Source organism: Elaeis guineensis, chromosome 2 (genome assembly GCF_000442705.2).
Source record: "Elaeis guineensis isolate ETL-2024a chromosome 2, EG11, whole genome shotgun sequence".
NCBI lineage: Eukaryota > Viridiplantae > Streptophyta > Magnoliopsida > Arecales > Arecaceae > Elaeis > Elaeis guineensis.
Window position 1 is genome coordinate 3100855 of NC_025994.2, and position 72089 is coordinate 3172943.

Genomic DNA, 72089 nt, shown 5'->3' on the forward strand with positions numbered 1-72089 from the left:
TCGACTGAGAAATATGTCGGTCCTAAAGTAGAAAGAGCTTGTAACCGAACAAGCTCTTTATGACACCGGCCTTAGTTCGGTTCCTCGTCTAGGTATAGTACAGTACAATTGGTCGGTTATTCTTGATTTTCTTCCTGCTTGCTAATTTACACTGACCTCCATTGTAATTGCAGCTATGCAGCAAAGAGTATGTGTGTCAGATACTGACATTCGTCAACACGCTGCCAAAAAGAGGGCACATCTAAGGCCAGGCCTTCGCGTCTTCCGAAAAGGCATCAAGCACTAGCTCCAGCCGACATTTCGACGTCGGCTGTGGAACCCGACATCCCTCCAGTATTAGGTTCCAAACCTATCTTGGCGCTGTCGGCTCTGGCAGTGCTTCCTGCTGCACCGTCTGAGGAGAGGGCGGTAAGGGGGACCACTGAAGCAACATCGATGGTCCCGCCATCCAAGGAGGTTCGGGCCAAGGTAGGAGAACCCGAGCAATCTGTGGCTGCACCGGTCGCTCCTTCAGCTGGGGAGCAGTCAAGCTTGAGCTTCCCCTCGCTCTTGAACATGGGACCACCGACAAGAGATCGGGGGAAAGCTCCGGTGGCATCGACGGATGAAGCCGCCTCAGAAGGCCGCACGGTGCACTTCGACCTCCAAGTGCCCGAGGGTGAATCAGCTTTGATCAATTCTATATTGGCCAAATGACTGTGCCAGGCGACCCTTCTTCTGGTTAATCGGGAGCGCCGAGGAAGTGATCAGTGGTCGAGATGTTCTCGTCTTTTTACCTGATAATCATCAGGGTAAGTTTCTTCGGTAAAACCCTTCTTTCTTTTTCTCTCTTCTTTTCTCCCTTTTTTTTTAGTTGACTTATCCTTTGTCTGCAGTTGATCCACGACATGTCCGATCTAGAGGCTGGCTACACAAAGTTCGTCGACATTCAGAGTGCATGGAAGAATAAGGTGGCGGCCGCTGATGCCGAAAAGGTGGTTGCGCTTGAACAACTCAAATCGACGGTGGAGCGAAAAGCTAAACTTAGGAGGAGATTTCAAACTTACCGACGACTTGGCATCCTCGGGGGCCAAACTTAAATCGGCTCACGAGACTATTTCGGCTCTTGATGCGCAGGTCAAGAGCAAGAGGCATTCTTTCCACCGACTTCGACGAGAGTGAGATGGGTGTATTGAAGAACTCAAAGTCGAACGTGGGCGTCATCGGGCCAGCCTGAAAAGATTGACACTGGTCGAAGAAGAATTGTCATCTGCTCGAGCTGATACTGATTTGGCAAAGACAAAAGCAGAGTCGGCAAAAGAAGCACTGGGTCGGGCAGTCGAAGATTTTTGAGGCTCGAAAGAGTTCAAGGAAGAGGTCCTCGAAGGTGGCTTCACTTCGTACCGTGTCGGATATGAAGACGGTCGTGATGTGATCGAAAAGTTATATTCGAACCTCGATCTGAGCAGCATCGTCCCTTCGAGATTAGAAGATGGTGCTGATGAAGAAAAAATCGCTCCGACATAGGGTGAAGCACCGATGTGGCCCGAAATCATTCAAGTTGGCGATGATACTCCCGAACAAAGGAATGATGACGAAGCTTAGTCGGTGTATCTTTTTTTTTGTAAAGAAAGTTGTAATCGGACTTCGATCCAATTTTATACTTTTTTTTCTGATAATGAATGAAAATATTTTTCTTCAAGATAGAATTTTTATTTACTGAAATGTCTGTGATGTCTGTCCGTGGAATAATCTTCGAATGTAGATCGTAGATCCGATCATTTCGCAGATTGTAAGATCTGCTAGTCATGTAGTTTTCAATGTATTTAGTTAGAATAGCGATAGTAAGTCGTATATCCATTACCCGAACCTTGATCGAATTTATACGTTGTATTATTTGATAAATGGTGGCAAGCCGAATATCTCTCAACTGACCATGGCCATATCGGTATAATTTCAATCCGACCTTGATCATTTTGGTATTTTACCTTTCTTAGTTGATACCAAGTCGGCAAATTAGCTAGCCATTTGAACGAAAAGCTGACTATGAGGGTGGTGCGATTTTTGTGAAGAAAATCTGCATGGCGATGATAGCTTCCCATTGAAGTAGATAGGTCAGTTCTGCAGGAGAGTCGGAAAGTAGTCGGTGGTCAGGCTAAAGGTTTCTGACTTCTTTGGAAAGTCAGACCCCAAGCCGTGACATCGATGATCTGACCTCCACAATGAGGACCAACATTTCATTAGAAGTCTAGTTTACGATTTCGAAACAGAACTGTATTTCCAAGTGCGTACAAGGATTACTGATAGTACAATTTTAGATTATCGGCATTTCATGTTCGAAGAATAGCCGAACCTTCCAAGATTTCGAGCCGATAGGCACCCGATCTTTTGTCTCTGATATCTTGTAGGGTCCTTTCCAGTTCGGAGATAGCTTTCCTTGATCTAGAGGTTTTGAAATTTTTGCTTTTCTTAGAACTAAGTCTCTTGGTCGGAAAATTTTCGGCTTGACTTTGGTGTTATAGTACTGAGCTATCTTCTGTCAGTACATAGCCATACAAAGTTGAGCTTCGTGTCGGAGTTCTGATAGGAGATCTAAGTCGATTCTCCGACACTCGGAGTTGTTCGGTTCATTGTATTGCTCAACTGTTGTCGATGGTAATCTGATTTTCAGTATGATCATCGTCTTTGTCCCGTAAGCTAAGTTGAAAGGAGACTCTCCAGTCGGTATACGGGGAGTTATCCGATACTCCCATAAGACTGGATATAGCTCTTCGACCCAAAGACCTTTAGCCTCATTCAGTCGGATCTTTAATTCGTGCAAGATTGTTCGGTTGGTCATCTCAACCTCTACGTTTGATTGCAGGTGTCCGACTGATGTAAGCTTATGTATAATATGAAACTTCGTACAGAATTCTCTGAAGTCCTAATCATCGAATTATTGTCCGTTGTCGGTGATGATGGCATGCAGCAGTCTGAATCTGTAGATGATGGATTTTTGGACAAAGTCTTCTATTTTGCACTCGATGATTTGGGCTAAGGGTTCGGCTTCTACCCACTTGATGAAATAGTCGATGTGACCACTATTAATTTTTTTTGGCCAGACATCGGGAGAAAAAGATCGAGTATGTCGATTTCTCACTGAGCGAAAAGTCAGGGTGCGACAATGGACGTTAGCCGACTGGCGGGTTGATGCTGTATGTTGGCTTACTTCTGGCATAGTTCGCACCTCCGGACCAAGTCAGCCGCATCTTTTTTTATAGTGGGCCAATAGTAATCTTGTCACAAAATCTTGTAGACTAGGGACTTGGCCCCTAAGTGGCTTCCACAAATTTCTTAATGTACTTTCCTAAGTGCATAGTCAGTATCGGTCGGTCCTAGCACTTCAGTAAGAGAAGAGAGAATGATCTTTTGTAGAGACGACCATCCATCATCACATACTGGGAAGCTGCCCATCAGATTCATTTTGCTTTCACAGGATCTTCAGGGAGGACTCCGTCCGACAGATACTGGATGATTGGATCCATCCAACTAGGTTTGGCTATTAGCTACAACACTTTTTCATTTTTGTCAATGCTCGATTGCTCAAGACACTCCACAAATGTTCGGCTCAGTGAACTGTAAGCAGTCGTTGCCAGTCTGGAAAGTGCATCGGCCTGAGCATTCTTGATCCTGGATATGTGGAAGATTTCAAAGTATCTTAAATTCATCATGAGATCTTTCACCTTTTGATGGTATATTGCCATGATCGGATCCTGAGCTTCGAATTCATCTTTGACTTGTCCCACGATCAGTTGAAAGTCGGTGAAGACTTTCAGACTGTCAATCTCGAGCTCCCTAGTCATTTTCAAACCGGCTAAGAGTGCTTCGTATTCGACTTGATTATTTGAAGCTTTGAAGTCGAACCGAAGGGCGTACTCGGTAACTACCCTTTTGAGTTGCTGAGAATGAGGCCAGCTCCACTGCCTTGAGCATTCGATACCCCATCGATATGTAGCACCCATGTCAACCTTAGGTCGGGCTCGAGGGTTGCAGCCTCCTTCGTAGTTGCATCTTCTGACTTTTTATTAGCTATTGTGCATTCTACGATGAAGTCGGCTAGAACTTATATCTTCATGGACGATCGTGGTCGATATTGTATGCCAACTTCACCTAGTTTACCGCCCACTTCGCCATTCGTCCCGATGTGTTAGGACGGTGCAAGATCACTTTTAATGGTTGATCGGTAAGGACCACAATGGAGTGTGCCTAGAAGTAAGAGCGAAGCTGTTGCACCGATATGATCAGAGCGTAGATCATTTTCTTCACTCTTGAATATCGAACTTCGACATTGTGGAGTACTTTTCTAGTATAGTAGATGGATCGGTGAATTTGATTTTCATCTTCTCGAACAAGTATCGACTAACCGCCTCTGTCGATGTCACCAAGTAAAGATATAGTATTTCTCCGACCTTTGATTTTATGAGTAAAGGTGGAGAAGCCAGCTACTTCTTCAGGTCTTCAAAGGTTTGTCGACATTCATCTGACCAGGAGAAGTCCTTCATTTGCCTCAAAATCTTGAAAAATGGTAGACACCTCTCAGCCGACCTAGAGATAAATCAACTGAGTGCGACGATTCTATCATTCAGTTATTGTACCTCCTTCTTCGTCTTTGGATGCTTCATGTCGATGATAGTTTTTATTTTTTTGGAGTTGGCTTCGATTCCTTATTGCGAAACAAGAAATCCAAGAAATTTCTCTGAGGTCACTCTGAATGCACATTTGGTCGGATTTAACCTCATTTGGTGTCATCGGAGCATATTGAAAGCTTCTTCCAAATCTCGAATATGGTTCGAAGTCTGGGTGCTTTTTACCAGCATGTCATTCACATACACTTTCATATTTCGTCCGGTATGTGCTTTGAAGATTTTGTTAACGAGTTGTTAATAGGTGGCTCCGATATTTTTCAGATCGAAAGGTATTACTTTGTAGCAGTATAAGTCATTGTCGGTCACGAAAGCCGTGTGTTCCTCATCCTCTGGTGCCATGTGGATTTGATTATATCCAGCAAAGGCATCCATGAAGCTCAGTAGTCGATGACCTAATGTTGCATCTCCCTGCTGGTCGATCTTTGGCAGTAGGAAGCTATTTTTCGGACAGGCTCGATTCAGGTCAGTGTAGTCAATGCAGATCCTCCATTTTCTGTTGGCCTTTTTAACCATGACTACGTTGGTGAGCCAGTCTGGATATGTGGCTTCTCTGATGAAGCCCGCTGCGAGTAGTTTGTCGACTTTCTCATCGATGATTTTCTATCTTTCCGAGGCAAAAGATCACTTTTTCTATCTCATTGGCTTGACGTTTGGACTGATGTTGAGCCGATGAGTCATTATTTTCGAAGGAATACTGGGTATGTCCATGGCCGACCAAGCAAAGATGTCGGCATTGGCTTTGAGCAATTGGATTAGTTGTTGTCACTCTGAGTCGGATAATTGTGATCCGATTCGGATCATTTGCTCAAGATTTTCTGTTATCGGGATGGAAGTCAATTGTTCGACTGGCTCACCCCTTTTCTGGTTCTCCTTTTGGTCTAATTTGTCGGCCGATAGGGAGTCCTTTAGTTTATTATTCTGGATGGAGATCGTAAAATAGTGTCGGACGAGTTGTTAATCTCCGTGCATTTCTCCGACACCATTTTTGATCGAAAATCGGACCAACAGGTGGTATGTCGAGACTATCGCTCTCAGGATATTTAGTCCGAATCTTTCGAGTATGGCATTGTAGGCTGAGGGTACTAGATGATCGTAAAGATTATGAAGATGGTGCTTTGTTGTGGTTCAATCCCAGCGGTTAGGGGGAGGGTGATTTCTCCTTCCACTATGACCGCATCTCCAGTGAAACTGACTAACAGTGTCGAGATTTTTTTGAGTTGATCAATCGATAATTTTATTCGAAAGAAGATCGAGTAAAACAGAGCATCAGTTGAGCTTCCATTATCAATAAGTATCTTTTTTACATCATAATTCGCTATTGTTGTTGAAACAACAACAGTGTCATCGTGGAGAGTTTGAATTCTCCGAGCATCTCCCTCTGAGAAGGTTATTACATCATAGAGTCTTGGTCACTTCGTCGACTCCTCGTCGGAAGTTGCCCCCCGATCTAACCGTCTGGTGATCATGTTGATGGCTCCCATGATCGGTTGGTTATTCATAGCTTCCTCAATCGTTTGGGATCGTCAATCGAGAGGGGTTGAGTCGGCGGCTCCCTCCTATATTTCTCGAGGTAGCCACATTGTATTAGGATTTCTATTTTATCCTTGAGCTGGATGCATTGTTCGGTGTCGTGATCGTGGTCTCAGTGAAACCGACAATACTTTCTTCGATCACGGTTCCTCACTTTTATCGGTGGAGGGTGTCGTAGATATTCTGCACCTTCGATCTCCATGAGAATCTGTGCACGAGGAGTAGAGAGAGGGGTATAGAAATTATACTTATTATGTGTTGGCCTCGAACTCCATCATCGGGGTGGGGCTTGCTTATTGGATGGGGGCTTACTTGTTTCGATCGGAGCTCCACTCTTCTTCTACTTTTTTTTTCTGACCTTTGTTTTTTGTTGGCATCGATCAGAAGCTCCTTCGTCCGCGTGCATATATTTGTATGCATGTTTTAAGAGTTCAACATACATCCGAGGGAGGATTTTATCTAGTGAGTATGTGAATTGGGACCCCCTCGGTTCTCTTTTCATCATCGATATGGCTATGTCTTCGTTGAGGTCCTTGACCTCAAGCGTGGCCGCATTGAATCGAGCCACAAAATCTTGGATTATTTCGGTCTCTCCTTGTTTGATCGAAAAGAGACTATCCGAGGTTCGTGACGGCCTCCGACTGGTGCTGAAATGGGCCACGAAGGAATGTTTCAGCTGTTCGAAGGAGTAGATACTTTTCGATCGAAGCTCAGAGTATCAGACCCGAGCAACTTTTCGAAGTGTAGCCGGGAAGTCGATGCACAGAAGGACGTCGGTTGCTCCTTGGATTGTCATAAGAGCCTTGTAGCTCTCGAGGTGATCGATTGGATCGGTGGAACCGTCATAGGGCTCCACATACGGCATCTTGAACCGAGTCGGGATCGGTTCGTTCAAAATAAGTCAGAAGAGAGGCTGGACGGTATGAAAATCAAAGTCGTTTGACGATTTTTGACCGTCTGTCTGAAGCTGGATGAGTCGGCGGTCGATTTTCTCAAACTTACGTTCGTAGTCTTCAAGCCACCGATGGTGGAAAACTCCAGAGGTTGATCCTTTCGATGAATTAGAGGCAGATGATGTTCGCGGTCGCTTCTCCTTCCTTACTCGATCTAACTGGGAAAGAGAGGGTTGCCGTGAATGGTGGGTGGCGCATCGAGAGTGCCACGAGTGCTACTGCTCATCCTATTGAGAGAGCCGAGATCGTCACTCTGATGGAGGAGACGAAGATCATTGCGGATGATGGCGGCTATGCTTGGAAGGTGCTGAATGCGCCATCGGTTGCTCTACCGATAGTTGCGGTGGTTGGGTTTGTTGTTGTTGGAGACTTTTGACTGCCTCCATGAGGACGTTCATTTGTTGCACGATCACAGCAATCTGAGCGTCTGTGATAACCACGGGACATGAAGAACTGGACTCTGCTACCGAAGGCAGGGGAGAGGCCTCTTTCCGACGGAAAGAGTGTCTCGCCAAGCCGATCATCGTTGATCGTTGAGCTCTAATTCTTGTCATTGCAAGTTTCCTTCTTGCCGCTGTCTTTCCTCTACCTGATGCGCCAATCTGTTGTTGTCAATTCTCTCGTCACTTGTTCGTCGGGAACGAGCACCTACAAAATGAAGTCCGCACTAACCGGAGTTGTCTTCGATGGGGACCCTCCGATGCCTAAAGTTAGAGGGAAAGACTGGGCAACAGTAGTATGAAAATGGAGACAGAGCTCAGTGTATCAAAATTAGCTTACCGAAATTTATTGCCTTACCCTCTTTTTATAAAGTAGATCGTCGTAACTGTTGGATATGGTCCCGCATTTAGTGGCGTAGAATCATAGGACGGTAATCTTGTAAGAGGTTATTAATCTCCATGGATTACGCCATGGTATCAGTGGAGTAACCATCCGTGACGGTTATGATATATTTGAATGAGTCGACCGACTGTGCGTCAGGAGTCGGTTATCGGTTAGTAACTTTGAAATATCGACGGTCAAAGTAGTTTATTATATGTAGAGTCCGAATATCAGCCGCCTATCGATCTTGATTCGATGAGGGATATTCGGTTGGTCAGTCGAGAGTAGCGTCGCCTGCTCAACCGGCATATAGTCGGTAATTATTTTCGGAATTGTCTGTTCATTTGGTGGGTCAGAGTCGGACATCGGTTGGTGTGTGTCGGAGATTGATTTATGTCACAAATTGACATAAAAAGTATCAATTAATATCTAAATTATCTAACTTTATTAAGAAATTGATACTTGTTATTATATTTTGCAGAAGAAGAGATCATCAATAGAAAGAACAAGGAAAGAGGATTCCAACGACGTAAATTTTATGCAAAACGGAGTTAAATTGACCCAGGAATTGAAGAATGAAAAAAGAAGACTCAATTGGGTCAAACCCGAATCAAATCAGATCAAAATTGATCAAAAATCAACTGATTTGGTGATCTGGTTAGCCGCCTGGTCCACAGCAATAGGCGCATGGACCATGGACCCATCGACGCACCATAAACCCCCCTAACAACCCTCTAAAACCTCTTAGTCCCACATCTAAAGTTTTGAAAACCTTATAACCCCCAAATGCCTATAAAAAGCCCCCAAAGGCCCTTGTTTTATATATTCTTCCTTCCGATCAAGCTTGTAACCCTAGATAGTGGGGTTTTTAGCTCTCTTCTCAAGCTTCGAGCTTTGAAATTTTTGTAATAAATTTTTTTTTATATAAAATCTTATTTTTATGCAATTTCATCTCTTTACATTATGCAATTTATTTTTCTTGCAATTAGGATAGTTTAATTTATGCAATTTAATTTTATGCAATTAGGTTAGTTTAAATTATGCAGTTTAAATTTATGCAATTAGGATAGTTTAATTTATGAAATTAGGGTAGTTTATTTTTCTGCATTTAAATTTTGCAAGTAGATTTAGATCATGTCTAGCTAAGCATCCCTTCTAGGGTTTGCGATGAAGCTAGATCATGAGTAGGGATTTTATATAGGGTTATTTCTTTTTCTTAGGGTTTCTTTTTCTTCCTCTTTTGCCAAGAATTTTTGATGAACTACAGTTGGGTCAGAGTCCCTTCATAGTTCATGCTTGATTCAGTGCATAGGAGGAGAAAATCCTAAGGGATCCTAGTTACTACTCCCCTGTAAAGAATCTTGATGGGTTATCGTTGGGCCTTAGTCCCTTCATAATCTATGCTTGGGAAAGACATGAGGAGTAGTCGTTAGGATCAATAAGAAAAATTCTAGGTAGAATTCTCTAATCTAGATCTAGTGGATTCAAAAACCTAGATCCTTAGTCTTATTGTCTTTAGCAAACAACTTTCGACTTTCGATTTTTGTTAAAGCTCGCTTGAGTATAGATTTGAAAATCATTTTTAAACCAAGTCTCTGTGGGATCGACCAGTACTCGCTGGTCGTGCTACTCTGCACACCGTGCGCTTGCGGTTTTATTTACAAATTTTAAGATTTGCACATCAAGTTTTTGGCGCCGTTGTCGGGGATTTGGCGTTTTAAATTATTTTCAAATATTTGTTCTTCGTGCTTTATAACTCTTTTTCTTTTTCCTTTAGGTTTCTATATTTAGTTGGTGATTGCTGGAAAACTCAGATACGCTTCTAATTTTTTTTTATTATTTTTAGTTAATTACTTTTCCTTTAGACCTAATCATTTGAATTTACTTAATCATAAAAAATATATATATATATAAAACAAAATAAAGATATTTCATAATCGTGAAGTAAAATATCAAAATAAAAAAAATTCTAAATTAAAATCTTTTACATTCTTGGTCATCTTGTTTATTTGCATTTGCATTTTCATAATTAATCTAAGGGCATCAACCCATTAACAAGATAAGGTGGGGATTTATTACCCTTCCTTAGCCCAAAAATCATCTCCATCATATTGCATTACCTAGACCTTTAATCTTAAAATCAATTAGACGTCAACCTTAAGGAATTCGAGCTCAATAGGACAAGGAACCCTAAGAGTTCTACCAAGTTTGAGTTGTTTGATTAGTTGGTGTCTAGGCAAGTCCCTGAGGGTGGTTTGTTAAATTGGTTCAGTTGCTGGCCTGGCCAACTCGTTTGGTGTCTAGAAAGGCAACAATGAGTGAACCTCCCACCTCTTATACTTACCTGGCTAACTAGTTGATCAATCTCCACTTGGAAGGCTTGAAGGGTCATCTTGGAACAAGTTAGGAGCTGTCTAGATTTAGGTTAACCCTAGGATAGATTGAGTTTAATTTATTGTTTCACTTGTTTGAAAAAAAAAAAAAATTGTATAAACATCGAGAACCGTACACCTCGTGTGTGGAGAAGAGTGTCGGGTCGTCTAGTTAGAATTGAGTCAATTCCTGTTGTTCCAATGGCTGAACCAATCCAACCCATGACCCTTAAGGATTTGTGTTATCCAGTTGGCTCCATCCAACCATCTTGTATCAGGTTGCCACAACCCACAGCTAACAATTTTGAAATCAAACCTCAAATCATAAATATGCTTCCAAAATTCACAGGATTAGAGGATGCTTATATATTTATTAGAGAATTTGAGGAGGTATGTGCAACCATGAAACTGCAATTAACAGAGGATGAGGTCAAATTTAGATTAATCAACTTTGCTCTTAAGGACAATGCTAAGAAGTGGCTTTATAGTCTGCCAAACTATTCTGTCACTATCTGGGAGGGCTTTGTGAGAATATTTTTAAAAAAGTATTTTTCCCATCATAAAACAGCTAGGATTAGGAATGAAATAAATCAATTTTACCAACTAGCTGGTGAATCATTTTGGAAGTACTTTGATCGTTTCAAGAATCTTTTGACCCAATGCCCACACCATGGAATAGAAACTTGGAGACTATGCCAGATCATCTATGAGGGGTTAGATTCAAACTCAAGAACCATGCTAGAGTCCATGTGCCAAGGCAATTTATGGACAAAGAAACTACTGAAGCTTGGCAATTCTTAGAAGACCTAGCCGAAAAAAATTTACAGTGGGAAACAACTAGGGAACCTGATAAAGCTACACCTTCAAGAGGAGGAATGCATCAAATTCAACCAACCCTAGCATTAGAGGCCAAGATTGCAACCTTAACACGTAGATTGGAAGCCTTAGAATTACAGAGACCAGCCAATGTAAATCAAATATCTGCACCCATGTGTAAAGGGTGCAATGCACCAGACCATGTCTTAGAAGAATGTTCCTACTCGAATGAGTGTGCACAGGTGAATGCCACCTATCAAGGACCATTGAACAATCCTTATGCACTCACATATAACCCAGGTTGGAGGAATCACCCGAATTTCTCATGGTCCCAGAATCCTAATGTAGGCAATCCAAATTTCAATCAGCAAAATCTAAGGTCCAACCTAGTAATGAACAACCCGCCAGGCTTCCATGATAATGACAAGAAAATTACTCTTTAGAGAAAAGCCTAGAAGCCATGATGAAGACACATACCAGCTTTATACAAACCACGGGTCAACTCATAAATAATAACACCCAAGCTATAGCCCGTCTGGAAATGCAAGTAAGTCAGCTGGCTTCGACCATTAGTGAACGAGAACATGGTAGGTTACCTAGCCAACTTGAGCCAAATCCTAGGAACCAAAATGGTCCACGACCCCAACAAGGAAACCAAGTTAATGGTGTAAATGCCATTCATACCTTAAGATCAGGAAAACAAATAGACAATAAGGTAGTTGCACTTGATGATATAGATGACTCATCTGCCGAGTCACCTTCTAAAACTACTACCTTTCAACCTCAAGCACCAGAAACTGAAAATTCACCTAGTCCAGTACTTAAAAGTCCTAGAGCTCCTTTTCCAAACAGACTGAAATCCAATAAATCTGAACATTTAGACAAAATTTTAGAGGTATTTAAACAAGTCCAAGTTAATATTCCTCTTTTAGATATAATCCATCAGGTTTCAACTTATGCCAAATTTTTAAAAGATCTCTGCACTAGGAAAAGGACAACTAATGTACCAAAGAAAGCATTTTTGGCTACAAGTGTCAGTTCATACCTATCTAGCCATGTGCCAATTAAATATAAGGACCCTGGAGCTCCAACAATTTCTTGTGTTATTGGAGAAACCAATATAAAAAAGGCCTTGCTAGATCTAGGAGCTAGTGTAAATATCCTTCCATATTCGGTGTATGAACAACTAGGATTAGAAAAACTTAACCTACTGGGATCACATTACAGTTAGCCGATAGATCTCTCAGGATTCCTAAGGGAATGGTCGAGGATGTTCTGATAAAGGTTGAAAATTTTATTTTTCCTGTAGATTTTATTGTTTTAGAGACTGAGCCAGTTGCGAATCCTAAAGGACATATACCTGTCATTTTAGGAAGACCATTCTTAGCTACGGCCAATGCTGAAATCAATTGTCGAAATGGTCTAATGAAGTTATCCTTTGGGAATATGACCATTGAGCTTAATGTTTTTAACTTAGAACAGGAATCCTCTTCTCATGCTGATGTCAATGTAGTCCAAGATGGTATTTATGAATCCATTGACATTAGTGATGATGAAGTCGACCTAGAGTCTAACCCTTGGTTAATCCATGAGTCTGAGGATGTCAATGAAATACTTAAAGAAAATCAGATTAATCAGGAATCGACACTTCCTACTGAACCAATCATTGAGATGGTGAACTCATCACCTAAACCATCGATAGAGGAAGCACCCATTTTAGAACTGAAGCCCCTCCCAGAACATCTCAAGTATGCATATCTAGGATCCAAAAAACTTTGCCTGTAATTATTGCATCAGACCTAGATCCCAAGCAAGAGGAGGAGTTATTGTCAGTTCTAAAAGCAAATCAAGAGGCAATAGGTTGGACCATAGCAGATATCAAAGGAATAAGCCCTTCTATAGTTCAACATAGAATATACTTAGAGGAAGAGGCTAAACCAACAAGAGAAGCCCAAAGAAGGCTTAATCCAGTTATGAAGGATGTAGTTAAAAAGGAGATTCTGAAACTCCTAGATAGTGGAATAATTTATCCTATTTCTGATAGCTCTTGGGTAAGCCCAGTTCAAGTAGTACCCAAGAAATCTAGGGTAACAGTGGTCCAAAATGATGCAAACGAACTTATCCCAACTAGGACCCAAACGGGATGGAGGGTCTGTATAGACTATAGAAAGTTGAATGCTGCGACAAGAAAAGATCACTTTCCTTTGCCATTTATTGATCAAATATTGGAAAGACTAGCCGGACAAGAGTTTTACTGTTTTCTTGATGGATACTCCGGTTACAACCAGATCCCCATAGCCGCTGAAGATCAAGAAAAGACTACATTCACCTGTCCATTTGGTACTTTTGTCTATAGACGAATGCCCTTTGGACTATGTAATGCACCGGCAACCTTCCAGAGATGCATGATCAGCATGTTTTCAGATATGATAGAACGATTTCTAGAAATTTTTATGGATGACTTTTCTGTTTTTGGCCTAACCTTCTCCGAGTGTTTGAATCACCTGCAATTAGTTCTAGAACGATGTAAGGAGAAGCACCTAGTTCTCAACTGGGAAAAATGTCAGTTTATGGTCAAACAGGGAATAGTTCTTGGCCATGTCATTTCTAAAAAGGGGATTGAAGTGGACAAGGCCAAAATAGATCTAATTGCAAGTCTTCCACCACCTAAATCTGTGAAAGAAATACGTTCATTTTTAGGTCATGCTGGATTCTATAGAAGGTTTATTGCCAACTTTAGCAAAATAGCACGTCCACTGACTAATCTTTTGGCAAAGGATACCAAATTTGAATTTACTCATGAGTGCTTGGAATCCTTTGAATTTCTAAAAAATACACTTGTATCAGCTCCAATCATTCATCCTCCTGTCTGGTCTGAACCATTTGAATTAATGTGTGATGCGTCCGATCATGTTGTGGGCGCAATCTTAGGTCAACGAATAAATAAGCTGCCTAGAGTGATATATTATGCAAGTAAAACCTTAAATGATGCGCAGCTTAACTACACCACAACTGAGAAGGAGTTCCTTGCCGTTGTCTTTGCTTTAGAAAAATTTAGATCTTATTTGGTTGGGACCCACACCATTGTTTACACCGATCACTCAGTCATTAGACATCTCCTAGCAAAGAAGGATGCCAAGGCACGCTTAATCAGATAGATTTTGCTCTTTCAAGAATTTGACCTAGAAATTAGGGACAAGAAAGGCACTGAAAATATTGTAGCAGATCATTTGTCCCGAATTCCAGTCGCACCATCTAGTGAACCACCCATCAATGAATCTTTCTCAGATGAGCAACTCATGTCTGTGTCTACTGAACCTTGGTTTGCTGATATTGTAAATTATTTAGCCATAGGTAAGATACCTTCTCATTGGACTAAGCAGGATAAATATAAATTCTTTGCCCAAGTGAAGTATTTCATTTGGGATGATCCTTATCTTTTTAAACAATGTCCTGATCAAATTATTAGAAGGTGTATCCCAAATAACGAAGTCATGAATATTTTATCTTTTTGTCATGATCAAGCATGTGGGGGTCACTTCGCGTCTAAGAAAACTGCTGCTAAGGTTCTCCAATGTGGTTTTTATTGGCCTAATTTGTTTAAGATGCTCATGAATATTGTAAAAGTTGTGCTCAATGTCAGAAAATGGGTCGAATCACCAAGCGACACATGATGCCACTCAACCCAATCTTGGTAGTTGAAGTTTTTGATGTTTGGAGGATCGATTTCATGGGACCATTTCCAAATTTCTTTGGAAATGAATATATTCTAGTAGCAGTTGATTATATTTCAAAGTGGGTAGAAGCAATTGCATGTAGAACACCCGATAGCAAAATGGTCATTAAGTTTCTTAAAAAAATATTCTCTCCCATTTTGGTATTCCTAGGGCAATCATTAGTGATCGGGGAACCCATTTTTGTAACCGACCTTTTGCAACATTGATGAAAAAGTATAATGTCACCCATAAATTAGCCACACCATATCATCCTCAAACTAGTGGGCAAGTTGAAGTGTCAAACCGACAAATCAAACAGATCCTGGAAAAAACTGTTAGTGCCAATAGAAAGGATTGGTCTTTGAAATTAATTGATGCACTTTGGGCATACCGAACCGCTTTCAAGACCAATCTAGGAATGTCTCCTTATAGGATTGTGTTTGGTAAACCATGTCACTTGCCTATTGAGATAGAACACAAAGCCATGTGGGCCATCAAACAACTAAATACAAATTTGAACGACGCTGGAAACCATAGGAAGCTTCAATTGAATGAATTAGAAGAACTTAGAAATGAAGCCTATGAAAATGCAAGGATATACAAGGAACGAACCAAAGCATTTCATGATCAATCAATTATAAGAAAAACTTTCAATATCGGACAAAAGGTGCTCTTATATAACTCTAGATTACATCTGTTTCCAGGAAAGCTTAGGTTTAGATGGACAGGACCATTTTTAGTAAAGGAAGTCTTTTCACACGGAGCTGTTGAGATTGAAAACCCAAGTAATGGTGTTATCTTTAAAGTTAATGGTCAGCGATTAAAACCATTCTTGGAATTACCTGTCAAGACTGTTGAAGATGCCATGGTTCTTTATGAACCAACTTATTCTGATTAAGTTGCTTCGAGGTTTGGTCTGACTGAAGACATAAAACTTAGCGCTTCTGGAAGGCAACCCAGCTTATTTAATTTCTAATACTTTCTTTGTTTTCAGTTTGCTTAGGACAAATAAATTAGATAAACTCCATTGGGGACAATGTCGGTCAAGTTGAGGGGAGAGCTTGAACAAAATCAGGTGTTATCATTTCCTTTTCCTTCCACTATGAGTTATTTCTTGCATTTAATATATTATGTAAAAAAATAAAAAATAAAAAATATATATATTTATATATGAAATAAATTAATCTATAAAAGAAATAAGAGTAAGTTAGAAAGTATTTGCTAATGTAGTGAGTCACGGAGAAGATTAGCTGGTTAGACTCTTGGTGGCTTAGGTCATTTAAAGACTATTAGCACTTCCAATTGCACATGCACACTAACAAGGTAAAATAGGTGTTAATTGTAAGGCCAATTAAGGATTTGAGTATTATTTAAATTAGATAATTTTTTCTACATCCCAATTGAAGAATTTGAATTTAAGGAAAGAGCTACCTGCCTGAAATAAAATGCAAAACACAGAGTAAATGTGGATTGCCCTAAGCCTAGTAACCGGATCTCTTCACCTAAGTCAAGTGTTGAGATTCGCATCAAACGGTGGTGGAAAGACCAGGATGCTCAGCAAAAAAAAAAAAAAACAGTGTGAAAGCTACCTTAGTTCTTTGTTTAATCTGGGGTGTATAGAAAATTAATCGAACTAAGTTATGAAAAATGATACAATTGGCCTGTACAAGTTAATACTGAAATACTAAGTTAGTTATCACTCACACAAGTGCTATAAAACTTTAAGTGTACTCTAAGAAAGCTTCTAAGTAGACTGACTACCGATTCTAATTCGAAGCTCATTACTTAGTAATACTAGAAAACTTCTTAAATTTCGATCTTAAATTAATTTGCAAAGGAAGAATCTTTTTGGAATATGATCTTATTTTGGTACATTGCTAAGGGACTAGCAATGATTAAGTTGGGGGGTGTGATTTATGTCACAAATTGACATAAAAAGTATCAATTAATATCTAAATTATCTAACTTTATTAAGAAATTGATACTTGTTATTATATTTTGCAGAAGAAGAGATCATCAATAGAAAGAACAAGGAAAGAGATTCCAACGGCATAAATTTTATGCAAAACGGAGTTAAATTGACCCAGGAATTGAAGAATGAAGAAAGAAGACTCAATTGGGTCAAACCCGAATCAAATCAGATCAAAATTGGTCAAAAATCAACTGATTTGGTGATCTGGTTAGCCGCCTGGTCCACAGCAACAGGCGCATGGACCATGGACCCATCGGCGCACCATAAACCCCCCTAACAACCCTCTAAAACCTCTTAGTCCCACATCTAAAGTTTTGAAAACCTTATAACCCCCAAATGCCTATAAAAAGCCCCAAAGGCCCTTGTTTTATATATTCTTCCTTCCGATCAAGCTTGTAACCCTAGATAGTGGGGTTTTTAGCTCTCTTCTCAAGCCTCGAGCTTTGAGATTTTTGTAATAATTTTTTTTTTATATAAAATCTTATTTTTATGCAATTTCATCTCTTTACATTATGCAATTTATTTTTCTTGCAATTAGGATAGTTTAATTTATGCAATTTAATTTTATGCAATTAGGTTAGTTTAAATTATGCAGTTTAAATTTATGCAATTAGGATAGTTTAATTTATGAAATTAGGGTAGTTTATTTTTCTGCATTTAAATTTTGCAAGTAGATTTAGATCATGTCTAGCTAAGCATCCCTTCTAGGGTTTGCGATGAAGCTAGATCATGAGTAGGGATTTTACATAGGGTTATTTCTTTTTCTTAGGATTTCTTTTTCTTCCTCTTTTGCCAAGAATTTTTGATGAACTACAGTTGGGTCAGAGTCCCTTCATAGTTCATGCTTGATTCAGTGCATAGGAGGAGAAAATCCTAAGGGATCCTAGTTACTACTCTCATGTAAAGAATCTTGATGGGTTATCGTTGGGCCTTAGTCCTTCATAATCTATGCTTGGGAAAGACAAGAGGAGTAGTCGTTAGGATCAATAAGAAAAATTCTAGGTAGAATTCCCTAATCTAGATCTAGTGGATTCAAAAACCCTAGATCCTTAGTCTTATTGTCTTTAGCAAACAACTTTCGACTTTCGATTTTTGTTAAAGCTCGCTTGAGCATAGATTTGAAAATCGTTTTTAAACCAAGTCTCTGTGGGATCGACCCATACTCGCTGGTCGTGCTACTCTGCACACCGTGCGCTTGCATTTTATTTATAAATTTTAAGATTTGCACATCAGAGATCGATCGGTTTATGGATGTCGGTCGGTTTACTCTAATAAGTGATAAACTTATCTCAAGAAAGTAGATGGACTCTCTTGACATCCCCATTTTATCTATAGATAGCTCTCAAACTTCTCAACCTCATCAATGACGGATTTTGGTATAATAGTACCAGCCATGGGATAAACTAGTGCAAGTATATATCACAATCTTAATAAAGGTGACCCTACTTATCATGGAAAGAAATTTAATTTCCAACCTATCATGGATGCTTTGTTCCAAAGAGCTACATCTGCCTTGCTCAATCTTCTTCCTAAAATGGAACTATAAAATACTGGCATAAGCTGCAATGATTTGATCATATCTTAAAGATTTTCTTGATCTCATGATTTGTGGGTAGATTAATACTAGAGCTGAATCTAATAGCCTACTTATATTGGTTCACTCGTTGACTAGATGCATAATAGTAGTTCTCCATAATCACCTTAAGTATCTCCACATTTGATTTCATTGCACAAATGAGGAAGAGACACTCATCGACAATAAATAGATAAGAAATCCGACAGGCAATGGAAACTGTTCAATGGGAGTATCCTTGATCGTAATTGCAAAGAAGGGGTTCAATACACACTTATAATTCCACTTCATCCAATCATCATAAAAATCCAATTGCTTGAGGGCATAGGTTAAGATGTCCCATCCGACAAGATCTTAAGCATGTTCTATGTCAAGTTTTATGGCCATGCAACTCTACCAAGTAGAGGCCTTCTCAACGTCATGCATAAATTCTGGAGTAATAAATATATTATTGTATATGTGCCTTTGGTAAATGCTCTTATTTTGAATTGATCAATGAAGTTTAGCATTAGCTGCATCCTGCTCACGATGATTGTAGCAATAATCTTATACAAGATGGAAAGACCAATAGATCTAAAATAAGTGGGTCCAAGCACATTGGGTTTTTGGGAATTAGGGTAATAAAGATGTCCCTCCAAGCTTGAGGCATAGATGGCATCATGAAAAATTACTTGATAGCAAGAACAATCTCTTCATGCATGATCGACCAGAACTTGTTGAAGATGGAGGTGACCATCCATTTCTACTGCCTTGTCACCAAACATGGAATTAATGGTTCCTGCAATTTCCTTTTAGTCAGTTGATCCACTAGTAAAGCATTTTTAGAATTTCCTCCACCAAAGAAAAGCATTTTTGGAATATCAAAGAGATTGGTCTGGAGGAGCGAAGAAGTAATTTGATCCCTTATTAGAATTAGTGGTCCATCTGGATTTGAAGAATTCAAAGATTCGCTTCTTATGATTTAGGTATCATCAATTACCATACCATTATTCTTTTAGTAATGGACCATTTTTTCTGTGTCTTCGAATAGCTGTGGACTGGGAAGAGAACTTTATGTTGTTATCACCTTCTCAGATCCACACCACCCTTGATTTTTGCCTTTAGAAGATCTCATGTTAGCACAATAAGGAATGATGTGGGGACAAATTTGCATGAAGAGTTGATAGATCCCCCTCAAATAGGTTGCCCAACCGTTCTTCTTCAAACCCAAGGTCTGAAATGTTAGACTCCACCTGCTCCAGCTTCCTAAAAATATTGCCCATAGCTTGTCGGTTCTACCCTTCAAACACCTTTGTGTGAGTTTATTTTCTAGGGTGCTTAATACACAGAATCATTCCCTACCAGCATATTCCATGCACCTATTTTCCCTTATGTCAACTCTATATGGTATTTCACTGAACTGATGTGACCATAAACTAAACCAATTCTGCTTAATGTTTTTGCAATGTACAGACAAACCTAGGGTGCAAATGAGTCAGATCATATATGATCACGAGTGACCCCAATCTGATTTGATTTCTTGATCGGGTACTAATATTGAATCCAGACCCAATCCAACAGAAGATCGGATCGGGCCGAATTGGTCCACAGCCAATATGTTTGATCCAATGAGTCATTCACATTGGGTCAAGTTCGTGTACAACCTATCCCCAATATGAAAAATTCATATTCGGATTGGGTCCCAATCATGTTCGGATCAGATGCAGACCATTATATTTTAATTACCATATAGCCAACTACTATTAACCACAAAATGGACAATAAATAATATTGCTTTCAAAATAAATTAGGATATAAAGATAATTTAAAACATATCTTTGTATTAAGAATATTACTCATAAAAGTCTTAAATCACAACTTAGAGACTCAAATGGGTTCGAATTTTAACAGTATAGCGGGTTCGGATTAGATCGGGTTATAGAGTAGAAGATCTGAAATTGATCTAAAAATCAAACAAGTCAGGCCCCAACTCAATAAACCAGATCCAACTCTACAAATGAAATGGATTTAATTTTAGAATTCGATCTGACCTCATGGATCTTTTAAAGTCAGTCGGATCGGATTGTATCATAGATCGACCTAACCCATTTGCAACCTTAGATGAACCAAGATATAAGCTATCTTGATCATTTTGTGCAAATTCTTTATTATCATCTAGATAATGGACCTAATATTCAATGGACACAAGTAACTAAAATGGTCAAAATGAATGCCATTGACGAGGGAGTCCTTACGACGCGAGAAAGCTGTTTTATTTATTTTATCTACCCATCTATTTGCTTATTTATTGCTTAAGACATGTCAACAACTTATTACAAGCAAAAAAAGAAAAAAAAAAGCTAATATACTAATTGTAACAATAATTGCAATGTTGCTATTTACTAAAAAGTAGCCATTTTCCTGAAAAATCTCTCAAAGGAAGAATTTTCCGTAACATATCATGAATTTACTTTCTATATATGGAACTCCCAAGCGAAAGATGATTACTGATAACTGCTAACCCAAATTATGAACATCCTCAAACGCACCAAACCTTCTTTAATATGGAAGCACTTATTTGACTTAATAAAATGGTGCAATCTTAATGCTTACAGCAGCTTCGACATGGACCATGACTACATGCAAGCCCCTAGCACATGATTGCCCATATAATCTAGTTTGCATTTGGTCCATACTTCTGCGTCGCTCCGAGTGGAGAAATCAAGCATTCTTCTGGTTAATTGACTTCAAATGGACTTGTGTTAACAATCTGATGGTTCTTAATTCTGAAACCCTATCAAACACAGGCCAAACTAATGTGACATTCCAAATACCAAATTAGTTTGCAGTTTGCAACTAAAGCAACAGCGAGGAAACACCAATATGTACCAAGTACAATACTGGAACTATTGTTAGAATCCTGCTCATCAAATTCCTCATCGTAAATGCAATCACATTTGAAAAGGGTTTAGATCATCTCTAGAACCGCAGGGCTCCTTTTTTTGTAACTATATATTTACAACGTTTGGTCCAGCCATCCAATTTCCACATGCACAGAACGAATTCCAGGAGTAACTTATGATCTTTGCATACTGCAGTCATCAACCTAAGGAGACTTCCAATTACTATCAGGAGTCGAACAATGGTAAAACTTGTCAAGCTGCAATTCAGAAAGGGTCTTCGTTCTCTTCAAGGTATCTGCTCCAGAAGGAATTTTTGTGCTACTAATGCATTTTGTAAACCGGCTGATAGAAGTGAGAGATCCTGCAAGACAGCGAAACAGAAATAAGCACCATCCTCCATCCATGTGTTACAGAGACGGAAAATGCCGGAGATGAGAAAAGGTCGTTACGAGAAGGAAATATCACCATGTCCATGCTGCAAAAAGTTCTAAATTATAGCTTCATCATGAAAGATTTCTTGGTTAAATGCATGGAATCTCCTAAATTTTCATCTAGTGTAGATAAAAAGGAACTTGTTTTCAACTCGCCGACAGGATTTGAACATGAATGACCTGGACTATGTGCAGAAGTGAGAAAACCTGAGTTGTTTCAACAAAAGTATGTCTGATTGAGCCTATACCAAAAATAGGCTTACCATCTTATTAGGTTTATCACCAACAAACATCATGCAACTTGATCTACAAAAAGGACATGCAAAAATGAAAGCAAGGTCACAAAGGAAGAACATTTTTTTAAAAAAATTTGCAAAAATATAAGAATTATTAAAACTAATGACCCGCTATAGAAAGAGGATGTCTCCACTATTTGCAATCATGGAACACCTCAGCAAGAGCGTAGGTGACAAAAACTAACAAACAAACAAGAGAAACCTTCTTTCTGTTTTTTCAATCTAAAGGCCCAGTACATAAATATGCAACAACATAGTCATCATTAATGCAGATCATTGTGTATGCATGATAGACTTCCTAAACTGATACAACCCTACTGCCAACCAGGCTCTAAGACTCATTCAAGCAAGGAAATCTTTCACACTGCTTTACTCCTGCATCAAAAATTGTTTTCCACCCTCCCATTAATATTCCAAATATGAAGCTTAACATTTTGCATCACATGAAGCTATGCTTCCAGTTATATTTTCAAGGCCATCTCTGTATGCTTCATGCTGTTTTTGTCCTTCAACTTCGTAAATTTATCCATAATTACGTGGTTCCTGCTGCAAGCTATGTCTTTTCAACAAGTTAGGCATCATCACTGTTACCATTACTCATAGATCAACAAGACCATCAAGAAGCCAAATAAAACCTACAAGGTCAAATCAAAAAATTTCTAAAATACATCAATTATTATTTTGGTATTGTACACCAGAGATAGATCAAATTATAACTAGAATTATCATTAATAAAAAAGAAATAGCTAAGAAATCACTCTGTTGTTCTATGCCATTGCAGAGACTACAACTGTCTGCAGCCACATACAAGATTTCAGAATGTCACAGAAGATTTCCATTAGCCACCGAAAAGAAAGATACACACAGATGAAGGCATGGAACCCCATGTTTTTTTCCCCCCTCTAAGAATGATCCCCAGCACCTTCCCTGCAGGGTTTGTGCCAGCAGAAGCATCTGTTGCCAAATATCTCACTCAAAAGGCCATTCTATGGGAATTCTGTGACATTTTGATTATCATCTAAAGGAGTGCCGATGGAAAATTTGATTGAAAACATATTTAGATATCTGATGGTCAAACCTGACAAATGAGAAAGAATAATGCAATAACCAATGAAGATATTAATCCCTGAAAGCAACTTTTCAAGGTATGCACTAGAATCATGGAGAAGGTAGCATATTTTGTAAAATTTAACCTGCCCTTAATCCATATGAGCTCCTCCAAAACCTTCATATTGCTCATAATTTAAGTTTGACTTTGAGTTTTGACCCATCTTGCTTTCCTGCTGAAATCACGGTGTCCATCATAACCTGATACCACATCTCCTCTTTCACCTTTATCTTCCCTCATCCTCTCTCTCCAAGCACTTTCCTCCCAACTAGTGAACCTGCGTCCTTCCCTTTGTTGCACTGGCAGGCTCTACTGCTCGGTACTGGTTCAGGGTTTTGGAAGCATGGTGGTGGGATCAGTTGTGGCATTGACAGCTGGTGACATCTCTAGGCAGGTGAGAAAGAAAGAGGGCTAGGCAAATTCAAGGAATAAAGGAAGGAGCCAAACCCAAAACCATATCAGGATTCAAAAATATTATAAGAACATGATCCATATCTGGACCTGGATCCAGGTCACATGTATAAATTTGCACCTATATCAGAATCTATTCAGGCATGGAACAGGATATGGATGGACTTCATCCAACCTATTTTCAGCCCTATCTAAATCATATGGATTTTAGAATTAATATCCAGCCTCTTAGCTGCAATTATTCAATACACAGAAATCATCTAAAGATATCGTTTAGAGAATTTTTTTTCTTATACTTCTTCCACAGAACCCACAACATATGTTGGAATCATCCTCTATAATATCAATCTTGTTCATGAAACAATTTAAACTCCAACCTTTGATGAAAAGCATTTATTGATTGCCTATCAACCCTTACCCTCTATCTGGTACGAAGGATGGATTGAAGGAAAGATGAATGGAGGAGAAAAAATGGATGGAGCAAAGGATGTATAGAAAATCCATCCATCTTCTTATATGTTTGGTGAAATATAGAAGAATGAATAAAAATGATTCCCTCCTCTATTTGGTATAGAAGGAATAAGAGAAAGGATGGATGCTATTTATATAACATTTTTACTAAACTATCCTTTGATAAAAATATTATTATTATCAATTTATAATACTTATACCAAAAAAGTAAACAATGTATAAACTTGTAATCTATATAATCTATAATTATATAAAAATCATATAAATATTTAATTTAATACATTATTTTATAAATTAATTATTAATAAATTAATTATATCAATAATTAATTAATTTATATTATATAGTTAATTAATATTATACAAATAGTTAATTAAAAAATACTAAATATAAATAGAAAAATAGAATATAATCTAATTATTTAATTATAATTATAAAAATTATATACTAAATTAAAATAATGATTAATAAAGTTTAATAGCATATATACAAATATATATAAATAATATGAGTAAAAAAGTGAAGAGGTATTATAATTTTATCAAAAAAAAATTAATGAGAGATAATTTTGTCAATGCAAAAATCCATCCTTCAATGTTCTATCCATCTTTCCTTCATCCTTTCAATTTAGGAGGATGCAAATTAATGAGCTAGGGTGGATGGACAATCCCTCTTTTTTCATCTATCCTTCCTGTAACTTTTTAAACCAAATGGCGGATGGAGGCCATCCATCTTTCCAATTCCATCCATCTACCCTCCCATGACACCAACCAAACACAGGGTTAGAGATCCAGCAATTCACTTCAATCTCAGAAGTAAGAATCACTATTTACCAACCCCTGCAAATCATGTTGTTAGGCATATTTATTGATCAAAACTTATTGCAGATACCACTCCTACTTCTTATGTCACTCAAACTGTGAAGTGTGAACATCATTAATTGTCATCCTAACCAAACACTTTCTTGATCAGTTCCTTTTCTTGGTTTCTGACATCCAAATCTTCCATGACACAATTAAAGAAAATCAAGAATGAACAGATAATCTCATGTTTCCTTTAAAACCATTAACTTCCTCAATCTTCTTCAAATAATCTTCTTGTTGTATGGTTCAACCTTCCATCAGGATCAGGCTTCGTCAGTCTTTTTTTATGAGTTTTTGCCACCTCCAAACCCTGCAATCTCCTCTGTGTAATTAGGATAAGTTAGAGATGGCACAATATTTTACCTCCCATTCCGCAGCACCATTTTTTTTTTTTTTTTTGGTTCAAACTTATCAAACATATTTATGAGCTTAGCAAGGAGCAAGTTGCATGAGCATCAACCAAAGCAGATATTAGGACAAGGTCTTTTTCTTTTAACCTTGATCATCCAATCAAAACAAAATATTCTGATGATTCAACTGAGCAATCGAGAATTTATGCCCCTAACATGTTGATGAATTCTGAACCATTACCAATGTGAATGGCTATAGTATGATTCTGTAATAGAACGTCATGAATAAGGCTTCTAGATGATGTACAAGGCATACATATACAATTTCAAATGTTATGTTTGATACAATTATAATTACATCCTATGATTATCATCAAAACAAGTTGTAATGCTTTTAAGATTAGAAAGCACTCTTCTATACCTGAATAAAAAACTTAACTATGAAACGTTGAAAACGAGCAAGTTCGTGTTATCTGCATGTATGCTGTGTAACCCATTAAAGAGTATGATATGTAAAGATTTACACATATTAATCTTGATTTCCATCCTCCAGCTAAACTACTTTACCAGCAAGCAGAAATTTTTGAAACTTTCTTGACTGATTCACCATCCAAGTTCCTCACAAATACGGAATTCATGGGAAGTCATCATGACCTACATAAGTGATGCAGAACTAAGTATGGATGGCCCGAAATATATGGTGGACCTAAAAAGCAAGCAAATTTTAGGGTTTGGCTCAGGTTTACTCTTGCTATCCAGATTCAGGAAGCAGGAAAGAAGTGTAAAATCAAAGGATTACCGGCTAATAAAAGAAGATTTAAGCCTGCCCTTGCTATTAGAGGACTGTAACAAATGTTTGAAACCCCAGAATACAAGTTTTAAGGCAAATTAGAATGATTCAATATCAGCATTAAACAGAAAGTCAGGTTGTAATCTAATAGTACTGTAGAATACAAGAACAAGAGTGCAGAAAATAAAATAATAGCAACAATCTGGAAAGAATATATCAGATTTCAACCCTAACTTGAATGATGTAGACAAAAGCAGAAACTCAGATCTGTTCAAGATGAGAATAAAATGACCATCAAAGATTATATGACATCTTTATACTAGACCATTCCAAGAAGGTGCAGGTAAGAAAAGATCTAACTGATTGTACAGATCATGTTCAAATGGGAACAAGTTCTTGGTGAATGGTGATGGACTTGTTGGCTGTATAGTTCAGTACTCGTAGATCAGAAGCACAAGTCGCATAAACCCCGTCTTTTTTATTAAAAAGTGATTTGACGAGAGAAGGGTCTACGATCAGATTCAAAAATGGGGTTGAGGGAGTGGGCCCAGAAAAAGCATCCAAAAGCAAGCCGTGCAATCCGGTTCTCTTTCCAATGACATTAGGTGGAAAGGGCGCTAAGAAGGTTTTCTTCACATAATGATGGCTTTTTCCATATATTCTTTGAATTTTAGTTATGTAAAACCGACAAAGATGCGAAAAGTCTCAAGTTTAAAAGAGGCATCGCGTTTGCTTCTCCTTTTTTTTTTTTAAGCCTTCTTCTAAATTTTGGAACTAGGAGATTCTTAACATAATTAGGGCCTGTTTGGATAATTGGACTGAAAATCACATGGGATTCATGGATTGGGCCAGTATAACCAGCAATACAAGCTGGGCTAAACCTCTATTCATAATTACCCAAGAGTATCTTTATAGTGGGCCAGCCTAAATTCTGCTGGGAGGAAAAAAAGACCCACTAAGACCCGGGATATTTATAAATATAGGCCTAGCCTAGCCAGTAACCTTATGATTTTGCTGGTTGCATGGGCCCAATCCACGAATCTCACAGGATTTTCAACCTAGTCATCCAAACAGGCCCTTAGTTCATAATTTTTCTCTTTTGGTAGTAAAGGAGGATGATGCATTTCTTTTCCAATATTTGACATCCATTTGTTTATAATGATTTCATCAACTGAATCTTGAAGTTTGAAAAAAGTACCTTGAAAGGATACCCACAGAAAGCTTATAAAATAAACATACATGTGTATGATACATGTGAATAGCTAGATCATGCGGAATATGTTAGGTTTGCCAATATTAGGTTTGGCTAAGGAGGCTTCGAGCTAAACATATTATAGTAGCAAGTTAGGTAGGTGGACGAATCTAAGCACTCAAATGGGTTTGTTATTCAGACAAAAAGTTTCCAACTTAAATCTATATATATATATATATATATTTTTTTTTTTTCATTTTTCATTTATGAATTTTATTATATTTTCCATTGTAGTTATGTAAATTTTTTTATGTTATATTACCTTTATAAAGCACTAGTGGTGTCAGATTACCACAACATTGTGCAAAAACATCACCTCCTTTTCCTAGAAAAAGAAAATTAATTATTTGTAAGCGTCTGGATGCCCAATTTCCATGTATTTATGTAGTTGAAACTACATATTCCTCAAACTCTAGTTAGGTAATATTCAACAAGGATAAGGAGCGTCTCAAGTTTGAGTTAGAGGAACTGCATTTTTCCCTGTCTTAGATTTTTTCTAAATTTTGGACTAAGGATATTTCTAATACAATTAGCTTATAAATTATTTTTTGGTAGTAAATGAGCATTATGCATTTCGTTTTCAACATTTCTATGTCCATTTGATGATCATAGTTTCATGATTAGATTCTTGAAATTAGAAAACTACTTGTTCTAAAGAATGTCCATATAAAGCTTCTAAATTATGAATACAAGTATGTGCATGCATGCATTAGATCATGTTGCTTGGTCAGGTTTGCAATATCAAGTTTGGCAAGAGAGGCTTCCCAACCTAAATATATTAGATTTGCCATATTGGGTAATGATTCCATGTGGAAGATATTAGCAAGTTAGGTGGGTGATTCCCAACCTAAGCACTCAAGAGAGTTTTTATTAATGCCAAGTATTTTCAATTTAAATCAATAAATATTTTGTTATGTTTTATTTTTGTTTATTGTCAAATCAGCATTCAGCATTTTTTTCATAATTTTTATTATAGTTTTAGTTATTTTTTATTATTTTACAGCACCCTTATAATACCCTTGTTTTAAAGAAACTTTATTATCTGTCAGTGTTTGGATTGTTTTGATGCCCAACTCCCATGTATTTATTTGTCCAAAGCTTCCAATGCTAGTATCAATCATAAATCCAATATATTTCCCAATGAATATATAACACTGATTAGACATTCCTAATGATTTTTCTTTTAAATTTCTTACTAAAATAAAAGATAATTTTATTTATTTGGATTCATTAAATACTTTCATTGATACTGTTAAGAATATTAATTTATTTAGTCTTCTTGCAAACCATTTATTTGTTCCTCAAATATTCCATTGTCTTTGTTTTTGTTTTCAGATCGATTTTTCAATTATTTATCCTTATGATTCTACTCTGTTTCAAACCACTCCTTATCTTACTCCCATTTAACATTAGGATATTCTCTTTTTCCTTTTAATATTGATATGATCACTTAGTCTTTAGCTCATTATTTAAGTTTTACAAAGACATGCTTAGTACAAATTCTTCCTTCATCTTCTTTTTTTTTTTAATTTTAAAAATTTGATATCATTCACATCAATTTATCTTTACTTGTTATGGTAAATTTAAAAAAGACTAATTAACTTTACATGTAACTTAAATAACCATTATGAAGTATTGGAGTATATGTACAGAAATAATTGGGGTATATGTACAAAAATAATTATGCATATATTTGCATATCACTTTAGTGTTTTTTGCTTCCCCAGCGTTGCAGGAGTATTTTGATTGTTACTATATATTCGTATGAACTTCATAATGTAGTTACCTTCTCCATAAATAGATTCTTATGCCATCCACCCATCCTTCTATATAGTTGTTCAATGAGAGATGAAGATTTTATAACAAATACACTTGAGTAATTATTCCTACCAGAAAAGAAAGGCCTTTGATGATATAAGGACAACAACGTAATGAATTATGTCCAGAAACACAGCTCAGATCCATTTAAAAAATAAGTTAATCTGGTAGATTTTCTACTAAAATCAACATATTTAAAACTTTGAAGATGTATATAAATGAAAGCAGTTCTTCAAAGCCCGAATATAAGATCACTTTAAGATATTGGGTAGATTTGATTACGCTCCCAATTACATTCAAGGACCCCATGTTTAAGTATCATAAGACACAAGATTTGAGATGACTTATAGACATTGACTGGGAACACAGTTCGCAAGCTCTTACAAATTTTCTAGATCAGTGCAGTTTGCACCAAAATAATGAGCTCCGCAACTTAATATTTTTACATAATTACTACAAAAATGTAAAACATAATCATAAATTTGTAAACCATTGTATATATCATATAGTAATAGCATATAACGTAATTTCCCATCTGACAATGTGTCAATAAGTTGTGTTCATTTGGATGCTGGAGCATTTTATCCAGCAATAAGATTCTGTTCTAATCTTATATAACCAAAAACTTAAAAGAGTTTGAAGAGATGTTGTACAACCTGGAGGACATTTTAACCATAATGAGATACTTTTATTCAGAGCAGCTGGCACAAAGAAAATCACCTCTGAAGTCAAACACACAATCACAATTTCAGCTTCTTACATAAGCTTTGCAACTGTAGCCTTTGGAATGGTTACATCAAACTTTCAGTTTCTTCAGTAAATGATTCCATGGACAACAAAAGGCTCTGTTGCCTCAGCTGAAGTAATTCAGTGAGAAAGATTTGACACCAAACGTCCAGACTATAGCATTGACCAGTCTTGTCCGATGAAAAATAAATACTATGATATGTAGAATCAATCACCAAAATACAGCTATGAATAGGATACAAGCAATAAAAAAAGATGTGTTACAGTCAAAGAACACCAAGATTAAGACTAAGATGGCGATGCAACGGAGATCAGAACAGGCTGAAAATGGAATTACCATTGACAATATTTATACCATAATGTTGAACATGATTGTGATCAGATCACGTTCTCCATTTGATAGGATTTGACTGGGGTGAAAGAACACATAAATTTGTACCAAAAAAGAGTTTATTTTTAATTTATGGAAACCAATAACAGGAATGAGCCAGGATATGATTGTAAAAGCACGTCAAGATTTATGTAAACATGTCAAGATTGTAAAAGCAACTGAGATTGAAATTAGCTTGAGATTGCAAAGCGCTAACTGCTATATCAGGACATCGATATACAAAGTTTACTCATAAAGATGATTTATTAATGACAAAAAATATTCTCAAGGAGACAGACAACATATGTGTGTGTGTGTGTGTCTATGTTAAAGATCACATGGACAGAAGACCATTTTTAAGATTGAAAATACAAAGTACAGAAAAAAAAAAAAGCTACAATAAAACAACCAGATAAGCATTCTAAGAAGCTAACGGACCCAAAGGATAGCTCTGATATTTATCTAGAACTATTCAGCGACAAGCAACATGATGCAAATCAATCCTGTTCTCTGTCGTAATAGACTAATTGCTAATTCCGATATTTAGGCTTACAGATAAATTAGCATAAAGTGATACATAAAAAGTAGAAAGACACCAAAATCAATGTAATCCATGATTGAACACATCAAGAAGCATGTTGTGACAGAAATGAAGCAAAGTCTCCCAAATCCCCCATGGCTCCTTACAGATCACATAAACCAAAACTGCTTCTAGACAGCAGAAAATTAAGATCTTAAGTGCATACTAATGGGTTAAAGAATTACTTTCAACGACGAGCAGTGATTCGATGCATCTCCATTAGTTGATTGAGGGAGACCGCACTCCACCTCTCACCCTCCTGTACTTGTGCAAAAAGCAGTTGTTTCACAGAATCTATGCAAATGCTCACGTTGCCAAATCCATAGACTGGAAGACCATTGTATGATCTACCAGGTTTTGGCACAAAAATCAACCCTTTCTCTATTGCATAAGCCTCAATAAATTCTTTAAAGCTTGTTTCTGGTGGTGCACTGCCTCCACCGTTCACATGAATGTTTGAAGATGTTGCAGCTTGCTGTTGGGCCTCGAATTGCCTCCTCTCTGTCACTCTTAAATAGCTCACATTCTCTCGAGCACCAGGTTGCACAACCTCCATTCCCTCCACTGCTTGGTTCATCATGTCTAAACCCGTACTTAGTAGAACACGAATCCGCTCATTGGCAAGTAATTCCGGAGGGAAAAGCCCCTTCCAGCCTATATACCACTGCATAACTTCATTAAAATCAGGATTCGAGCATAGCCAGTGGTATAGAACCTGCTGCCACTTGCTGAAAAATTCGACCTCCAACAAATGAACCATATGGTGAATCGGGATTGCAGCTGCCCACATCATTACCCAGTTAAACTGATCGAGTCTCTGATTAGCAGGGTTTATTTGAAATTCCTGCAATGCAATTTTCAACTTCGGTACTATGTAGCGTACAATAAGGTGCTCCCAGCTAGCTGCATCAAACACATCCTTCCATGGAGACAGAATAGCATAAGCTGATGCATCACTTGCATGCCACGCATGAAGAACATTACCCAGCTTGTAGCGTATCGTGTGATAGAGAGCTTCCAATCTCTGTCCCAGCAGTGGAAGCCATGGGTGTATCCAAACATGGATGGGGACAGTCTCTCGGCGAGGATCCCATGAATCCACAGCGGCTGTCAGTTTTGGCATGACCACATTCTCTAAAATGGATTGAAGAACCACTGGAGGTAGCAGCCGTTCCCAAGCCTCCAAGAACCGAAGCATTGGCTCTGGGTCCCTAGCCTGCCAAGTGTTGGTTCCCGATATCCTCACTGCAGGGAAAACAACCTCATTGACCAGCTGGGCATAGGGTGAAGTGGTCAATGCATTGTCCGAATAATCAAATGGCTGATCCCCCTGCAACAAATCCCTCCAAGAGGACATGAGATTCCATCCATGTGATGGGTTCTGCAGCGGCTCCCAGCCCTGAAACACCCGGATCAGCAACGGGTATGCAAATGAACAGGCAATGCATGAAAGGTTGCACAACGTGTAATCCTCTTCATACTGATCCTTGAGATCGCTGAACGTTTTCAGTAATGAATCCAGCGTCAAGGCTCCCGAAACGTTCTCCTCCCTCACCTTCTCCAACACACCAGCTATCCTCTCCAGCACTTGAAGCTGTTGCCTTTGCCGGGCCTCCTCCTTCAAAATCTTCTCCTTTTCCCTCTGCAAGCTCACTACTTTCTCCCTTTCCCTCCTCAAATCCCGGTCAAGCCTCTGTATGTCGACCTCGGTAGTATCCACGATCAATCTCACATTATACTGAAGCTCAGGCATCGGCACCTCGCTCTCCTTCGCCTCTTCCTCCGCATTCAAATTTTCCAAACTCGTCAGCACCTTGACCTGCGGGCCTCTCATATCAAGCACCTTCTGGACAACCTCAATCCCCTGCTCCTGCTTCTTCGCCAGCAGCTCCTCGGCACTCAAAATCTCAGCTTTGTTCTTCCCTTGCTTCTGCTTCAACCACCTCTTCTCCCTGGAGCGACCAACAGCCACAGAGTTGGCTGCTGCCTTCTCCTGCGGCACAGCTTCTTCCAAAACTGGCAATTTCGCTTCTTTGTAATCATTAAACCCCATTCCCATGTTCTTCGGCCGGAGCTTTGCCTCGATCGGAGCAACAATTCCCTGCTTGTTCTTCCCCAATCCGCTTCCTTCCTTGTAACCCATCAACTTCAAAAGCTTCATTCCGATGCCCTTCGTGTGGTTTTCAAACTTACCAATGTCCTCTGTGCCAGTGACATCCCTCCTCCCAAGGGATTTTCTCGTCGATTTAGAACCCTCTTTCTCCCTCTGCCTCTCCATCTCCTTTTCCTTCTGCCGCCGCTGAGCCCCTTCCTTGATCTTCCTCCCGAACGCCGTTGGGAGGAAATTGTCCTCGTCCTCCTCCTCGACCTCACCGGCGCCGTTCTCCATATCCTTGGAATCGGCGCGGAACCCTAGCCCATATCCCAGGCCCTGGCTAGGATTAGGCTTGTCGGCGGGGGGATTGTGGGCGTCTTCCTCGAGATTCCGGTCGATCTCCTGGCTGGGCATGACGGTGCCAGTGGAGACGAAGTGGACGGGCTTGGAGAGGTCGGGCTTGGAGATGAGATCGCCGCGGCGGCGCTTCCGGGAGCGGCGGCTGCCACCGCCGTCGGAGTCAGAGTCCGACGAGCCGACGGCGAAGGTGCCGTAGATGGCGTCGTCGCGGGTCTGTGGGGCGCGCTCCTTCCGGCGGCGGTAGTAGAACTCGCCATCGATCCACTGGCCGCCCTCGAAGTCGTTCTCCATGCCGAAGCGCTCCATTCCTTGGTAGTCGTCGTCCATGGCGCTCCTCTCCTCTCTGCTAGGGTTTCCCTTCGCTCTCGAGATGCTTCTGCTTCGCGATGGATTAGAAAAAAAAAAAACTTTTTCTTTTAACCACCTCTTCGAACGCGCATGGAAGCTGTTTGGTCGCGGTATGCAGATTTTGTGATCGGAAACCGCCTCAAACTTTTTTAAGTCGACCGGTGACTTGAGTCGGTTAGGCTGATCAAACTCGAACCCAGACTATTACCCAAAAAAAAAAAAAAAAAGAAGCTCGAACCGAGACCATATGATTTGCAACGCTGAACTTGAACGAATTGGGCTTGACTTGACCTAAGCTCCTCTTTTTTTTTTTTTTTTGGATAACAAATGGCGGGGGGGGGGGGGGGGGGGGGGTGCGGGCGGTGTTGGACGAACCCAATGGAGCCCCTCTCCATTAGAAAGTACCATCAAAGTACCAGAAGATCAGTGCCGCTTCTAACACTGACACCCAAAGGGATCCTCCATACATCATTTCCCTCCGGCATTTATTCATGATTCGAACCTGAGTCACTTGCGTGGAAGCGAAAGCTCATTCTAACTGGGCTACCGTCATGGCAGCGACTTGACCTAAGTTAAACTAGACCTCCAATTATGTTTTAGGTCAGCATGATTAGCTTTTGTCTTTAGGTTCGGGTTGGATTTGGATGGAGCAAACTATTAACCACCTTGGAGATATGGTCTGACTACCCCTTGAATCCAACATTCCAACCTACTCAAGTTGTATTCGGTGGGCTCCATAAATGGACTTATACTGGTATTGGAAAAACAACTAGAATTTGAGAGTTGATCGTTCGGGGGGTTTGGTTGCATCTTTTGTATGAAAGAATGATTCACCTCTTTTGTAGCTTCAACCGTTGGATTGCACAATGACCACTTCAAGATCTATGCAGACTAATAGAAGAAAAATTTGGAGTACTTTAAGATCTACGTAAGACATAATTTAGAGGTTGATGTTGTCAAAAAACATCAATCATTCTTTCATTTGAAAGATACAACTTGACATTTTTTTTAGTTGTGACATTGTTGGCTCCACCCTTGCTTAATAATTTAAAGCTCTTAGTGGTTCTTGACATGCTTGATAAAGCTGCCATGCCAATGGGGAGGTTTTTTTGAATGATGATGCTGAGGTAGAGATGGGAGTGAATGCTGGGAAGCCGAGTTCGATTAAGTACTTTAATAGTATTGAAGGATATGTGCTAATGATTTGGTCTAAGATGATAGATAAAAGATAGAATTTTGCTGTAGTGCTCCTTTATAATATTTTATTATAAAAGATATTATAGATATGATATATTATGATTTTATATATTTTATTTTTTAAAAAAAATAATATTTTTTTGTTCCTTTCTTCTTCCTTTCTCGTAGCCCCTCTGCCACATCCCTGCCCCCCATGCGCGCCCACGTTCCCCCCTTCCACCTTTCCCTCGACACCTGCGTATCGTCTGCCTCCGACATGCCCACGGGTCCTCCGCTCGTGGTCAACCACCCCCACTCGATATCCATGGCTTATCCGTGCCACTACATCCCACTGCCACATCCCCCATGGCCATCCATTGGTCGTCCATCCCCCTGTCCGCCTGCAGTCACCCCCCGCAGCCACCTACGGGTCGTCCACCCACTGCCCCCCACCGACTTGCGTTCACCCCCGTGCCCCCCTCCCTGCAGTCACCCCCTCCTCTCCACAGTCACCCGTGGGTCGTCTGCACCTCTGCCTGCTCCCACCCCCCTCCAACCCCCTTGCAGGTCGTCTGCCCCTCTGCCCACTTGCGGTCGCCACCTGTGGGTCATTCGCCTCCCCACGTCCTTGGTCCATGCGCCCCCCACCACTTGTAGCTCTTCCGCCCCCTTGCATGCCCGCGGGTCCTCTGCTCGCGTCACCCCTCCATCGGCACCCGCCTGCGGTCACCCTCCATGTCCTCGATCCACACCGTCCCGTTACCCACAGTTTTTCTACCCCCTCGCATGCTTGCGGGTCCTCCACCTACTGTCACTCCTCCACCAGTGACCACAGCTCCTCCATCTATGGCTTCTCCGTCTTCATTGGCCGGAGAAGGCTTTTTGAAAAAAAAAATTTAATTTAATTATAAATATTGCCATCAATTCGATGTTAAAATACTCTTAACCTTTGACATATTTACCACCTGCCATACATATGGACATTTAGTTGGTTGAAATCCGAATGGTCTATGTTTAATCTAACAGTCAGAAATACATAAACAGTAAAAAAACTAAAATATCTTTTGAAGCACCGTGGCAAAACCCTGAAAGGTATACTTTGGATCAGAATTGAGTTGTAAAGAAGGTGGTGGATGGAGAAGAGTTGAAGGGTGTCTCTAAAGTGGAGACCAGCGATTGGAGTAGGAGTTTTGGCATGGCAAAAATAGAGGGCTTGTCATTGCTCAACATAAAGAAGTTTTTGAGACTTGAGAAACAGTCTATACACCATGCAACATATATTTGAGCTTTACAATAAGGGTGTCTCTATGAACTAAACTAGGAAGGAAGCTTGCTTTCAATTTCTTTGGATTCTTACGTTGTTTCATCCTATTGGTTATTTCTTAGAAGAGTAATTAATTTACCCTGAACTACAATATATCAGAGACCAGGAAATCAGACAGAGTTGATTGAACTCCTGGGAAGGCTTTAATAGATTTCTTACTTCACCATCTGTTGTACCCAAGTAATTTTTCGATATAGCTAACTTCTATTGATGTGCAATGTTTAGCAAGGGTGGTTTTGCTTTTCAAGAGAAAGGGCTTAGGTGCTGATTGAGAAATTACCATGGTATAAGCTAGTTACTTCTTTTCCATGGAACAAAAAAAAAGGTCACTCTCACGACCAAGTTGTCAGCATATTATCTCGATGATTTAATATATATATATAAAAAAAGAAGAAGCAGGTGGTCTTAAAATTGGACATTAATCTGGCACACATGCAGGTGCATATCGAGCCCTACAGAAGGCATTGCAAAGTAGACATTTCTCAACTTAAACACGATGTTCATTAGGTAAGATGTCAGTCTATTATTGAAATATTTTTGCAGTACCATGCAGTATTCATTTGAAATTGAGTGAGGAGATTGCAAAAATATAAAATATTTTTAACTATGATTGTTGCGGTCAAGAGTCAAAGAGTTGAATGGCTCGGATGGTTGGATTGACTCCGCACCCGCATATGTGAGGTCTTATCTGCTTTGGCTTCTGGCACTGTTGCACGGAGCCACATAGTTTTGTTCTTTAAAAAGCACCTCATATGGAAGAGAATGTTCTAATTCATATAAGCTATACTCTCTCTTGACTCATAACCAATATGCGACTAAAGATGTCCTTTTCATCTATACTACAACATAGTCTTCCAGTCAAGAAAGAGTATGTGCATGTGAGTATAAAGCTCTTCCCACTGATGGCACCAATGTTGCGATCAAGAGTCAAGGGTTTGAATAGCTCAGATAGTTGGATTAACTCCGTGTCTGTATATATGAGGTATTGTTCACTTTGACCTCTGGCACTATTGCACAGGGCTATATGGTTTTACCCTTTAAAAGGTGTCTCACGTGGAGAGAAGATTCCAATCTATATAAGTCATACTCCTTCTTAACTCAAAACTGATGTAGGGCTAAAGATATCTTTTCCACCTATACCACAACAGTGATGATTGAAATTTTATTACTGTCACAATCATGTCCTTGTTTCAAACAAAATCTAAAAAGTCATCTTTCTACAGCAAAATTCTAATAAGAGCTATTTCTCCTTGCATCACACAATTTTGATGCCTGGCTTCCAACTTTGCAATGAATTAGTTTCAAACTAGTATAGGAACAAAATTAAGCATCATTCTCTAACATTTTTAGGATTATGTAGCTGGAAATAGTAAGGTGTCTCTATTTTTTGAACTAATGCTCCTAGTATATAGATAACCCTTAAGGTCACGTTTGGTTCCTAGAATGGAATGAAATCACCATTCCACCTTTTGATTCCAATTTTACTATTTGGTAGGGCTTCGTGGGCTGGAATGTCCATTCCTGAGGAATGCTCAATCCATTCCATGGAATGAAAATCTATCCTATTGAGGAGCCTAAGAAATGGTATTCCATTCTACGGAATGAAGTATTTTTTTCTAAAATACCCTCTCCCCCCCCCACCCCTCCCATGCTCATGCCGTGCCCCCCTCCCCTCCAAGGCCTCGTGCCACCCCCCCCCCGACGGTCTTCCCTCCTCTCACTGGCGCTCGTGCCGCCCCCACCCCCCGGACCTCCACGTTGTGCCCCACCCCACTTTTCCCCCCCGGGCGCTCATGCCATCCCTCCCATCGATCTTCCCTCTCCTCCCCCCTCACCGGCTCTCGTGCCAACCCTCCTCCCATCTTCTCTGCCACAGTGTGCCCTGCGCCCCCCACCCCTCCTCCCGCCTACGTGGCTCCACCACTGTGCCCACCTCCCTCACCCACGGTGCCGCCGCCATCCCCCCACTTCCCCATCCCCACACCCTCCCCTCCTGTGCCTCTCTGCCTTTGGTGGCACCCGTAGCTTCCCATGCCACCACCCCCCACCGCCCATGGCTTCTCCGTGCCACACCCCCCGTCGCCATCCCCTCCTACTCATCCTCCAAACAAAGGAATGCAAATTCTTATATAACTCTACCAGTACAACCAAACAAAGAAATGAAAATGCTGATTCCATTCCTCGTTCAATTCCATTCTATTCCTTATCTCATTTCATTCTTACCTAATTCTATTCCAGTGTACCAAACGTGACCCAAATTCCATGCAGTCCCATAAGATACTTGTTGGGAATAGTGTCCCAAAGCCAATCGTCAGTCTGTTGACGTTGTGCTCTTTTGTATTAGAATGAATATAAATAAATAAAATTATTTTGATATTTTTTATCAAATATTTCATCTTCTAATGAACTCCTGTGTTGTGATGAAGTCCTTAGGACTATTTAGACTCGACAAAGGAGGATTTATCGCTTAGTCCTTAAACCTGTTCGCGATCAAATGATACGTTGTTACCAAGGACAACAACGTTTATCGAGCATAGGTCGTTGTGTGCCATATGGGTTGGTTGTCCTCAAAATCAAGGAGTGTGGAGACACTGGTATGGCATACATGTGAGATGTAATGGTATATCTGCACTGAACGTGACCGACTCCGGAGCTATTTCTGCTATCAAGATTTGCTCTGATGGGATATGGGTATAAATGTCCCTCCGACCTGAGACCGTCGCGGTGACTTGCAAGCAAGTCACTGCACTTAGGCACTGGACTACCTGAATTTTTAATTCAGTGATGGAAGGCTGCTGGGTGTAGTCAAATACTTGACTTGTCGGTGCGTGTGTCAAGATGGGATTGACCACCCAGTTTAGGAGCTGTATACAGTCATATTTCAATTTAGCAAAACCTTGACCAGGATAGTCCTAGTGAGGAGTCACAGGACTAATTGAGTTGAGTACGATTCGGATGATCTCATCAGGGTTGACAGTTTAACCCTGAGTCGTCCTAAACACAGGGGTCAAAAGGGATGAATTAAAAGATAACCATATTCACGTAGGTTCTGAATGTTGCGATTGCGACTATTCGACCTATCCGATCATCGGGTACCATTGCTAGATGGTCACTTCGATTAGTACAGGAATTGGTTCCTGTGCTACCGGCTTAGGTTCGAACCTGTGGGGTCACACATATTAGAGGTTCCTTTCTGATCTGATGGCTGATTATGAGTCTTATATGTCTGGGACTCTATGATTGAGAATTAGGATTCTCTGATCATGAGTTCCACACATTTTGGGTACCGGGGTCAAAATTTTGAATTTCAAATTTTAAATTTGAAATTTGAACTCTTTGATCAGGATTTCATATCGATGGTCTCTGATGCCTAATTGCCCATCTGATTTGGACTCAATATTTATGAGAGGTTTAATGAGTGGTTTGATCGCTAATTAACTCAATTTGATTGAGTAATTATTTTTAGATCAAGTCCAATTGAATTGGATTCAGTTTGGATTGACCCAATTAGGTTAAGTGTTGATCTAATCGCTAAGGTGGCTTAATCTCTGATTTGATCAGAGATTAGGTTTAGTTAATTCCTGATTTGATTAGAATTTTATTGAGCCTAATTAAGCCTAATTGTGTTGGGTTTAATCTGGTCTAATTGTGCTTAACCTATTTTAATTAGGTTGGCTCAATTTGAATCAAACCACCTTGTTTTAAATTCCCTGCGCCACCCAACTTCCTTGCGCCCATTTGAATTCACGAGAAGAAATTTTCTCGTGAATTTTCTCCCACGCAAAGCTATCTCACGCCCATGTTTTTGTGCGCCAATTATTTGGATTAACTTGGTTTGTTACCCATCCAAATTCAAAGGGGTTTTGAATTTGAATGGATAACCAAATAACCATGCGCGAGCTTATCCTCTTTTGTGCGCTCCATATTCCACACGAGAAATGATTTCTCATGAAAGTCTTCATGCACAAAAAAAAAAGAAAAAAAAAGGCCACGCCATCTCTTCTTTCTCGCACAAATGGATGAGGATAAGATTGGTTGGCACTTGAATTCAAATTCGATTTGAATTCAAGTGAGCAACCACCTCTTCTTATCCACTCACACGCTTTCAACATCTCTTGCGATGTTTTATAAAATGAGAAAGGGAGGGGGCGTGGGCAATGAAAGAAAGAAGAGATAAGGGGCGTGGGAAGGTTCTGAAAAATTTTGAAGTGTTCAAAATTTATCGAGAGGAGAGAAAAAGGAGAGAGAAGTGGGTGCAGGATTTTTGGTGTGTACCCTAAGGTTTCTACCTAAGGTTCAAAAGTGAGATTGGTGTGCCATGAGTGTCGTGAGTCCACCAAATTTCAGAGAGAGATCCATCAGCCTCTCAACCAATCGTGCAGACGATCTGGAGTATCCGAGGAGTCGGCACACATCGATCGAAGGAGTTTGATCAACATCAGCCATCAAAAAGGTGAAATCACGAACTAGCATTCGTGAGGAGCCGATCAGACGGGAGCTTTGTGTGGACGATCCGCAAAGGCCAGACACTAGTGTAGCTGCGATGTGACGATCAGAGCCCCTCCGATGGTGATCAGATTGCGGTGATCGACTACCCGCAAAAGGTGATGTGTTCTGAACACTATATAGTAAAAAGTTTACTGTTTCAAATTTGAATTTCAAATTTAAATGCATGCTGTTGTATCATATTTAGATCCTAGTATAGGGTTAATTAGTATTAATTAATGAGATTAATTAATAATTTCACTGTAAAATAGTAATTTTGAAAAAGTTTTAAAATTATCATTTTGCCCCTGCACTGAATTTTCGCTTCAAATGGTATCAGAGCAAGGTTCTAGAATATGATATACATATGCATGCGTAGATTAAGGTGTAATCTATAAGTTTAAATTTGAAATTCAAAATTTTAAATTCAAAATTCAAAATTTAAAATTCAAAGATTGAAAATTCAAAATTTAAAATTTGTTTGAAATCTCAAATTTGAAATTTGAAATTTAAAATTTAAAATTCAAAATTTAAATTTTAAAATTGGTATATTTAGATATACTTGATCCAAGTAGCAAGTAATCTAATTGGGTTGGTTGCCATGGCCGTCCGATCATAGGAGAAAAGTAGAGTTTAAAGGCCCTCTCTTCCCATTCGATGGGGTCTCCTATGACGGTAGGGGTGCCGATGCAATTATATTCCATGCCGATGAAGCAGCGAAAGACTTAATTATAAAATTTATCATGAATGTGTTAGATTAGATCTAAAAAAAATTCATGATTTATTTTGAGTTATTTTCTGTTATGAAATGAGCAATAGGATTGCTGTTTATGAAATGTGCTGACCCGTTTGTGAAATAAGTCAACACATTTGGTGAACAGAAAATAAAATCTTTCAAAATTTAAAATTATTTTCGAAATGCCAAACCCTGACCCATCAGCCCAAGTACTTAATTAAAAGAATTAAGTGTTGTCTAGTAGGTCTAGAATTGTGAATTAAGACCTAAGACAATTGCATAAACTTGTGGGTCAATGGGTTAGATGAATTAGGTCCATAATTGGGTTAGACCTAAGGTTAGCTTAAAAAATAGACTAAATGGAGTAATTGGTCAAATCTAATCAAAAGTTGAATTAGATTAGGTCAAGGATACTCTAGACTCAACTTCAATAGTTGTAGTTGAATGGGTCCATGTCTTTAACTAGATCAAGATGGACTTAATTCATGGCTACGCGATGGAGCCCTATTTACTAAGTTGATCAAAATTAAAACTAATGAACCGGTTGGTGTCTAAGGTAAGTTCGGCAGTTTTGACCAGTGGTTGTTAAGCGGGAGCTACTCGCATTGATTCGATCATTGACGAGTTAATGACAAATCCCCACCACTGATCTCACTTACCTGGCCAATCTGGTAAGTTAGATTTTGATTAGATCACTTGGTGATTAGAGCTCACCCATGTCATTAGGTAAATCAGTGTGACTGATTTAGGTGCTCTAATGCCAGCTTTAATTAAATCCTTTTTAATCTGACTTGGTGAAGTCAGTGGGAGGATTGAAATTGGCTGGATGATTTCTTCTCTACTATCCTTTAATAAAATCTTCAAAAATTATTAGGTCCCTAAAATGATTAAGTTATAATGATAACTAAGTCAATGCCTCCCATTAAGTGAGTGATAATGAGTCATTAGTTCAATGATCATTGGAGGTCCAAAGGCCTGGTGCTCATTGGCTAATGAAATTATCATTCATAATCTGATAATTTGGTTGAGTCTTTCTGATGGTGGTTAGGTTGGCCGGCCAAAGTCGGGCCTGATCATTTATTGGTCTGATTCACCAAATTAAGTCATGTTAATGGTTGGACCTAACCAGATCTTTTCAGTGGAGGCCAAAGCCTACTGATTAGGTTCTGGGACAAAATCAATTACTAGAAGTTGTTTAGAGAAACAACTGGTTAAGAACCTACCCATAAATGCACATGGGTTGACCAACCAAAGATGGGCTCGTGTGTAGTCTGTGTGGATTCTAGTACCCATTAAGGAATTAAAGTAATTCCTTGAATTGGAGGTTGAGGCTACCAGTTCGTAAAAATATTGGGAAAAACTTTAGACTAAAGTTCAAGTCTTTAATATTAATTTATATACTAATAGAGGTCTGATTTTTCTTTATACAGCTATGGCCACTACCCTGTCGCTCCGATTATTATTAGATAATGATAAGCTCATGGGACCTAATTTCGATAGCTAGTATCGAAAATTGAAAATCGTCCTTGAGAATGAGCGGATCTTTTATGTAGTAACGGATCTAGCACCTGAGGAGTCAGCTCCGAATGCTAGTAAGGCGATCCGAGATACTTACCAGAAGTGGCTCAATGACTGCACCACCGTCCGATGTATTATGCTGGCAGCAATGAATGACGAGTTCAACCGCAGGTTTGAGAACGCCCAGCCACAGGAGATGCTTCAAATGTTGAACGACTCCTTTGGCACGCCTGACGACGTTGAAAGGCACAAAACTAGTTGTGCTATTTTCAATGCTCGGATGAGGGATGGGGCCTCAGTCACTGATCATGTACTGTACATGATCGAGATGATTGAGCGCCTAAGCAAATTGGGTTTTCCTCTGCACGAGCAGCTCGGCAAGGATGCGATCCTTAATTCCTTGCCCAAGTCCTTCCTCCCATTCTTTACTCATTTTTGAATGACAAAGCCTGCAGTAAATTATCACGGGTTGTTGGGGTTGCTGCAGAACTTTGAAAAGGATCACCAGCTCCATAAGGAGTCAGTGAATGTAGTGGGAGGGTCTTCTTCTCGTCGTCGACCCTTTGGGAAGGGGAAGAAGAACAAGAAGAAGAAGAACAAGAAGGTGCCTCATGCTGGGATGGTTGCACAGGGTCAGACCAAGAAGTGCAAGCCCGACCAGAGCCAGGCGGAGTGCTTCTTTTGCAAGAAGCAGGGGCATTGGAAGAGGAACTGTCCTCAATACATTGCCTCCCTGGATCCAACAGGCCGAAGAAGAAGTAAGGTAATTATATGATAACTCCTTGCAACTTTTCCATTTGTGATACTACTGCCTGGGTATTGAATATCGAAGCCCTTATCATATTTGTAATTCGATGTAGGGTCTGCAGGTCAGTAGGAGATTTGATGAAGGCGAGAGGTTCCTAAACGTTGGAGATGGAAGCAAAGTTTCAGTTCTAGCTTTAGGAATCATGAGTCTTGTAATCAATTCTCGTAATGTAATTCTGAGTGAATGTCACTATTATCCAAGCTTTTTTTTAAATATTATTTCTGTAGGCCTTTTGGCCATGTACGGTTATGATTTTTTAATAAAAAAAAATATTTGTAATATCATTTTGAATGGTGTTACAATGTTTGTTGGATAATTAAATAATGAAATTTACTTACTATCACAGCCTGTTAATGTGGTTCAAAACTTTGGTAAACGTCCTAGAATAGATAATGTGTCAGAAGTCTACCTTTGACACTGTAGGCTAGGTCATATCAATAAGAACAGGAAAACAGGTTGGCTCAAGAAGGAATTCTTGAACTTGGTGATTGTGAATCACTTCCAACCTGTGAGTCTTGTCTTCTTGGAAAGATGATCAAGTCACCTTTTACTGAAAAAGATGAGCGAACCAGTGAACTCTTGGGTTTGGTACATTCTGATGTATGTGGACCTATGAGCTCAAGTGCAAGAGGTGGATATTTCTACTTCATAACCTTCACAGACGACCTATCGAGGTATGGGTATGTCTACTTAATGAAGCATAAGTCAGAGTCGTTTGAAATATTCAAACTATTCCGAAATGAGGTAGAAAAATAAACTGAGAAGTGTATTAAAATTCTTCGATCTGATCGAGGAGGTGAATACCTTTCCAATGAGTTTTTGACATATCTAGGAGAGAATGGAATTCTCTCTCAGTGGACTTCTCCTGGAACACCACAGCATAATGGTGTGTCTGAAAGGAGGAATCGAACCTTATTGGATATGGTTCGATCCATGATGGGGTTTGCTGGTCTGCCGATCTTCCTCTCGGGATATGCGCTCGAATCGGCTTGTTACCTTCTAAATAGAGTTCCGAGTAAGTCTGTAGCCAAAACGTCATATGAGATATGGATAGGACGTAAGCCAGTACTCTCGCACCTTAGGGTTTGGGGGTGTCCGGCTTATGTTAAACGTTTAATTACAGACAAGCTTGGACCTAGGTCTGACAAGTTAATTTTATAGAGTACCCAAAAGAGATCAAATGGTATTATTTCTACCTTGTTGATGAGCAAAAGATGTTTGTCAGCCTTAAGCAATCTTTTTAGAAAAGGAGTTTCTTAGTGAAGAAACTGTTGCCTCTAAGGTCGAACTTGACAAAGTTCGACAGGTGAAAAATCTGACACATGTTACTGAACCTGAACTGGATTTGATTAGATCAGATCCAGAGCCCATTGATTATGCATCCTTAAGGCGGTCTGGTAGAGTACCACATCAACCGGACAGATACTATGGTTTCTTGATCCGGGATGGCGATCCTGTCGAACTTGATGAAAACGATGAGGATCCGATCACCTACATGGATGCAATGCAGAGACCTGACTCTGAGAAATGGCTAGAGGCCATGAAATCCGAATTGGAGTCCATGAAGGTCAATGATGTGTGGACATTGGTTGACTCACCCGAAGGAGTGAAACCCATAGGGTGTAAGTGGGTCTTCAAGAGGAAGAGGGACGCAGACGGAAAGGTGGAGACCTATAAAGCCCGTCTGGTTGCAAGGGATATCGTCAACGTTATGGTATAGACTATGACGAGACGTTTTCTCCTGTGGCAATGCTCAAATCCATTCGGATTATGCTTGCGATAGCTGCCCATCTAGACTATGAAATCTGACAGATGGATGTGAAGACAGCTTTCCTAAATGGAGAGCTGGATGAAGAGGTGTATATGATATAACCTGAAGGGTTCACATCCACAGATGAGTCTAAGGTATGCAAGCTACAAAGGTCCATTTATGGACTTAAGCAGGCATCTCGGAGTTGGAACATACGTTTTGATAGGACAATCAAAACGTATGGCTTCGTTAAGAACGGAGAAGAGCCCTGCATTTATAAGTGGGCTAATGGTCCAGTAGTAGTTTTTCTTATATTGTATGTGGATGATATTCTCTTAATCGGAAATGATGTCCCTGCATTATAGGAAATAAAGATTTGGCTATCGTCACAGTTCTCCATGAAGGATCTGGGAGAAGCTTCCTACATCCTAGGGATGAGGATCTATAGGGATAGATCCAAAAGGTTGCTTGGCTTATCCCAGTCCACGTACATTGATACTATGCTGAAAAAGTTCAGCATGGAGAATTTCAAGAAAGGCTATCTATCGATAGGCCATGGAATTTCTCTCTCGAAAAGAGATTGTCCGATAACACCTCAAGAGAGAGAGCGTATGGGTAGGATTCCATATGCTTCGGCAGTGGGATCTATCATATACGCTATGACATGTACACGACCAGATGTGGCATACTCACTAGGGGTAGTGAGTAGATACCAATCTGATCCAGGGGAGAATCACTGGAAGGTTGTTAAAACCATCCTGAAGTATTTAAGAAATACTAAGGATCAGTGGCTTGTATATGGTGAATCGGACTTGAAACTTATAGGGTTTACAGACTCTAGTTTTCAGTCTGATCGCGATGACAGCAAGAGTGTGTCAGGATTTATTTTTACCCTTAATAGTGGGGCTGTCTGCTGGAAGAGTTCCAAGCAGCACACTGTGGCTGATTCAGTATGCGAGGCAGAGTATATTACTGCATCAGATGCTGCCAAAGAAGCGGTGTGGCTGAAAAAATTCATTACCGAGCTTGGAGTAGCACCCTCCCTTGTTGGTCCAGTTTTGCTCTACTGTGACAGCTCTGGAACCATTGCTCAGGCGAAGAAATCGAAGGCACACTAGCAGACGAAGCATATTCTGCACCGCTACCATCTCATCTGAGAGATCGTGGATCGAGGTGACGTCGACCTTCAGAAGATCGATGGGAAGGAGAACCTGGCCGATCCATTCACTAAAGCCATTACGGTGAAGGAGTTCAACGACTACAAGTCGAAGATGGGTATTAGATACTGCACCGATTGGCTTTAGGCCAAGTGGAAGATTGTTGGGAATAGTGTCCCAAAGCCAATCGTCAGCTTGTTGACGGTTGTGCTCCTTTTGTATTAGTACATGAATTATAAATAAATAAAAGTTATTTTGGTATTTTTTCATCACAAATGTTTCATCTTCTAATGAACTCCTGTGTTGTGGTGAAGTCCTTAGGACTATTTAGACTCGACAAAGGAGGATTTGTCGCTTAGTCCTTAAATCTGTTCACGATCAAATGATACGTTGTTACCAAGGACGACAACATTTATCGAGCATAGGTTGTTGTGTGCCATATGGGTTGGTTGTCCTCATAACCAAAGAGTGTGGAGACACTGGTATGGCATACAAGTGAGATATAATGGTACATCTGCACTGAACGTGACCGACTCCGGAGCTATTTCTGCTGTCAAGATTTGCTCCGATGGGATATGGGTATAAATATCCCTCCGACCTGAGACCGCCACGGTGACTTGCAAGCAACTCACTGCACTTAGGCACTGGACTACCTGAATTTCTAATTCAGTGATGGAAGGCTGCTGGGTGTAGTCAAGTACTTGACTTGTCGGTGCGTGTGTCAAGATGGGATTGACCACTCCAGTTTAGGAGCTGTGTACAGTCATGTTTCAATTTAGCAAAATCTTGGCCAGGGTAGTCCTAGTGAGGAGTCACAGGACTAATTGAGTTGAGCATGATTCGGATGATCTCATCAGGGTTGACAGTTTAACCCTGAGTCGTCCTAAACACAGGAGTCAAAAGGGATGAATTATACGGTAACCATATTCACGTAGGTTCTGAATGTTGCGATTGCGACTATTCGATCTATCCGGACGTCGGGTACCATTGCTAGATGGTCACTTCGATTAGTATAGGAATTGGTTCCTGTGCTACCGGCTTAGGTTCGAACCTGCGGGGTCACACACATTAGAGGTTCCTTTCTGATCTGATGGCTGATTATGAGTCTTATGTGTCTGAGACTCTATGATTGAGAATTAGGATTCTCTGATTATGAGTTCCACATATTTTGGGTACCGGGATCAAAATTTTGAATTTCAAATTTTGAATTTGAGATTTGAACTCTTTGATCAGGGTTTCATATCGATGGTCTCTGATGCCTAATTGCCCATCTGATTTGGACTCAATATTTATGAGAGGTTTAATTAATGGTTTGATCGCTAATTAACTCAATTTGATTGAGTAATTATTTTTAGATCAAGTTCAATTGAATTGGATTCAGTTTGAATTGACCCGATTAGGTTAAGTGTTGATCTAATCGCTAAGGTGGTTTAGTCCCTGATTTGATCAGGGGTTAGGTTTAGTTAATTCCTGATTTGATTAGGATTTTATTGAGCCTAATTAAGCCTAATTGTGTTGGGTTTAATCTGGTCTAATTGTGCTTAACCTATTTTAATTAGGTTGGCTCAATTTGAATCAAACCACCTTGTTTTAAATTCCCTGCGCCACCCAACTTCCTTGCGCCCATTTGAATTCACGAGAAGAAATTTTCTCGTGAATTTTCTCCCATGCAAAGCTATCTCACGCTCATGTTTCTGTGCGCCAATTATTTGGATTAACTTGGTTTGTTACCCATCCAAATTCAAAGGGGTTTTGAATTTGAATGGATAACCAAATAACCATGCACCAGCTTATCCTCTTTTGTGCGCCCAATATTCCACATGAGAAATAGTTTCTCGTGAAAGTCTCCATGCATAAAAAAAAAAAAAAAAAAGGCCACGCCATCTCTTCTTTCTCGCACAAATGGACGAGAATAAGATTGGTTGGCACTTGAATTCAAATTTGATTTGAATTCAAGTGAGCAACCACCTCTTCTTATCCACTCACACGCTTTCAACATCTCTTGCGATGTTTTATAAAATGAGAAAGGGAGGGGGCATGGGCAATGAAAGAAAGAAGAGATAAGGGGCGTGGGGAGATTCTGAAAAATTTTGAAGTGTTCAAAATTTACCGAGAGGACAGAAAAAGGAGAGAGAAGTGGACGTAGGGTTTTTGGTGTGTACCCTAGGGTTTCTACCTAGGATTCGGGAAGTGAGATTGGTGTGCCACGAGTGTCGTGAGTCCACCAAATTTCAGGGAGAGATCCATCAGCCTCTCAACCAATCGTGCAGACGATCCGGAGCATCCGAAGAGTCGGGACACATCGATCGAAGGAGTTCGATCAACATCAGCCATCAAAAGGGTGAAATCACGAACTAGCATTCGTGAGGAGCCGATCAGACGGGAGCTTCGTGTGGATGATCCGCAGAGGCCAGACACTAGTGTGGCTGCGACGTGACGATCAGAGCCCCCCCGATGGTGATCAGATTACGGTGATCGACTACCCGCAAAAGGTGATGTGTTCTGAACACTATACAGTAAAAAGTTTACTGTTTCAAATTTGAATTTCAAATTTAAATGCATGCTGTTGTATCATATTTAGATCCTAGTGTAGGGTTAATTAGTATTAATTAATGAGATTAATTAATAGTTTCGCTGTAAAATAATAATTTTGAAAAAATTTTAAAATTACCATTTTGCCCCTGCACTGAATTTTCGCTTCAATACTACCATAAGGAATAAGGTTAATAGTGCTCTAGTGGAACAAGTGGCAGCCTAAAAATTTGTATCTACATCCCCATCTTCAATTTTATAGTACATGAGCAAAAAGTATGCCTCTTGATATGGCATATAAATCAACCTCCTTACCATGAATGGACACGTGACAAGCAATTTTATAAAGGTTTGAATTCTGGACAGTTATATATTTGCTATTAAGAGAATCCAAAAATGGAAGGATGATTATGACATATTTACATCTAAATAAAGAGATGAGGTGATGGCTCACAATGAGGGAATTATATCACATCCCTTGATTTTCACCTCCAACCATAATCGATCCTTACTTCACACCTATATAAACAGGATAAAGGGACCCCAAAAAAGATAGACTTTAAGAGGAAAGGACTTCCACAACTCAAAACTCTTATGGTGAGAGGCTCATAAGCCCTCATCAACCATATTCTTTTTTTTCCTTAGTGCAGATTCATAAGCTATCAAAAATTTGAGAAGACTAAAATGATCGAGGAAGCTGAGAAGGATGAAAAGATCAAAAAAATTAAAAAAAGCTGAGAAGGACAAAAAAAGTTGAGAAGGCTGAAAAGGCCGATGAAGCTAAAAAGACAGAAGGTTGAGGAAGCTGAAAAGAATTGACAAGATCAAGAAGATTAAAGATCGAAAAAGCTAAGAAGGCTGAGAAAGTCGAAAAAGCTAAGAAGGCTGAGAAAGATGAGAAGGCCGAACAAGTCTAATTCATCAGAAGGTCAAGAAAGTCCGACCTCATTAGAAGGTTAAGAAAGTCTGGCCTCATCAGAAGACTGAATTAATCAATCTCATTAGAAAGTTGAGTAAGTCGATCTCATCAGAAGGTCAAATTAGTCGACTTCATCAAAAGATCGAAAAAATCCGACCTCATCAAAAGACTAAATAAGTGGACCTTATTAGAAGGTCGAAAAAGTTCGATCTCATCAGAAGATCAAGCACATCGATCGATCTTATTAGAAGATCGAGTAAATCGACCTCATCAGAAGGATAAATAAATCGATCTCATTAGAAGGTCGAGAAAGTCCAATCTCATCAAAAGACCGAACAAGTTAATCTCATCATAAGGTCGAGAAAGTTCGACCTCATCAAAAGGCTGAATAAGTCGATTTTATCAGAAGATCGAGTAAATCGATCTCATCAAAAGATCGAAAAGTCTGACCTTATCAGAAGATCGACTAAGTTGACCTCATCAAAAATCCGAGAAGATCAAGCTCATCAGAAAGCCGAAAAGGTCAAAATGAGACGAGATAAAGCCATCTAAAATCAGACAAATCAGAATAGGATAATATTTTATATTATAATTTTTTATTATAATCTTATTATTCTTATTCTTTTAAAATTTGATCTGACTTAAGCATCAGAGGATCCGACCGGAGTTCGACGAGCTTTTTCATTTTTTGGTGTGCAAGTTCGTGACTTCAAGAAGATTGTATTTCACCATCACAGATCAAACAATATCTTTCTGATGGTCCTAATCCGATTAGACTTTAGCAGCAACGCCTCTAATCAAGGATGATAAAAATTATTACAAGGACTGTAGTTTTTTTCTATAATGGGTTCAACAAAAGGTGATAGCGAATTTTTATGAGATATGGAGTCCTCGTTGTGCTGATTGCAACATAAAAACTAACAGCTTATAAGTCTAGTAGTGGCTGATTATCCCATTTAAGCCCAATTATAGTATGAGAGCAAGATTGCCGATACAAAAACATCATGGATGAAATGTGAAATTCATACCAATACTCATAGAGAGGTATTAGTTACTGCATATATAAGAAAGAAAGGTGGAGAACGACTTCGGATCTTATGATTTCTCTTAAATTCCCAACTTTTTTCCAGACCTGACAAGAACACCTGTCAATACTAATACTAACAACAGCTGAGAAGCAGCAGCAGCAGCAGCAAATGCAATGATGATGCATTTGCTGTAATATAGGATGATGCAGCTGCTTCATCAAGTCATTTATATATTTTGCATATAGTCCTACAGAAAATAGACAAGTAGAGACAGTGATGTGCAAATATCTCAGTTAAACAAAAAAAAAATATTTTTGCTCTCCCAATAACTATTGGAATGTTAGATTTCCTTCAAAAGAGATGCTAGTGAGTGTGACGTCGAAAACTGGAAAATGGGAATGAGAGAAACATCACAAATGAAAAACTATAGACTGTGCAAAACATTTGGTGATGTTTCTTTTCTTCGTTTTGGTCAAGTTCCCAGCCGGCAAAAGGTTTCATAATATTTGCCTTTATAAGTAATGTTGGTTTTGGCAGATGGATAACGAATACAGGATGTTGGGTTTGCCATCTCAGACGGTACCACCCAGGATGGACCGCACCGTACCAGACCGATATGGTACTGAAACTCCATATATACCCCATATTGAGTATCCAAAACTCAGTACACCGCCCATACTGGGTATCCTTAACTCAGTACACCCCCCGTACTGAGTATCCATACAATGTATGTACCATTCTAACACCCGGCATGGGATGCGTCAGTTCAGCATGGGGTCTAGTATGGAGATTGCACCTCTCATTGGAAACTATATTTTCAACAAATCAAAAGCAATTCCACCTGTTTCCACATTATGCACACAATACTAAAGTTCTTTTCAACTCTGATAAAAAACTAAAAGACCTTGAGGCAAAAGATCAAAAGCAATTCCACTTGTTCTCACATTATGCACACAATACCAAAGTTCTTTTCAACTTGAACCACTAAATCTATAAATAGATTGCAAACTAGTATTGAAGAAGGATAAAAATCATGCCAACCAAGCATCAGCTGAAGGACAACCACTGAAGCAATCTTTTTACAGCGCGTGTTTTCCCGGGGAAAAAAACTGTTAGTTAATTAATGGTACAGGAATCAGCCGACAGTATGAAAGAAGTATTAAGTTGCTCATGTATCTTTCCTGGGAGGCCAGCACTGATCTTTGACAGCTTCAAAACATTCCAAAGTTGACCGAATATGCATAGACAAAGTTTTGCTCAGCTCGGTTAATTTAACTCTATGGTCAAAGTGAATATTTGTCTTACAACTTGAGAGCCTTCCACTATTTTCCTTCCTCCAAAAAGATATATGAGGCGCAGCGTAGTTCAGACCATCCTCAGCCACGCTCTTCACAGTTGTAAGTGCATATGATCTTGCAGACTCCAAAGAACCACTACCTGTGATAAAAGCTGACAGTGTGGCAACTTGTTACTCGCAATATCCAGAGTTACATTTCACACAAGTTGTCTATACATTTTGTAAGCATCAATGCATGAGAAATTACAGAAGAAGAGAGAAAGCATAGTCAGTCAATGGTGGTCATATCGTATCAAGTTACCTGTAACGTTATAATTTATGGTAAGCACTAATCAGCCCATAAAAATGCATCATAAGTCAGAAATAATTGCTGCTCTTGGACAGACTAGGTGGATTGATGCAAGAGCGGAAGTCCTGCACTTCCATATGCATTTTTTTTCTTTTTGTTTTTGTCCCTTGAAATGTTTTATATCTGCAAGCTACTAAGACATTAGTTTTGACAGATTCAGTTTAGGTAATGAAAATCTGAGTTGATTCCATTTACCAACTAAATAATATATATATATATATATATATATATATATATATATATCAATTCATTAAATTTAAGTGTTAATTTGGGAATATTTTAGTATAAAAGTTCCTTCCTAAGCTTAAGTTCAAACATAACCCAATCCTACATCAGTTGGAGTCAGTCCAAACACAAGTTTACAAATAGATATTTTCTTAAGTTGATATTATTTTTTATGCAACTTATCTATAGAAGGTCATTTCCTGCTATGTTTATGCTAATGGTTGTTCATAGAGCTGAGGCTCATTATTCATGTGTTTACATTCATTCTGAGGAACAGATTATATTGGAATTATATTATTAATAAAGGACATAAGAACCAAGATAGAGAGTGCACTGCTGTTTAGAGAACATCAAACCTTCAGAATTATGTGTTTTAAGGACATCTTCCACGAGCTGGCACCAAAAATGCAAAGTTTTGTGGCCTTGCACCAGAATGAAAACTTCTATGCAGAACTGTTACGGCAAGGAAATTCTTTCCTACCTGTCAACGTGATTGCTACCCTGATGTCTTAGGGACTGCTACCAGATATTGCCAACTGGAATGGAACAATCATTGTAGAAAAAACCTTCAGAACCTAAGCAGACATATAATATCGATTTTTAACAAGATAGTCTTAATAGCTTAGAACTGCCACTGTGAACAATAAAATTTATTGTTAGGGGCTCTTCTAATTTCTCAAGATTTCTACAGATGATAACAAACCCTACCACATGATACCCTCTTCCCTTCGCTCCCACCACATGAACCACCCCCTCCCTCCTGCCCCCGTGCCCCCCCCCACCCCCCACCATTCCCACATTTATAATGGTTATAGATGAATTCTTAGGGGCCTCCTTATCAGATTGCATATAGTCTCATTTAAATCTGGTATGCTAACAATAAGCAAACTTATGTGAAAATAAATGTTCACACACTATACAAAGTTACATTTCAAAGGGATCCCATAACAAAGTGAGCAAATATAATTCACCCGCTTGGGGCATCAGCATGTTAGATAGACCTAGATTCACCCTGTAAGTAACCAATTAGGATCTGGACTAAAGTTGTGATATTGGCCCATTATTTGGTGCAAGTCCCAGATCCTAATCTAGATCCAAGCATGTAAATATGTAGTACAATCAGCTTTGTCTCAAACAGAACAAGTTAACCCATAAACTTGAAATGTTACCTAATATAGGAACTAATTGGACTTGTTGAGTGAATGGGCCAAGTTTATGCTTACATCCTGGGCTTGAACCTAATTCGATATGGATATTTCTTGACCTAGAACCAGATCCAACCTGAACCTACTCGCCATTCGATGGGCAACATTGTCTTCCTCTAATTTCCCCTCCCTACGGACATTCTTAGTAACATCTCTTTGCACCTCAATTGATTCCAGTCATTCCGCTGCCACTCACCCTTGTGCACATTGCTCTCTATCTACAATTTCTAATAATCATTTACATTTTGCCAAAAAGCTGAAATAATTTCCCAGATTAAGTTATGCAATAGCTCAAACTCAAAAGAACTGGTGTAAGTGTTATAACATTCATCCTGAATTTGCATGAACAAGCAACCAAGGGTTCCACCATTCTTAGATAAGCAACTGAAATGCTTCAGTAAATCTCATATCTATGAGAGGAGAACATAAGTCAACCTGAACATTGCTGCAACATGTGGTCAACATCAAAGGAATGAACATTTTCCACACTTTTGCTTAAAGCAGAACATCAGATCGGCAGCAAAACCTCATCTACATTAATAAATAATGTGAACGTCTTTGAGACCAGCTTTGCGTAAAAGTTGACATCTCTTTACCTTTTTAATTCTTACCACTTTCCCAACTGTAAAACTACTCCAATGTTTAGTATATAAACCAAATTTAGTTCATTTCTTATTCTTAAAAAAGAAAAGAAAAGAAAAGATCATCTACCAAAAGTTGAATATATTCATCAAGTTGCATAAATAACAGAAAATGTTTTTATGGGGAACCACAACCACCCTATTTCCTCAGTTCCTCTCATGTGCATTGCATCTATCCAGCACTACAAGGCAGTAAATTCTAAGTTTAGCACTTGAAAATTTTGATATTCTGACATGAATTGTTACCATGAAATTTAAAATCTGGTACTGCCATAAAATCATAAATGAGGACTCCAATGAATTCACATCTCATTTCCCTCAGCACATTTTTCAAATGCAAGCTATGACTTGCTGAATCCAGAAAGTAATGCTTGGATGCTCATCTATGGATTCATAGAAGACCTAGTATACATTATGAAGATCCTTCAACAACAATATTTGCTCCCATTTCATATCTTTTCAAATTATATGTCTTCAGCTGAGCCAGCAGCATGCTCAACATAATAAAAAATCTCATCTAAAAGGATCAACTGCACCGCACTTGTTCCATGTTATGTCTTGTGGAGTGTTGATTTTAGATACTACTACTAAACTTAGGGCCCTCATCATCAATGTCGTGATTTTACAAATAAAGCAGGATCCACCATCTTAAAGTATGAGATTTACTTGGTCTGCAGGCCAAACATGCTTTGCTCATCATTGAAAGAGGGAGAACGGTGGCTTATGCTAAACGGTATCTTCTTCTTCTTGCTTTAATTATGTTGATAGTATAGGGAAAGCTCAGCACAAATGAAAAACAATAATCAAAACCATACACTTTTACGAGCTTCAAAGATGGGTTTCATATTCAATCAAATTCATGTGTCACCAAGTGTGTCTTCACAATAACTATGCAGCCACAAGCACTGAATAAACAAGGGTAACCAACAAAACCTCTTTGACAAGGAGCCAAAAGAATGATAATATATTTAAAAGCTTCATTCCCATTTCTCTTCTCCTTTTGTGTTGGTGAATCATGTTTCTTCTTTGGTGTGCTATAGACTACCAACCCAGCAACAGTAACCCAACATACAATTATTTGTTGTGCAATTCCTTTTAGGCCTTCTGCCAACCCCTTTATAAATTTGCACCTCTGCAAATTAATGTACTATCAAAAGGTCATTCTATCTTGTCTTAATGCAGAAGCTTGCTTGCATATTTCATACAGTCACAAAATTTCAATATCATATATATGTGTCAACACAGTGTTATCTAGATAGCTTAAATTAAAAAGATGGCATGTCGACTGTTTTCATTAGTTCCCAAAGAATGAAATAAATTAATCAACAAGGCATTGGCGCAGCAAATATATCGACCAAAAATGGATAGCCCACGATTTTTTTTTTTTTTTTTTGGCCTTACGTATTCTCTTTTTTTCTTCGATCATGTTATGTAATTATAACATTTGCATGCTTCATCTCCTACAAAGAAAACATGACCACCACAACCAACAAGCCTTCAACCAATAAGATTAAGGTTTTATAATCACCATAAGAGTGGACTCATAATTTGCAACAGAGAAGGTAAACTTTCATTACGTGATTATTATGGCCAACTAAATCATCAATTTTTTTCTTGAAATATGATCCAGAGACAAGATTAAAAAAGAGAGACAAAGAAAGAATCCAGCGCCACTGGAGCATCACAGGCTAATTAAAAGACACAGCTGAAATCAGCCAAGCAAAAGAAAAGAAGAAAACACATACTAGAGACCAGACCAGACCATACCATTGAGTGGGATCCGGATGAGACCATTTCGCGGAAGGCCAACACCAACGCCAGCCAGAGTAACGCCGACGCTAAATCCCACACCACAGCCAGCCCCAACGTAGCCGACGACCTCCGGTCCAAACCCCGGTCCCCATCCCACGCCGCATCCGAGGCCAATCCCCATGCCCCAGAAGGCACCCACGGTGGGGTGCACAGGGTTCCACCTCTCATACCTCCTCAACAACCCCTTGATGATCATAACCAACTGCAATCAAATCTCCATGCCAAGTTAACAAAACTTTCAAACAAGCTGAAACTTAGCATTTACGAATTCAAGGATAAGACAGCGACTTAGATCACTCCCTTCGGGATGTTTCTGGAGAAAACAAAACAAAAAGAAAGAAGCGTTCGAATGCAATGAAAATAGTTACCAATTTTCCATTGACGTCCGTCTCTCTCCGGCGTGGTTGGACTTGAGGCATGAAGTCCGAGCCAACTTGGTTGCAGCGGGATGAGGTTTATCCGTTGGGGATTTTTGCCGCAGCCGCGTTTGTGGGTTTTCTTGCTAAAGACGTACTGATTTTGCTTATAATTACCAGATAGCCCTCCGTTCGGTTTTGCTGGCATGTGTTGGGTCCGGTTGGATTTGGATCGGATCAAGCTGGGACAACGAAGTTTGAGATCTTGATCTATATATAAATCGAGTCAAGATTTGTCCACAACTGGAAGCAAGAATTATTCGGAATTAGAGGCTTTGATGTGTCAAGCAGGATTTATTTTTGCTCGACCTTTTCTTTCTCAAAGTTGAGTGGACTCATGTTGGATTGCGATAGGACTATGCATTTTATATTCATGTGCCAAGTATCTATTAGGTCGCATTTGGTAGCTAACAATCTATTCAGATTGTCAGTAATTTAAAGTGGACTCATCGAATTGCTGCATTTGATATATTTTTTAGATGGTAATGCATATTGTTGCGGCCGATCTCCTCGTCGCCTGGTCGTCGGGAACGAGCGCCTGCAAAAGGAAGTCCGCACTGATCGGAGATGGCTCCGACGGGGACCCTCCGACGGTCAAGTCAGAGAGGAGACTGGACAACAGTGAAATGAAGACAGAGAGCTCAATCGAGAGAGAGAAAGAGAGGGAGCAAGCCTGAAAGTTTTTCGGACCGCCCCAGCACTGTTGCCTTCCCCGATATATATAGTGGAGCGTGGTATGGCTCCGTCATTAATAGCGCGGACAATTGAGGAATTGTCAATTCACTGTAGAATGTCAGAGTCGCCGTAAAGATGTCAACTCGTCGTGGGGCCGTCAAATCACTAGGATTGACCAGGCCATAGGTGGGATAATACCGCTAGGCGGTAGTGCCGCATGCCATTGTCAGGACTGACAGCCTCTGGCGGTAGTACGGCGCCGGGAGAAGCCGTCCGACCTTAGGTTGGTGGCCAGCCGAGGGGCGTCGGGTAGAGCTTCGGACTCCTACGGTCAGTCGGGCACATCGGGGGAGTCGGGCACGTCGCGGGAGTCGGGCACCGGACCCCCTGGTGCAGTCGGTCGGTAGGGCAGAAAAGGTCTGCCCGACCGACGTACCTTCGATCGATCGGTCGGTCAATCGATTGGTCGGTCGATCGGTTGGTCGGTCGATCGGTTGGTCGGTCGGTATACCCTAACAGTTGTCCCCCCACTTCTGAGCCTGACGTCGCATCAGCCCGCGTCACCATGCAGGCGAAAGGAGTGGATTCCTTGCTGCATCCTGGACCGAGTTTGTCGATCTCACCGACAGATGGTTCGGTCGGATCGACGTCAGACGTCTCGTTGTTCGATGATGGGACGTCAAACAATCTGGTGCCAGGCGATCGGGCACCGGACGATTCGGTGTCAGACGATTGGGTGTCGGACGATTCAGTGTCAGGCGATCGGGTGCCGGATGATTCGGTGTCAGGCGATCGGATGTCCGGCGCCTTTTGGGGGACGCAAACCGCCGCCCAGCGCCGGTTCTGGGAGCGCGGGGCGCTGTCAGGCATCCCATCGGGAATGCGAATCGGCGCGGGCGATTTAATTATGAACCGCGGCCCTTTCGCCACGTGTCAGAGGTTGTTGGGCCGGCGTCCTTCGCATTAAATGAAGGCGGTGCGGCCTTCCCGGGATGGGTGCGCCAAACCACCGGGCCGAAAGGGGGGCCCGAATGCCGCCACGTGTCGCCCATCCGAGGGAACTCGGTCGGTGCGGCGTCATCTCGGCCATCGAACGGCCCTATATATATAGGGCCACTTGTGCTTGAAGCTCCATTCTTGACGATTTGCTGCGGAGACTCTGCCCAAGTGGTTCTTCCGTCGTCGCCAGCGGCTGCCTCTTCCCCCACTCTCGCAGGGGTCTACCTGGGGTTCGTGATCCTTCCCATTTTGCCGTAGTTTTCCTTTAAACCTTCTTTCCTCCCTCTTCTCCTTCTTTGGTCTTGCCTTCCTCTTGGTTCCGGTGTTATGGCCGGGACCTCATCTCAGGGGGCTCGGTCGGGAAACCCGACCGATGACCCTCAGTCGACTTCGAAAGTTGAGGTCTCCTCGTTTTCGGGGCCGAACGTTGACCGGCTTCGAGATCAGTATCGTATCCCAGAGCAGTTCCAACTTTCCGCCCCAGGGGTCGGCGGTCGGGTTAACAACCCTCCGCCGGGCTAGGTGGCACTGTACGTCGAGGACCTCCGGGCTGGTCTTCGACTTCCGATTCTGGAGTTCATCAGGAATCTGCTGGACTATTACGGACTTTGTCCGGCGCAACTGGCGCCGAACTCTGTCCGGCTAATAATCAGCTTCGCCTTGTTGTGTCAGCTTCTGCCGATCAATCCTCGTATCTCTCTCTTTCGGACATTTTTTATCCTCCGACCCCACCCTAAGGCCCGAGGGTGGTGGCTCTTCAACCCCCGGAAGGGTCTTTCCTTCATCACTGGCCTTCCATCGTCCATCCACGGGTGGAAGAACCAGTTTTTCTTTGTTTCATCTTCTTCTCCCTGGGGCTTTCCTTCTCACTGGGGCGTGCCCCGAACCGAGGCGAACGAGAACAGCCGGGTGGAGGCGGACGACCGGGAGGACTTCCACCGACTCAAGGATATGTCAGTCCCGAAGCAGAGGGAGCTTATTACCGAACAAGCCCTCTATGACGCTGGCCTGAGCTTGGTCCCCCGTCTAGGTATCGTCCGATCCATCGGTTGTCTTTTCATTTGGCATTCGTTCTCGAGCCTATATTAAGATTTCTGTCGGTATCGCAGGGACACCGCCGAGGATGAGACCGATCGATGCTGAAATCCGACAGTATGCGGCGAGGAAGAGGCCGACGTCGGGGGTTGGAGCCTCATGACCGCCGAAGAAACCCTCCACAGCGGCGCCGACCGTCGCGACGTCGGTGACCGATCAGTCAGAGCCGGTGATCGCACTCTCGGCTCCAACAGTGCAACCGGAGGAAAGGCCGGCAGAGACAGCGGCTGAAGGAACGTCGGCGGCTTCTCCGACGGGAGTGGCGTCGGATGCAGTTTGGGAACCCGAACGCTATCCGACGGCGTCTGCAGCTGCAACGGGGGGTGCTGCGTCAAACTCGAGCATCCCATCCTTACCGGATCCACTGGCTGGGGTGGCCGATCGGGGGAAAACCCCGATGGACCCCGCTGACGACACAAGGTCGGAGAGTCGCACTGCGGCGCCTGACGCTCAGTTCCCCGAAGGAGCGTCGGCACTGGCCGACCACAACCTGGCCAGGAGGCTGTGCCAGGGGATCCTCCTCCCAGCCGACGTGGAGGTGCTGAAGTCTCGGCAAGTGACCGAGATGCTATCTTCGTTCTACCCGACCATGATCGGGGTAAGTTCCACTTCGCCTCCTCTTTCCTTAGTATTTTCATTGTTTCGCTTTCCTGACGTAACGCTCACGTCGGCAGCTGATCTACACCATGTCCGAACTTGAGACCGGGTACCGGAGGTTCGGGAACGTTCGGGCGACTTGGAAGGACAGGACAGCGGCCGCCGAAGCCGACAGGATGATGCTGGTCGAACACCTGAAGTAGTCGACCGATCGGGAGGCGAAGTTGGTGGACAAGATCTCTCATCTCGGGTCCGAGCTAAAGTCGGCCCGAAAAGAAGCCAAGCGCAAGGGTCGGACTGCGCACCGTCTGCGGCGCGAGCGGGATGGCGTCACCGTCGAGCTCGAGGGCGAACGCGAGCAGCTCTGGGTCAGCCTGGAGAGTCTCGCCAAGGTCGAGGAGGACTTGTCGATTGTCCAGGCCGATGCCGATATAGCGAAGGCAGAGGCGGAGTCGGCGAAGGGCTCCCTCGATCAGGCAGAAGCAGAGGCGAGGTCGGCGAAGGAGTCGGCAAGTCAGGCGGTGGACGACTTTCGTGGCTCCGATCGGTACCGAGAGGAGCTATTGGAGTCCGGCTTCACGTCGTACCGACTGGGGTACGAGGATGGTCGGGACGCAGTCCAAGCCCTGTACCCAGAGCTGGACCTTAGTGGCATCATCCCGCCGGGGGTCGAGGACCAAGCCACGGAAGAGATGGCCGACCCGTCGTCGGGAGGCGTCGCCATGGCGGGAGAGGCTGTCCAGGAACGGATTGCCGAGGGAGAGACGGCCGTGACTTTCGGCCAGGCCACGACCCTTGATCCGGCACCGACCGTCAGTCCATCGCCGACCGACGATCCTGTTTCGGCCGTCGACCCAGTGCCGATCGTGGTGGACACACCGGTCATCCCCGAGCTTTCGTCAGTCGAGGAGATTGACTCGGAAGGATGATCGTGGCGTCGTCCTCTTTTGTCGTTTTTGTTTTTCTTAGAACACTTGTAATTGGACTTCGGCCCGATTTGTAATCGAGCTTCGGCCCGATTTTGTAATCGAATGGACTTAAGAACTTTTTAGTTTCTCTTTCGACTTCCTTTTCCTGCCTGCTGGGATGTGCTTGTAATCGCGGGGTCATAAGGTCGGAGGGAGCAGCCTTGGCGTGCCGTATTAGGGCACCCAATCATCACCCCAGGTCGTTAGTTGAGATAGTCGGCGGTTCAGTGTGTGATAAGCAAGACGAACCCCGACCACCGATCGCCCGTTTTAGGACCTAGACCGAACATCCATCGTTAGGCCGCGAACCAAACACCAGAATCGAACGTACATCATCCTGGCATGGGTCGGGGGTCGACCGACTTTAAGGCACGAGCGCGCTGAGTCGGCCGCACTGGCGGAGTCGAAGGTCGCTTGTGGGGAGGAAAGTCGACCGGCTTTTGGGCACATCCCGATGACCCGAATGTCGTCCGATGTGATCGGTCAGACTGCGTCTGCTGTATTGTCGCACGCAGTCGATGCGTCTGGTCGGGGACGCGTCTGGTCAGGAAGGCGATGGTAAGTCGAGTTCCCCTCACCCAGACTTTGGTCGAGCGGTTGTGTGGCGCCGTGTGACAATTGGTGGTAAGCCGAATATCTCTCGGCCGTCTGTATCTCGATCGGTGAGTCATGAATGCGACAATGGTCGCTTCGCATGATAAACAGTGGTAAGCCGAATATCCTTCGACCGACCGTAGCTCAGTCGGTAAGTCACGACGTCGGCTGCGTAGGCGTTACGTCTTTCTTTGGTCGTGGCTCAGCCGGCAGGTTAGCCGATCGTTTAGCCCGAAAGTTCGACCGTAGAAGGAGCACTAACTCTCATTGTTGTGGGCGATTCGGCCCTCGTGAGCGTCCGATGTGTCATCGGCGATCGGGCCGTCGGTTCTGCGTGGACATTAAGTCCGAGCCGGGATGTCGGGACTCGGCCTTTTTGGCGAGCGCCGATCGTCAGTCGAAGAGTGAAAATTTCGAACCTTGGAACCGGTTTCGCATTCCAAATGAATAGGTACAAAGCTCATTGGTGATACAACTTTAAATTGTCGGCATTCCAGGTCCGGAGAATGGGTTTCCCTTCCAAAGTTTCCAGTCGGTAAGCCCTTGGCCTGTAGGTGTCCGCCACCATGTAGGGCCCTTCCCAGTTCGGAGCCAGCTTCCCTCGGTCTAGGGGCTTCGAGACTTCTGCCTTTCTCAGGACTAAGTCCCCAGGCCTGAAAAGTTTTGGCTTGACCTTGGCATTGTAATACCGGGCTATCCTCTGTCGGTATGAAGCCATGCGAAGTTGAGCCTGGTTTCGTTGCTCGGGGAGGAGGTCTAGGTCGGCTCTCCGACAATCAGAGTTATCCGGCTCTTGATACCGCTCGACTCTGGTGGATGGCAGCCCGATCTCGAGTGGTATCATCACCTCCGTCCCATAGGCTAAGCTGAAAGGCGACTCTTCGGTTGGAACGCGGGGGGTCGTTCGGTAAGCCCACAGAACGGAGCCCAGCTCGTCGACCTAGAGGCCTTTGGCTTCATTTAGTCGGGTTTTGAGCCCATGTAGTATGGTCCGGTTGGTCACCTCGACTTCACCATTGGACTGCGGGTGCCCAACTGAAGTCAGTCAGTGCGTGATGTGAAACCTCGCGCAGAAGTCTCTGAAGTCTTGGTTGTCGAATTGTCGCCCATTGTCGGTGATAATGGTATGCGGCAATCCGAACCTGAAGATGATGGATTTTTGGACGAAGTCCTCCATCTTTCGCTCGATAATCTACGTCAGGGGCTCGACCTCCACCCACTTGGTGAAGTAGTCGATGGTGATGACTATGAACTTTCTTTGGCCTGATGCTGGAGGGAAAGGACCGAGAATGTCGACCCCCCACTGAGCGAAGGGCCATGGAGCGACAATAGGGGTGATTTGGCTGGCCGGTCGGTGTTGTATGTTGGCATACTTCTGACATGGTTCACACCTCCGGACCAACTCAGTCACGTCCTTCCTCATGGTGGGCCAATAGTAACCCTGCCGCAGGACCTTGTAGGCTAAGGATTTGCCTCCCAAGTGACTCCCGCAGATTCCTTCGTGCACTTCTCGGAGAGCATAATCTGCGTCGGTCGGTCCCAAACACCTGAGTAAGAGAAGAGAGAACAACCTTTTGTACAGTCGGCCGTTGATCATTACGTACTGGGAAGCCGTCTACCGGAGTCATTTGGCTTCCGCAGGGTCTTCGGGGATAGATCCATCAGTCAGGTACTGAGTGATCGGGTCCATCCAGCTCTGCCCTGCTGCTAATTATAGTACTTCCTTGACCTCGTCGATGCTCGGTCGCTCAAGATTTTGCACGAAGGTCCGGCCCAAGGCGCCATAATCGGACGTCGCGAGCCTGCAGAGCGCGTTGGCCCGAGCATTTTCCGCCCTGGGGATGTGGGAGATCCCGAAGTACCCGAAGGGCACCATGAGATCTTTCACCTTTTGGCGGTATTTGGCCATGGTCAGATCTCGTGTTTCGAACTCGCCTTTGGTCTGTCCGACGATCAGTTGGGAGTCGGAGAAGACTTTGAGACGGTCTATTCCGAGCTCTAGTGCTAATTTCAACCCCGCGACGAGCGCCTCGTACTCGGCCTGATTGTTGGAGGCCTTGAAGTCAAATCGGAGGGCGTGTTCAGTGACCACCCCCTCCGAGTTGGTGAGCAGGAAACCGGCCCCGCTCCCTTGAGCGTTGGAAGCCCCATCGATGTGCAATACCCAGGCCGGATCGGGGTCACAGTTGGAGGTCCCGACCTCCACGGGGTCCCCCTCCCCCGATGGTAGGTCGGTCATCGGGCATTCGATGATGAAGTCGGCTAGAACCTGAGCTTTGAGGGTGGGTCATGGCCGGTACTGGATGTCGAATTCGCCCAGTTTCATAGCCCATTTCGCCAGCCGTCCTGATGTGTCAGGGCGGTGCAAGATGGCCCTTAGGGGCTGGTCGGTGAGGACCACAATGACGTGTGCTTGAAAGTACGGACGGAGTCGCTGTGCCGAAATGACTAGGGCGAAAATCATTTTCTCTACCTTTGAGTACCGAGTCTCAGCTTCGTGGAGCACCTTGCTGACATAATATATTGGTTGATGAACCTGGTTCTCGTTCTCCCGGACGAGCACAGAGCTAACCACCTCCGGGGAAGTGGCCAAGTAGAGGTACAGGACCTCCCCGACCTTCGATCTCACAAGGAGTGGCGGAGAGGTGAGGTACTTCTTCAGTTCCTCGAAAGCCTGCAGGCACTCGTCCGGCCAAGAGAACTACTTGGCCTGCCGTAAGGTTTTGAAGAACGGGAGGCATCTTTCAGCCGATCGAGAGATGAACCGACTGAGGGCGATGATTTTTCCATTCAGCTGCTGGACTTTCTTCTTGGTGTCCGGGTGCCGCATGTCGATGATGGCCTTGATTTTCTTGGGGTTGGCCTCGATTCCTCGTTGCGAGATGAGAAATCCGAGGAACTTCTCCGAGGTTACTCCGAAGGTACACTTGGTCGAATTCAGCTTCATCCGATGTCGTCGCAGAGTGCGGAAAGCTTCTTCAAGATCTCGGACATGATCCGGAATCCGTACGGATTTTACCAGCATGTCATCGACATATACTTCCATGTTGCACCCGATCTGATCTTTGAAGACCTTGTTGATGAGTCGTTGGTAGGTGGCGCCCGTATTTTTCAGCCCGAAGGGCATTACTTGGTAGCAGTAGAGGCCCTTGGGGGTCACGAAGGCAGTGTGCTTCTCATCTTCAGGTGTCATCCAGATCTGATTATACCCGATCAAGGCGTCCATGAAGCTGAACAGTCAAAATCTGGATGTCGCGTCTACCAGCTGGTCGATCTTTGGAAGTGGAAAGCTATCCTTCGGACAGGCCCGATTCAAGTCGGTGTAGTCAATACAAATCTTCCACTTCCCGCTGGCCTTCTTGACCATGACAATATTGGCGAGCCACTCGGGATATGTAGCTTCTCTGATGAAGCCCGCTTCGAGTAGCTTGTCTACTTCTTCGTCGATGGCCTTCTGTCTTTCAGGAGCAAAAGACCTTTTCTTCTGCCTCACCGGCCTCACCGTCGGGTCGACGTTGAGTCGGTGCGTTATTGTCTCCGGAGGGATGTCCGGCATATCTACTGCCGACCAAGCAAATATGTCGGCGTTGGCCTTCAGCAGCTCTGCCAGCCACCGTCGTTCTGGGTCGGGTAGCTGAGACCCGACCCACACCTGTCGGTCGGGGTTTTCCGCTATCGAGATGGGAACGAGCTGTTCGGCCGGTGAACCCCATTCTTCCTCCTCCCGTTGGTCCAGTTTGTCGATCGTCAGGGAGCCCTTCAGCTCATTACCTTGGGCGGAGATCTGGAAGCATCGACGGGTGAGCTGTTGATCTCCGCGCATCTCCCCGACTCCGTATTTGGTCGAAAACCGAACCAGAAGGTGGTACATCGAAACGATCGCTTTCAGGGCGTTCAGTCTGGGCCTTCCAAGTATGGCGTTGTAGGCCAAAGGCACCTGGATGACCGTGAAAGTCAAATGGACCGTGCTTTTCCGTGGTTCGGTGCCGACCGTCACGGGCAGGGTGACTTCCCCTTCTGTTGTGACAGCATCACCGGCGAAGCCTACCAAGGGTGTAGGGACCCTCTTGAGTCGGTCGATCGACAGTCGCATCCGGGAGAAAGTCGAGTAAAACAAAACGTTCGTTGAACTTTCATTATCCACAAAATTTTTTTTTACATCATAATTGGCTATTGTTGCCGAGACAACAACAGCATCATCGTGGGGAGTTTAGATGCCCCAAACATCTTCTTTTGTAAAAGTGATCGCATCATCCGGGCGTGGCTTTTTCATCGGCTCCCCTTCAGCAGACGTCCCCGGGCCTAGTCGTTTGGAAATCATATTGATGACCCCGGCCGTGGGCTGATTAGTCACCGCTTCTTCAGTCGGCTGGGGTCGTCGGTCGGCAATGGGTTGAGTCGGTGGGTTCCTCCAAAATTTATCGAGATATCCTTGGCGGATGAGAGCTTCGATCTCATCCTTAAGCTGGATGTATTGCTCGGTATTGTGACCGTGGCCCCGGTGGAATCGGCAGTACTTCTGTTGGTCGAGGCCTTTTGCCTTCAGAGGCGGAGGCCGTCGCAGGTATTGTTCCCCCTTGATCTCCATCAAAATCTGTGCACGGGGAGCAGAGAGAGGAGTATAGGAGTCATACCTGGGGCGTGTCGGCCTTGGAGTCTGCCGTCGGGGTGACTTCTGGTTCCGTCGTGGAGGCGAGATCCGACCGTCGGTCGGAGGCCTGCTAGGTTTGGTGGTGTCCCGACCCTTCCTCCGCTTTTCCTTCGGGCCCTTGAACTCGGTCGAGCGCCAGTCGGAGGCTCCTTCATCCGCACGCATGTACTTGTACGCGCGCTCCAATAGTTCGACGTACGTTCGGAGGAGGGTTTTATCTAGGGAGTAAGTGAATCGGGATGCCCTCAGTCTCTATTTCATGGCCGAGATGGCCATGTCCTCATTGAGGTCCCGAACCTCGAGCGTGGCCGCATTGAATCGCGTCACAAAGTGTCAGAGCATCTCATTTTCTCCCTGTTTGAGGGAGAAAAGGCTGTCCGACGTTCGCGGCGGCTTCCGGCTGGTGCTGAAGTGAGCCACGAAAGAGTGTTCGAGTTGTCCGAAGGAGTGGATACTTTTCGATCGAAGATCGGAGTACCAGGCCCTGGCAGCTTTGCGAAGTGTGACAGGGAAGCCGATGCAAAAGAGAGCGTCGGTAGCCCCCTGAATCGTCATGAGAGCTTTGTAGCTCTCCAGGTGGTCGATTGGGTCGGTGGAGCCGTCGTAGGGCTCCACGTGCGGCATCTTGAACCGACATGGGATCAGTTCGTCGAGAATGAGTCGGGAGAGAGGTTGGACGGTCTGGAAGTCGATATCGTTTGAAGACTTCTGCCCGTCCACCTGCAACTGTGTAAGCCGACGGTCGATTTTCTCGAACCTACGCTCGTAGTCATCCGTCCGTCGGTACTGGGAGACCCCAAGAGTGGAGTCTCCTGAAGATTCCGAGAGGGAGGCGGACGGCGTCCGCGGTCGCTTCTCCTTCCTTGCTCGTTCCAGTTGGGAGGGAGAAAGCTGTTGGGACCTGTGGGCCTCGCGCCGCGGCCGCCCCCCCTCCTCTCTGCGGGAGCACTGCGGCAGGTGCTCCTGCGGAGGCGACGGGGATCGATGCGGGCGTCGGTGGCTGCTCCTGGAGGGCATCGGACGTGCCGCCGGTTGCCCGACCGATGATGGCGGCAGCCGTACCGGCTGTTGTTGGAGGCTTTTGACCGCATCCGTCAGCATGGTCATCTGTCGCACGATCGCCATGATTTGCACCTCCGTGGTCACCGCGGGGTGTGGAGAACTGGGTTCCGTCGCGGAGGGTGGAGGAGAGGCCTCTTCCTGGCGGGAAGAGCGCCTCGCCGACCCGGTAACCCTTGATCGTTGAGCCCTTGTCTTTGTCATCTCAAATTCTGTGGGGATGGTGTACCGTAAGGTCCTGGCCCCCTACCTGGTGCGTCAATCTGTTGCGGCCGATTCTCTCATCGCCTGGTCGTCGGGAATGAGCGCCTGCAAAAGGAAGTCTGCACTGACCGGAGGTGGCTCCGGCGGGGACCCTCCGACGGTCAAGTCAGAGAGGAGACTGGGCAACAGTGAAATGAAGACAGAGAGCTCAATCGAGAGAGAGAAAGAGAGGGAGCAAGTCTGAAAGTTTTTCGGACCGCCCCAGCACTGTTGCCTTCCCCGATATATATAGTGGAGCGTGGTATGGCGCCGTCATTAATGGCGCGGATAATTGAGGAATTGTCTATTCACTGTAGAATGTCAGAGTCACCGTAAAGATGTCAACTCGCCGTGGGGCCGTCAAATCACTAGGGTTGATCAGGCCATAGGTGGGATAATGCTGCTAGGCGGTAGTGCCGCATGTCGTTGTTAGGACTGACAGCCTCTGGCGGTAGTACGGCACCTGGAGAAGCCGTCCGATCTTGGGTCGGTGGCCAGCCGAGGGGCATCGGGTAGAGCTTCGGACTCCTCCTACGGTCAGTCGGACACGTCGCGGGAGTCGGGCACCGGACCCCCTGGTGCAGTCGGTCGGTAGGGCAAAAAAGGTCTGCCCGACCGACGTACCTTCGGTCGGTCGGTCGGTCGATCGGTTGGTCGGTCGATCGGTTGGTCGGTCGATCGATTGGTCGGTCGGTATACCCCAACACATATTGTCTTGGTAATCTATATTATCGTCTTATAATCTAGATAGTTTTGGAGAGAGATAGTTATCCCGATTATCATTTCTTTAGCAATGTTGCAATAAAAATTTTGGACAAAATTATCTCTATAAAAAATTTGCACAAAATCTATCATCCAACCCTACCCTTACCTCCCAAACCCTCCTCCTTTGGTGCCACCCGCAGCTCCTCCGCACGTGCCCCCCACCCATGGCTCCTCCATCTCCCTCCACCAGCTTGCGACTCCTCCGCCAACCCATCCCCTGTGGCTCCTCCACTCTCATACCCCGTGGCTCTTCCACGCTCGTCCCCACCACACCCGTGGCTCCTCTGCACGCGCACCGCCCCTCCCCACCACCCCTCCTATATTCGTGGTTCCTCACACCCCTCGGTCTGTCACTTCTTCGTGCCACCACTATACCTACACCACTCCCTTCGCTTCTTATCAAGAAAAAAGAAGAACACCAAGGTAAAATTACCGGAGATACTTTGAAAATTTGATTTCACATTGTCGGTAATCTAATTGTCATACCAAACATGTTAATCAAAATTTTCAGTAATTTTATTGCAACATTATCTATATGTGTCAAACATAGTAAACAACATTACTGATAATTTAATGATGATAATTTATCTTGAAAGTAATCCATATTACCTAAGATTGCCTAGCGATGCACCAAATGCAACCCTAAGACTATTAACATGGACACATGAAGATGGTAGAATGCATTGAATCCCCTCAAATACGATCATTCAAACCATTATATCAGCTAAGGCCTAACATCTTGGCACCTTATATTGGCTGAGCTACATGATAATGGAGATTGAATCTCTCCCAGAGGACTTGGCATATTGATAAAAGAAAGGCTGATTTGATGCTAAAAGTAAGACAATTCAAATCCCATATCAGCATAATATTTTTGGGTTTCTATTGTCACCAATATTGATATCATTATCATGGTTGATGGAGGCTTCTAGTGTTTGGTTAGAGGTTAATGTGATACCCTAATCAAAAATTTAGCAGGGATCTTAAAGCATAAACCAGCAAAAAATTTGAAATAAGCCAGCACGTACATTGCATGTGTTGGAATCACGTTGAGAGTTGGAAATATATGAAAGAAACTCCCGAAGGAGTTCTTTCTGATCTCGATTGAGGCTCCGATGTTGATCCGGAGTCAAAGTCTTTCAGCCTCAAAACAAAGTCATCGGTTGGCCCTCTATATAGTGGATCATCCGCTCTCTTGAAGCCGCCACCGAAAAACACTACCAATCGATCTATCTTTTTCATCTTTCTCCTCTCAAAAGGTCATCGTTTTCGCTCTCTTTACTGTCAGAAAAAGGGTCACTGAAGTGTCATGGAGTGAGAAAAAAGGTCCGTACTCTTCTAATTAATTTTTTCTTACATCTTCTTGGGCCCTAAGGTATTAGATTCTAGTTGGTTAATCTTTCAACTGAGGAAGGGTTGTTTGAGTTCCCCTATTTTTCAACCAATCTCCTCCTTTTTTTCGGCCATATTGCCATTAGTTGTTGGCCACTGTCTGAAGGCCTTGCATCACCGATCTTCAGGCCATGGCCGCTGCCACTAGTGGAGCTTCCTTTTGTGTTGGGGGAAAGAAGGGGAGGAATCCCTAGTTTTAAGAAATTGTGGGAAGGAAATATGAAGACGAAAATGAAAGAAAGAAAAAAAGAAGAAAAAGGAAAAGAAAAGAAAAGATGAGAGAGAGTCTCTCTTCCCTCTCTCTCTTCTCTCTTAGCTTGTAGCCCTGCTTTCTCTCACTACTTTTTCTCTCTAGAATTATTTCTCTCTCTATAGAGCTTTCTCTCTTTAAGATTGATCAAGTTAAAAGTATTCTTTTAATGATTCTGATTTGATCTTAGTAATGATAGTCTCGATCCATGGTCACCAGACAGCATGCTGGTACTCACTTTGTCCAAATCTAGATATCATTAGATTCAATTATCTCTAATTTTATTGAACTACCTATATATTAATTTGATTATGATTTGATTAAATCATCTTGATTAAATCAATCGAGATATTAGACAGTATCACCTGACCTGCCACATTCTATCTTATCAATTTTTCTCTCCTCTGATATTTTCTTTTTATATGATTTATGAATCTAGTGAATTCGACTTGTTGCTTTGATTCTGTAAGGAGTTCTCAATCACTCTGTTAAATCGGGCAACTTGCCTCCACGCCATTCAAGCATTTATTAAGTATCATAAGATCTAATTCTTGTTAATCTTTATTAAATCATTATATTTTAAGTAATCCTGATTTGATGAAGCTACTTGAGTAAGTTGATCCATGACTATCAATTGATGTAGTGACTTCCACTTTAACTTTCATCGAGCACTATTAGATTTGATCATCCTTGATTATTGTTGAACCATTTAAAAATTATCTTAATTAGATCAATCAGAATATTAGATGGTACTACTTTGCCAGCCTTAAAAATATGTTAAACTTTAGGATTTTTATTAATGGTGGCTTAAGACTGATAGAACAATATATCTTGAATAATAGATTCTTGAGGATGCTTTCAAAATTAGTTGAATCTATCCATTTAGTATTCTATAGAGATAAATAATAAACTATCTTCTCAAGATATTTCATAATTAATTTTGAAAGCAAATAATTAGTCTTTAAAATTATATATAATTTATAAAATAATATTTTAAACAAAAAAATAATTTTTAAAATATTTTGATTCTTTGATTTATTATGGAATATGTACATGTTCAAAGAAATTATGATATCTACATATTATATTGCAAAAGTACTTTGATATGGATCGAATTTTATGCTCTTAGCCTAGCTATGTTTTGAGCTTGCCAATGGGGGTTATATGTTAATTTCGGATTCTATAATAGGGGTTGTGCATTGATTTTTGATCCTATCAATGGAGGTTATGTATTGATTTTTGATCCTGTCGATGGGGGTTATGCATTAGTTTTTGACTCTACCAATGGAGGTTATATATTGCCACTTTAATTGAGATTATTGATTCTATTCCGATCCTGCCATAAGGATAAGTGTGGTCATAGTCAAAGACTATTGAGTTATATACATTTTATTTCGAATTGGATTTATGATTATGTGTTTATATTAATTAGCATAAAATATATGTTCTTATATTTATTCATGGTATTTATTTTCAAATATGATATTGTATGATAATATCTAAAATATATAGTTGAGATATTCATTATTTACTGGACTATTGATCTCATTATCTCTCATTTTTTTTAGATTTAAATTCTTAATTACAAACATGATAACTGCTTTAGGAGTAAGTTAGAACCGAGAGTCGACAACATAGATTTATCATTATATTTTTACAATATTATTATTTGAGGTGTGATTGATGTAAGATCTTGAAATATTGTTGAATTTTATTGTGATGTATTGATATCATTTTTAAAATATCTTACATAATTATGAAGAGAGTTCTTCATAAGCATGTGGTGCTTGTCATGACCCTTAAGTCATGATCTCAATTCGGAGGTGTGATAAT

At 41.9% G+C, this 72089-nt stretch overlaps 2 protein-coding genes and 1 non-coding gene across 5 annotated transcripts; all 3 read right to left on the reverse strand.

Moving 5' to 3' along the window:
- Window positions 1-10911: 10911 nt before the first annotated feature.
- On the reverse strand, window positions 10912-11018 carry LOC140855915 (small nucleolar RNA R71). The gene has a single exon (XR_012139358.1). It is a non-coding gene; the product is annotated as a small nucleolar RNA R71 (small nucleolar RNA).
- Window positions 11019-21216: 10198 nt separating this feature from the next.
- LOC105033518 (septin and tuftelin-interacting protein 1 homolog 1) lies at window positions 21217-33682 on the reverse strand. Of its 2 annotated transcripts, XR_012138438.1 has the most exons (3): window positions 30973-33682; window positions 25798-25884; window positions 21217-21661 (listed from the first exon to the last, which is right to left on the reverse strand). XR_012138438.1 is itself a non-coding variant. In XM_010908377.4 (2 exons), the coding sequence occupies exon 1, from the start codon at window positions 33567-33569 to the stop codon at window positions 30975-30977; it is 2595 nt and encodes an 864-aa protein (XP_010906679.1). In that variant the 5' UTR covers window positions 33570-33681; the 3' UTR covers window positions 21217-21661; window positions 30973-30974. The 2 variants fall into 2 exon arrangements, 1 of the variants encoding a protein (XP_010906679.1); XM_010908377.4 differs by lacking the exon at window positions 25798-25884 and having other exon boundaries at window positions 30973-33681.
- Window positions 33683-52057: 18375 nt separating this feature from the next.
- LOC140855534 (cadmium-induced protein AS8-like) lies at window positions 52058-57050 on the reverse strand. Of its 2 annotated transcripts, none has more exons than XM_073251437.1 (3): window positions 56921-57050; window positions 56508-56754; window positions 52058-52460 (listed from the first exon to the last, which is right to left on the reverse strand). In XM_073251437.1, exons 1-3 carry the CDS (start codon window positions 56969-56971, stop codon window positions 52192-52194), a joined length of 567 nt encoding a protein of 188 aa, XP_073107538.1. In that variant the 5' UTR covers window positions 56972-57050; the 3' UTR covers window positions 52058-52191. The 2 variants fall into 2 exon arrangements, with proteins under 2 accessions (XP_073107538.1, XP_073107537.1); XM_073251436.1 differs by having other exon boundaries at window positions 52058-52472.
- Between the last annotated feature and the right edge of the window lie 15039 nt (window positions 57051-72089).

Excerpts from the sequence above, each read along its gene's own strand:
- LOC105033518 (XM_010908377.4), bottom strand. The coding sequence starts at position 33,569 with ATGGACGACGACTACCAAGGAATGGAGCGCTTCGGCATGGAGAACGAC.
- LOC140855534 (XM_073251436.1), bottom strand. The coding sequence starts at position 56,971 with ATGCCTCAAGTCCAACCACGCCGGAGAGAGACGGACGTCAATGGAAAA. Across the intron at positions 56,755-56,920 it reads CGGACGTCAATGGAAAATTG|TTGGTTATGATCATCAAGGG; the intron begins GTAACTATTTTC and ends ATTTGATTGCAG. Across the intron at positions 52,473-56,507 it reads CATCCGGATCCCACTCAATG|CTTTTATCACAGGTAGTGGT; the intron begins GTATGGTCTGGT and ends CCACACTGTCAG.